This window comes from Saccostrea cucullata, unplaced genomic scaffold, assembly GCF_032062105.1.
Source record: "Saccostrea cucullata isolate Sc308-1 unplaced genomic scaffold, CSIRO_AGI_Scuc_v1 ctg2590, whole genome shotgun sequence".
In the NCBI taxonomy this organism is placed as follows: Eukaryota; Metazoa; Mollusca; class Bivalvia; order Ostreida; family Ostreidae; genus Saccostrea; species Saccostrea cuccullata.
Window position 1 is genome coordinate 560 of NW_026936795.1, and position 72,089 is coordinate 72,648.

Below are 72,089 nucleotides of genomic sequence, written 5' to 3' on the forward strand. Positions count from 1 at the left end.
GTTGAAAATTGAGACCAAAATTCGTTGAATTTAAACCCGGGGTCATTTTTCAACACCTTGATAATTTTTTTCTAATCAACGATGACCTCAGCAAGTTGAAAATTGACCCTGTTAAATATATACCCCACCTCCGAGTTTGAAAATGTTTCGAACTGGGAAGTTGTTTTACGGGATGTATCAGTATCTATATATTTATATTTTGGTTTAATTTTTTTTTCATTTTCAAGAATAATAGAAATAAACCGATCGATCCATGTATCTCGTGCATGTACATGTACATTTTGATCAGTATATGATCTCAGTTATTGAGCATCTTCAAGCTTCACAGCTTTATCTTTTGACAATACTTTCTAAAAGTAAATAAATAACTACAAAACTATGAATAAGACATAAAACAAAAATCCTGGTCTAGAACGTGAGCCCTTTATACATGTGTATTGATCAGGTGGACAGAACATCTCATCTAGTCACATTCAGTATAAACAAAATTAAAAGCCTAAAAATTAGAATGAAACACATTGGCCAAACTGATTCAAATGATATATTTTATTTGTGAAAAAGATCAATATAGTGACTATTGCATGTAAGTACTGCTGACTTTAAACAAGGTTGGTGTAATCCCAGTAACAAACTTATCTGTCAGTAACCGGCCTCGGCTAAAAAATTGATCGTTTTCAAAGCATTACTTGAGAATGAGATTATTCTTATTCTAGAACATATCATTCTCATTCGATACAATATGATTCCTATTCGATTAGTTGTTATTCCTATTCAATAATATTTTATTTGTATTAGATAAATTGCTATTTCCATTGAAGGAAATATGATGATATGATTCATAATATAACATTCTTTTCGAAAACTCGAATTTCCTATTTGATGTAATTCATATTTGAAATATGCGATTCCTTTCGAAAATTTGTTCATTCCTATTCGATAATTTTATCCCTCTTATTTGATAATTATTTGGTTTATATGCAAAAAAGTTGTTGCTTTTCGAAAGAATACTAGCGTCCATTTCTATTTAAAAAATACGATTCCCATTTGATGGACTTCTTATGTGATGTTTTTCTTATTCTTTTTCAATAATTACATTCTGGGAAATATGACAAAACTAGAACTGGTTGTAAACTCAATTAAATAGGAATGACATGTTTAACATGATTATCGAATATAAATCATTTATGATCGAATATAAATGACAAAATTATCGAATGTTAATTACATATTTTCGAATAGAATAACAACTTCAAGGCGATGAATTCTCGAACAGAAAACACTTTATTTCGCACAAAAATAACAACAAATCGAATAGGAATCATATTTTATCTAACAGGAATGATATGATTTAGAAAAGGAAAAACAATGTTTTTGAATAAGAACAACAAAAAAGTAATATAATGCAACTTTTTACCCGCCATACCATAAACAGGTGATAGCGGAATATCACTTTATAAATAGGTTAAGTTCTCTTTGGAAAAGGATGACGAAGAAGTATAGTTTCAGTTGGCCTTCATCTTCCATAGTTAGTTAAACTTCCAAACATGAAATAGTCGTAAACATATGAACTAAAGTAACTATTGTTACTTGATCATTCGTCTTCGGTGTATCTAATGTTGAGTTGAACCCCACAGCGAGTGTTTTCATCTTGTCATGTAAAGTATTTTAAAATATATTCTGATTCTGCTTCATAGAAATATTAAAACAGGTCAGCCAATAAAGAAGCACAATTCGTGCCAATCGAAATTCCACGTTTTGAAGGAAGACTTGGTCTCCGAAGACTGCAAAAACGGTGTCGATAAGGAAATCCAGCTTACTTTTAATATCAACTTCAGGATATAAGATTTTTAACACAGTTATTTTCGTTGATGTCCTATCACAAAATACGAAAGTTTCCGAGTTCCATTTTTATTGAGAAAACAATTGTCTATGAAGAAAAACGTAAGCCAATAATACATGAAATCCTAGTTGACACAAATTCAAGTTTAGGTTCATAAGGTAATCAAGAGAATTTTTAAGCTTTGGTAGCGGTTAAAGTTTATAAACAAATAGAATTCTCTGCCAATGAAATTTAAATTTTTGCAACTTTAGATAAAAGACAAGTTTGATCTCCAGAAAGTCAGAGATGCAATCGCTATGGTTAATTTGTTCTTTTTAATATAAGTATGGTACCTTTCGAGAATTTTTCGCTCATATTAAATCCCCACTTTTGACGGGCAAAAGGGCTGCAAATTATAGTCCTACATGTATATAAGACACCCAGCGTAATTGGGCAGTGAGGGATCTTTTACGTGCCAACACATGCCACACCATCAGAACTCAATTTATATGATTTAATCCAAAGGGCCGGTTTTCACGTGCAAACCACAATAGAATTAGAATCCATGACATAAGGATGTCCTCCTTCATTTGCAGTATTAGAGCAAGCGTTCTTACCACTGCGCCTAGCGGGCGACTTTGATTTTTTATACCCTCACTTTATAAAGAATGTTTGGCTATATTGTTGTTACTCATGTCCGTCAGTCCGTCCGTCCGTCTGTCACACTTTTCTTCTCTGAACTCCTCCTATATTTTACACGGTAACCTAATCATCTTTAGAGAGATAATTGGTTGTGTCATATAGATGTGCGATAAGGTTTCGGAATTTTGATTTTGCCCCGGGGGGTCAAATGGGGGTTGAAAAACGATGCTTTTATGCTAAAAGCCCCGACTTCCCTGAACTCCTCCTACATTTTACACGGTAGCCTAATCATCTTCAGGATCAAGATGGTTAGTGGTGTCATGTAGATGTGCAGTAAGGTTTCGGAATTTTGATTTTGCCCGTGCAGAGGGGGTTTAATTGGGGTCCAAAAAAATTGTTTGTACAAAAAACCGGCTTCCCTGAACTTCTCATAAATATTACATAGTATTCTAATCATCTCTCGGGAGATCGAAAAATGACGTTTTTATGCAAAAACCCTGTCTTCCCTGACCTCCTCCTACATTTTATTCAGTAGCCTAATCATCTGTGCAGTCAGGTTTGGGAATTTTCATTTTGGTCCGGATGTTAAATAGGGATCGAAAAATGACTTTTTTAAATGTAAAAAGCTTCTTCTTCCCTTAACTCCTTCTTCATTTTGCACAGTGGTCTTATAATCTTTACCAAGAGTTTTTTTTTTTAAAAATCAGGTAAAACATTAATGTCACGAGGTGAAAAACATAGCATGTTGCGAAACATCTTATTATAGATAATGTGCACGTCAAATGTGAAAGTCATATCTCTTCTCAATCAAAAGTTATAAGGAAATACAACATTTTTGAAAAGCGAAGTTAAATAATCAAAAGTCATGATACTTTTGGGAGGGTCTTATCACTGGTAATATATATGCATGTATAATATGAATGCCCTATCTTTTCTCTTTCAAAATAACCAATCTAAATGTTTTTTAAACTAGGTCAAACGTGAAGTTCAAGGTCATGGGAAGAAAAATACATAGTGTATTTAGAATGGCATTGTCACAGGTAAATACTAATACACATGTTTAATATGAAAGTCATGTCTCTTCCAATTCAAATTATATGACCATGATGACCAAGGTTATATTTATTGTGACAGACATACAAATGAGATTTTATGTCCTCTTCTATTCGCAAAAAATGGGGGACATCAATATCCTTGATAGAAACCCTTATTTGATTTAATCTTTAATCCCATCATGTTTATATAAATCATTAAACTAACTAAAATTTATGTTCTATTTTCTATGTTAGTAAATTGTGAAATGCAAAGTTCATATAAAACATTTTTTTCTTTAGTTTCCTACACAATCATTTAAACCTACATTTTAAATTTTAAAATATTCAAGTGCAAATTGAACAGAAACGGAAATTAAAAGAGCTCCTATGTTTTAACTTGTTTTAAGCAGATTTTTTTTTCAAAACCTCCTTTAAAAAGATTACTATATATTCCCGCCTACATTTAAGAAGGATATGGAGATTACGAACAGTATACAATCTCAAAGTCCATAAAACAATACAAAATAAGAGCAGAGCGAACAGGGATCTCCAAAACATCAGAGGTGGGATCATGTGTCATGGAGGAGTAAGCATCCCCCGCTGACCTGTCACACCCGCCGTGTGCTCCTTGTTATGATAAGGAAATATCGGAAAAATCCGTCGTCAATTCAGTGTATAAATAAAAATTTAGACATAGATTAAAATCACACTACGACTCCCATTCCTAGTTTAATATTCCTCGTCCACTGACGTCAAACACAATGGCAGACGCACGAAGTTTACATGCCGATTAGGCATTCGTAGTGTAAGAGGCCTCCATAGCGTCAGACACAAAGACAGATGCGCACAATATTTGCATGCATATTAGGCCTCCTTAGCTCCTGGCCTATCGACCTGCATAATTTACATTCCGGTAGAATTATCAAGAAATCAACTCTAAGCTAACTTTCAAAGAGTATTCACAGAAAAAAAAGAATACAAATGGAAACATTTTAATATATCTGTAATATGATATAAAATACCGTTTCGAATAAAATCAAGGTGGTTTCCCAAGAGAGAAGCATGCTGGGCAGGGGTCCTCCTACTATTTAGAGAAGTAAACATTAAAACTGCATCTTTCTTGTTGTTTTTATTCGCATAAAGTAGAGTCTTCTCTTAATTTGAAAAGAAAAAAAAATGTGCATGTATTTTTTTAAGACAATTTTTTTGAGGGTCTGTTTTATAGGGTTACACAAAATATACACATATACAATTGATAAAACACACCTGAAAATTCAATCATAGTTGTCATGGACCAGTTTCACACCACGTCGCTACATCGTCTTTTGTCCACCATATTGTCCCTGCTGCTCCACCATATTCTAAATTTAGCGTCTCTGCAATCCTCTAATCCAAAACAGAAGATTTATATACAATTTTGGTCATCTCTAATTTTACATGGTTTTGCAATAAAATGTTCAACTCATACCTTGTTCAAAATACTAGATTTTACACACAAACTGCATAAGAAAATATATATCCGCCTTTTACAAAGTAAATCAATTAAAGCGTACATATATGCATTCCTGTTACATTGCGAACAGTTTTACATAGCATATTGCTCTTTAAAGCTAACATCAAAAATATTGTTAAGTATTAAATCTTACTGAGCTGTGGTATTTTATACAAAATAATTATACTGTCGTTCCCCAGGTCTTGCTCTCAACGCCGCTAAAAATATAAGTGCATCCCAAGATCATACAGTAAGGGAAATAGAACACACCCAAGTTTACAAAGTATGGGTTATATAAAAGGCACAGAACCAAGATCACTAAGCAGAGGTTAACTTCTTCCGGCGTCCAGACTTCATCTGGCAAACACTAGCCACATCCAGTATAAATAACTGAGTAATCAAACGGGTTCGACCAGTATACGTTGATAAAAATAGTAAGAAGTACAACATAGTAACCAATAGGGCATGATTAAAAAAGGGTAACTCTTAATTTCCAAATAAAAAGAACTCTTACCAATAAATACCTATACAATTAATTCATATTTAACATTAATGCAATGTCACATGTTACAATACCCCCTTCTTAAAACAAAATATGGAATTTGGTAAAAAAAATTAAACTATGTACTTAGCAACGTCTTTATGAACTCGAAATTACTCGGGAACAACACGACTGAGAAAATCAACACCAATATTATCCACACCTTTGATAACCTTAATTCTAAAGTTGAACACTTGTAAAAAAAAAGGCCATCTCATCAATCAGCTATTTGAAGCTTTAGTCTTTACAAAATGCAGAAGGAGTCTATGATCTGTGTTCACAATAAACGCTGTACGATACAAGACTAAAAATTCTGTACGGCCCATACGACTGCAAGACACTCATTTTCCACAACAGAATATTGCTGTTCTCTGTCTAGCAGCTTCCGGCTTGGGTACGCAACAGGGAATGAACGTCCGTCATGCTTCTACATCAACATTGCGCCAATGCCATGATTAGATGCACTGGTTTTTAAGATGAATGGTTTCGTCAAATCTGGTAATCTGAGAATTGGACTGCAGAGCAATATGGATTTTAAACTCTTGGATGAATTAGCATGCTCTTGTTTCCATCAAAGCAGAAATAGTGGAAAATTTTGGCAAAAATTTTCTACAGTAGCCAATAAAACCGAGGAAATATCTAAACTGTTTCTTTTTCTCTGGCTACTCTCCCACTCCAAATGTAGAACTTTAGCCAGCTGTTGCAGAGTCTGGGGATGCGATTGTCTTTGGCAAATCATGAAAATCCATTTTGTCCAATGCTGCTTAATTTGCATTAAATCTAGCGATTTAGATGACTGTGACTGAAACAGGTTGTTGTTTCTTTAAAAGAATAGGTGTGTCAAACGACCCATATGTGGCTGTGTATTGTGACATTACAATACGGCTCTAGAATGCTGCAAAATTGAATGGGTATGTGTAGGTAGAACATGGTTAGAGTACCTTTTTCCATCAAAGTCCATTGAATTCGAACCAAATCAATCTTACTTTCTTATAATACCATTTTCCATATCATTACACTACCACCACCTACTTTTTTAACGTCCTGCAGGCAGTTATCTATCTAACCTTCATTAAAAAGCATTAGCACTCTTAAACTTATAAGAGGCTTTAGATAAACATTCTGGACTAGTAGGTTAACCAAAATGCTCAGCAGTGATGCTGTGGTCATACTCTATTCATCTGAGATCTTTGAAGTCGATATTTGGGGTGTTGTGGGGTCGGAACAACGGCATGAATAATCCTTTTGCAATAATTTGTAGTCAACTGAAAACGGTCTTATTAGATGATCTGTGCAGTTCAGGGATAGCTAATGCTTTAGATGACGTCCTTGCATTACATTCATGCAATTCGCGTAATCCTCGGAAGTGATGCTGTGCTGCTGATGTCACACGTAGTCTACCATATTTTTTGCAAACATTTGGTGTTCGATGTTAATGGTTTATGTTTTATAGGTTAGATATGGTCTAGGTGTAACATTAAAACCTCTTGCAACTGTAGATTGCGGTACCCCTGCTTCCAGTCGCCCATTTTCCTTTTTGTGCCACGCAACATTCAGATGCAGCAATTTAAGGAAACGTCAATTTTCAGATAAAACCAGATTTAAAATATCGAGAACCCCCGCTTTTGATAGCCCCTTTGTACCTGAAGGAATTGCATCGTAATTCAACAAATGAAAATTGAGATCAAAATTTTAAGGAAAATTTTGCAAAATCAGTTCTTTTTGTCTGTGAGACTTGTAGAATAGCTGTAAAGTTAACAATTGCATTAAAAAACCATTCATTTCACTCGAATACATCGTATTCATACAAAAATAAAAGGTATGACAAAACTATCAAAAATTTTTAGGGCACTGTTCCTACTATGCGTTTCTTTTTTTGAAGAGTATATTTACTACAAAAATGTAATTATGTCGTAAGTCAATCAAATACAATGTATGCCCACTTTGCCCCCCCCCCCCCCAAAAAAAAGAGGAAAATCCTGTGTATCAAAGATAGCAACTACTTGAAAATTCATATAAGTTTGTGAAAATAACGAAAAAAAATTACAGATGTTGCAAAAGATATTGTCAAATAAGATGAAGTAGCGAAAAAATCTTCCTGGTTAGTTTCTATAAGTGTGCATTATAGTGAACATTCCACTTAAAAATGAAAAGTCTTGTCAAAGTAGCATGTTAATTTTATATTTCTGCTCTCTCTCTCTCTCTAACATGTTTGTTGAATGAAAATAGCTGTCAAAATCTATTTTGTTTAGTTTATTATCACACAGCCTATATATTTCACATAAGATACTTCAGCTATTGAAACATCGTGCATGTAAAAAAAATTATAGTTGCGATCCTGTAATCATCTTTGATATACATATTCGATTTCTAACTCCACTTGTAAGCTAAGACAAATATTAATGGAGGGGATGGAGTCTTGTTGTTTTTTTTTTTTAAAGAACGACCATTATCATTATTTGCAGGGTTAAGGCACACCTGATATTAATTTTTATAATGTTAATCTTTTCAATTTTGACACCATACTTCCTATACTTAACAGTGTAAGTGCCTTATATAAATTCAATCGATATATTACTTTGAATGATAAAAATTATAAGTGGGACGTTATATTAAATTACATTTTATAATTTGTTATGTTTTTTTCGGTATCGTGTTGAATCCTCGACTTAATTACATTATGCTCCCTGTACTCTTCACAAGATGTGGTCACGTGCTGGAGTGAAATATAATGAAATATAACGCATTAATTGTTGTCAGTGATGTTGAAGCGAATTTTAGGGTAGGGACACTTTATGAATCTCAACATTTTCAAATATTCATTTTGGCATTTCGTTTTTTTTAAGAATGGGAGCTCTAGAGTTTAGTGAAGATATACATTTAAGGCCAATTTCGCATTATTTATCTTTCCAATACTGAACTGATTACTGCTTTTCTTTAAACAAAGGTCTTACATTGTAGGGATCCCATACTCTTCTTTATGACCTTATACTTTATTTACTTCAACAGGTTTGAAATTTCCTTACATGTTACGAAATTTTGGAAAGTCAGCACCATGGCAACAGAAAGAAAGATTGTATTTTGGACTATTTTATCCGCAATGCAATTGATGAATTCCTGTACAAGTCAAACACTTGATTCCAACTCGGATACTTGTTCTTAACAAGATGAAATAAAGACTTTAAAAGATCAAACAACATTTCTGAAGCAGCTCGTCAGCAATCAGGCCATTGAAACGGAGATGCTTAAGAAGGAATTAAACTCAGTCAAGGAAGCAATGTCCATATGTAAGAACTTTTTTTCAGATTTTTTAAAACAGGGTTTTGCATTTTTATTTGATAATATATTATAAAAATATCAAATTTGCCTACCACGTGCTGGGGGTAATAATGTTAACTAACCATTATCCACATCATCTTTTTATTTGCAATTCGTCAGTATGAAATTGATCCGGGGAATTATTTTCCGATTTATCAAACATTCTGATTGAATAATAAGCAAAATAATTGGTTTGCACCGATTCATATTTGATAGTTATATAAGATCCTGACACTTGCAGATGCGAATAAAAGTTGGCTTTGCAGTAATTGTATGAGTTCTCCGATTGAATAATTCTTAGATATCTAATTGGTTGACATCAAACTTTGTATATAAAAGATAGAATTTGTTTTGTTCACCTGCTGTATGCATCAACGTGAAGAAAAGGATTTTTCAATGTTAAATTAAAAATACATTAAGAAATTCCCAAATATGAAATGGTTTTTGCAAGTACTTTATATTTCTATGTACATCTATTTTCTCTCCAGTGAAGAAATCATAATAAAGGTTGAGTTTGTAAGGCCTTTATTCCACCTTTTTTATCTGTATGAACGTAACATTTTACTTTTGATGTGGTATAAAAATGTTTATTCAAAGGATGGCCCAACTGATATTGGATCCTACCCCCCACCCCCCAAAAAACCCGTTATATATAGGTGTTAAGAGAATGTCTTCATTTTATTATCTTATGGGGGCTGGTGGGTAAGTTATAGTCATTTTAGGCACAATATACATTCTCATTTCTTTTTCATTCATCCCCTACCACTGGAAAATCGATGCAACGTTTCTGATATTAGACGTTTGCTCTACAATGCAAGTAACAATTTGAAAAATAAATTCCAAATTTATACAACTGGTAATGTTTATTAGAATTTAGTTTTCTGATTTTGTTTGGTCGTGTCTTCAAATATATACCCCGGTAGTAGGATGGCATTGAAAAGTAAACGCTTATCATATATTATAAAAAAAATATATATTGCGGCTTTTTCTTCGGTCAATACGATGATCTCGAAATTTTCAAGTTCTCAATTTATCTCACCCTTCAGGTTCAGTAATTGGTATACTCCACATTTGATTAAATCAACGTATTGACGTTTAAAACAGCAATAATTACGAACATTGAATGTCGCACTCTGCGTATATTTAATTCTTATATACATGTATCTTAAATATTTTGGTCTTGACTACTTGCATGCATTTTGCATGTCTTTTCTTATAAATCATGTTTATATTTGAAAAAAAAATCATCTATTCTCCTCAGTTTTGTTATATTTATATTAAAATATATTTGAAAATATATATAGTGATGCCTGACCACATTGCCTGCCATGTGGTAGCTTCCAGTAATTCCAGTCCAGGTGTGGTCATTTTCGATCACGTGATCTCAAATATTGGAAGTGGGTACGACATTACCTCTGGGATTTTTACTGTACCAACAACAGGCTTCTGTGTGTTTTCTTGGAGCATAGAGACTTACGGACAGTTGACTGAGGCTGCACTTTTAGTAAACGGATTAGAAATGGGAATATCGAAGTCTGATGAAGCCCCATCCTACTACGACACAACTACTTCCTTCGCTGTCCTTAGCCTTACCAGAAAGGACAAAGTCTGGGTAAAAGTCAAAAGCGGGCGAGCAGAAGCGATGTATACAATGTTTTCTGGCTGGATGATCAATAAAAGCGGTAAAGTATTCTAACCTCTTTGAAAAATAATGGTTGAGGTGGAAAAGTCCTACAACTTTATCTTTTAAAATGTAATTGTTAGTAATGAAATGCAATATTAGTGCGGTTTGTGGATCTAACAACAGTCATTGTATTGTTCAATGTAATGGTAAAGATGCGTATGTCCTTGAAATGTTCAAGTTATTTGTCAGAATGTTTGATGGATCAAATATTTAGAAAAGCATTGGAACGACATGTCTTGGATTCAAACTGAATAATGTTCAGTGAACAAAACACTGAGCAATATAAAACCTCTTGGACAATGAATGATTTTAATTAAATATCTTGTTAGTATCAAATAGATTCTTTTTAATTTATTCAAATATAGTTTAAACAATATTTATTTATAAAATATACATCTTCTACATATAGTATTAGATCCGACAATTAGTTTATCAATAGAATTTATAGCCTCATAATACTAAATGTTAATAATCATATTAAAGGTCAAATTCAAAGGAAATAGATATGCTTGTAACTGATTTATGTTGTAAATAAAAGTTAAAAAGAGGGAATTACAATATTCGTTTAATTTTAACCCCTTTTGTGACCCCTTTTACTGGTCCCACACTTTAAACAGGGATAATTACATAAAAAATAAAACTTACACTACCAGAGGGTGCTTCAAAGGCAGTATGATTCATCATGTCTTGGCTGTTCTTGAGAAAAGTATTTTTAAAGATGTATCCCTACATATCCTAAATATGGCGCATTCCACCCTCGGAGACAATGGTGTAAAATAAATAACAATAGGCACCGCATCGGGCGTTTAAATTCATTTTCATCTTTTCTATTACCGTAGTTGTTAAAAAGATTTAAACACATTTTTCAAGATTGATATTTTAGTTACATAAATAAAAATGTCACATATTAAATGAAATCTTACGTAAACACCTCTGCGGAAGATCTTGATAAGCACTGGTCTTTCTTGAAAAGCAGAAATTATATAACTGCATTCTTCCCCTGATTTTCTTTTTGACACTCGTACCAAGAAATCACCGTTTTGTTTCAAAAGTCGGTCTGCTTCTTCCTGGGGAATAAATCCATGAAACCATGACTCTCTTTTAAATTTTCTTCCAAGATCACAGTGCTCATTCTATCGAAGAAATGTTCTACGTTAGTCAAATTGATAACTAAACTAGATTATTCTTAATGCCATTTTTTCAAGATGAACACAAAAGATGCGTTTATTGACCAATATGAAGTCGGTTCAAAACATTTAATAACTCAATAACATAATAATGAGAAAACTGTTCTCACAATACATAAAGTTCTCTGTATTTACCTGTTTAAATATCACTAAAAATAACGTTCATTAATAGAGTTACTTCCCGTTTTTGTGACGTCATTCGAGACACTCGACGGAATCTAGTTATATAAGTATAGTATTTTGGTATATAACTACTCTTGATTATCTAAAAGAATGGTAAATTTTAGGGAACATATAAATGTTGATATACCAGGGTTACGTGTAGATCTTTCAATTAAGAATAGCTAGGCTTTGTATGTTTGAGCCAATCAAGGAAAAGCCGGTAAGGGTGAAAGTGGAAATGAAAATCATACAAAGTTCTGACCAAGTATCATCGCAGAACCTAGCGAATGTACACAACTGATATTTAATCGCTTTTACTCAATCACCTAATATTACCGCAGAGATGTTTACAAAAAAAATGATTTATGTATTGTTCCTTATTCATCATACATAGATGGGACCAAGACTTTCACTCGTAAAAAATTACAGAATTCTTTTCTTTACATTTCATGGCTGTTTGAACAGGGGATACATGTACACAGGATTTTTTAATGTAAATCATACTTTGGTAAACAATGAACAGATCAATAGAATTTACTGCATCATCGGATATAAATTTATCATCCGTGGGAATTCGAAGATATTGCTATCACACTGGTGCTTTTTTTTGGGGGGGGGGGGGGTCCCCTAACCACCCACCCTGGGTGTTTCGTATCCCAAGGATTCTTTGACATTTTAAGAATTAAATATTTTTCTATAACATATCACAAAGGATTACAAATGAACAATCCAAAATGTAAGCTTAACCTAGCCCTTTTAGTTTACATCTATAAATATTCATACACTCTGATAATAAAACAGGAACGTTCCGTTTCAGTATCAGAGGGTATGAATTTTCCCGTCCCCAAGCACCCGTGATTACTATACGTATGTCTGGAATCTTAATGCGTAACAAGGAATTTTTATTTGTCCGCCCCTCTCGATCCTCCCGAAATGACATTTCTTTGTTTTGCCCCCAAATGGAAATTGCTTCCTACAGGCATGCTTTGCGTAAAATCTTTGTCATAAGGCGCTTTTATTAAAAAAAAAATATTTTAATATGAATTTCTTCATCCTAATTTAGTTTATATGCTCTTTTGGTAACTATGTCAAGACGCCGGTCAAAGAGAAAAATACTGCAGAAAAACAAATGAAGTGGACAGTAAAATATGGAGGAACGATCACTGAAGTTTTATTTTTTTGATAATATTATAACAGAAAAAAGTGCAACTGCATGGAAGTAAATAAACACATTCTTGAGAAAATATTATCTGAGACGGACATTATACTTAACATTTATATATCCTGACAAGAAATGAAATCACCAACTCTGTACAAGTATATTATCCGAGGAAAATTGCCTTACAGGCACGAACTATAGGTGAGAGGGGGGGGGGGTGCTCCCTGACTTTTTCATATAAATATTTCTTAAATTTTAATTTAAAAAGGAAATTTTCATGAAAGGTTAGTAACAACCCCTTTCCCGTTTTGTCACAGAAAAGGTCATTTTCCTACATCTCATTATACTCATTATATGTACGAAAAAGACTACCCCCTTCCATTTTATTTTTTTTTTGGGGGGGTCACATTTTTTAATCAAGAATCTTTTTGGCTTGTCTATTACCCCCCCCCTTTTTCATATTCAGTCTGCTCACCATATGCTTAACATTTATTTAGTTTGCTTGAAAGAATATAACATTTATGTACACGATAAAAACATACAGATAGTTTTTTCTCTATCATTTTCTACTCTACGTACATTCATTGTGCATCTCTCTTATCGCAGATTTCTCGGATGGGTATATCACCGCCTCGGTAACCTTCCGTCTTGAGCGCAGGCACCTGAAAAATGGTTGATGTACATCCACCACCCCCAACGAAATATTTTTGGACACGATAATCATTTCCTTGTCTATCATTTCAAATAATAATTTCCTTGTCTATCATACCAATACTTTGATATTTGATACGGTCCATCGGATGAGACCGTGTAAACCGAGGTCCTGTGTCGCTGTAGGTGCTGGCACGAAAAAGATCCCTCCTTGCTCAATGGCCCTAAGTGCCGAGCATAGGACAAAATTTTCAGCTTTTCGTCGGCAAATGATGACGTCTTCATATGAGTGAAAAATAAATAAATAGACTCAATAAATCGATATTTGATTATCATCTTCCGTTTTCTGTCAAGTTTTAGAAATTGTTCTTTTACGGTTTATGAAAACTGCAAGTACTTTTTATGGCTTTGACAGCATACTAGAGGTAGTTTACGGCAAGATACATGTTCTTTTGACTTGGCGCCGCGTAATACATGTATGTACGATACCGAGCACATACTGTAAAGGGACAATCTCTGTAACTTGACAAAAACGGAAAACATCAAATTATTTATGGTATTGGTATGTATACGAGGAATTCATGTATATTGTCTTAGTTAAATTTTCAATAGGAGAGAGAGTGCAAAATCTCAGGTGCCTGTCATCTTGTCTAGTACAGTACTGTAACCAAAATAATTGAAATAAAAATTTTAAAACCTTTCCCTTTCAAACAGTATTGGGGCTTTAAAACCTAAACTGAGAAATTAAAATACGACTTAAATTTTGAAATAAACCCAAGAAATCCGTCAGACATTTTATATTTAATTAAACTGTAGGCTAAACCAGCCACGTAGCATCGTTTTTGAAAGGGGGACAGCCAGAGAAAAGTTTTAAAAGTTGACAAGCAACAAAAAGGGGGGGGTGAAGAATTGCCCAAACTCGAAACCCTAGTAAGCGTAATGTTTGTGAAAAAATGGGGAGGCCTCCTCTGCACCCCCTCCCCTGTGGCTACGTGCCTGTAAACTGATCTATGTAAAAATATTAGTCATATTTATAGCTTTGCATGTTTATTGGGCTCAAAACGTACCATTTCTCTTAGACTCTCAATTTAATATGAATACTTAGTATTCTCCTCAATTTCAGGTTCGTAAACAATAAATAAATATACTCATATCTTGTCCCGAATTATTATTAAAGTTAAAAGCGCATATGACAGCATCTAGAGAACAATAATTTTCCAAACCCGTCAATATAGTATGCACTTCCTATTTCACATTGTCTCTAATGACGTCATGCAACAAGGGAGATAAGCGATTTACAATAAATGATCCACTTGTCACTCAGGTAAGTTTAAACGACATTTAGTGATGGAAATTGGTGACAAAAAATTAAACAGACCTCAGAATGTTATTCATATGATTCCAGAGGCCGATAATAATGAATAATTATGAATTTTCACATAAATATTATATTTGACCTTTAATAATTAATGATGGTATTAAACTTTCTTATCTATAAATGATATGATACCGGTGTTTCCTGCCTATATATATTGTAACAAAAATAAAATGATAAAGCATGAAGATGGAGATGGATATGCAGAGTAATAATTGTTTTAAACTTTTCACTTTAAAGTACATGTTACATGCTTAAATACGATATCAATCCAAGCATGATTGCATGATACAATGCTAAATGCAATGTGCTTGCATTCTTATTCCATGACTTTTGTTTACGTTATGAAAATAAAAAATTGTATTATTTTCTTCGAAAAATGATTATTTAAGAATTTAAAAGTCTTTTTTAAATGATCGAAGCCTCATTTTAATCTTTTTCTTGTTATTTTCAGATAGTACGGCATTTTATGCTTTCCTTTCGAGTGATGTAAGCGGTTCTCGAATTATCTTTAACAACGAAACGCTAGAGACGCATGATGCTTACTCCACGTATACCGGGAAGTTTGCGGCGCCTCGTTCTGGTCTTTACGTGTTTATGATGTCAGGACTTGTCTTTGGAGATTACGAATTCAATTGCAAGTTTGTATTCAGTGACGGTAATTCTCAGCCAGAAGTTTGGGTAGACTCGACCAACGGTAGGTACGACAGCAGTAGTTACATGACATTTGCCTGGATGAACTCTGGCGACTACGTGTATATCGGCGCCCAGAGGATGAATGCCACGTCCATGTTAGCAGGATGGCTGCTGATGGATGATACAAACGGTAACTTTAATATTTTTTTTCATCATTGTATACTAAATACGAAACAGGTATTTTCAAATGAATAAATATAAAAAAAAATTACAGGTGGAATTTAAATTCATGAAAATGACACTGAAAATATAAAATAAAAAATGTAATCATATGATCCGTATTTTCCTTTTCTGGCGTGACAAGCTACAAATAATTTTTTGGGACTTAAAAAATTTCTAAAATTTTTATCTCGTTTGAAAAATGATTTTAAATCTTATCTAACTTTGGGATGTATATGAATCTGCTGCTTACTTCCTCCTTCCGATACACTGGAATACTTTCATATAGGGCTTAAGATTTTGAGATTACCGAGTTGTATTTTATCTAATATTCCTATTTCCCCCCATAGTATTTGAAATTGAACTTATCAATACAATAAGGAAAATATATTTTGTTTATTTTCATTTATAAGATTTTTGCAAGCCTTTATTTGTACCTTTTTTGTGAAAAGCTGGCTTTGTCAAAGCAGTCGATATTATTAAGAAAAGAAATGGATCAAATATGCTTATAGATTCTTCAGTTAGTTACGGATTGTTATTCTCCTTCAGTTTCCTAAATATATTTCAACTTTCAAAAGAGAGATAAAACATAAAAGAAAAATAAACACGAAGCAATAAATACTACAAAGATAAATGTTAATGACTTTTATTATTATCATTATCATCATCGTTGTTAACGTTGTAGGTAACATTTCCAAGTCGTATTTTCAGAGAACTAAAGGAAAAAGATGAATAAAAAAATCTTCAAACACAATTATATGAAGTAATCAATTATATTTTGTTTTTAAACCCTCATAATTTTTTTCTTTATTTTCTTTTCAGTGTCAAAATCAAATTTTCCAGCTTTTTCTCGCTCATTGATGGGGGGCAGTCGCTGTTTTTTGGCATACTTCTTTTTGAAAACTGATTTTTAGGTATTGATTTTATTTTATATTGAATAAAATTTTCTATGATTTAAGATGGAAACATAATATCATGAAGCTGATATAAGTCATTCCATATCTGTAATTATATGCATATATCATTATTTCAATCATTTGAGGGGAATCTCCCTGATTTGATTTTTTCCCGTGACACCTCTTTCCTGAAAAATAATAGTCATATGAATAATGAATTTGGATAACTGAAATAAGAGGCCAATGGGCCACAACATTCACATTATGACTCTGTACAATTTCTGAGGAAGTTTTCATATTAAAATGACTATATACTTTCACTATTCTTTAATAACGGCAACACCGCTGATGACATCACATGGACAAGATTTCCGTCAGAAAAATAGTTCTAACTAGCCTCAGAAAAAAGTTTTACTGAGCCCTTGGATTAGGTGAGCTAAGAGTCATTTATATATTTTGCGTGTTTCGAGGTCATTTGATACTAAACTAAAGAAAGTGAAAGTATAATGTAATTACAAAATATAATGACGTGTCCCTCTACAAATACTCACCGAATAAAAAATACAGGCCCTTTGCTTCATTCACATAATACCAGGTCTAAGGATCACAAAACATCTTAAGCTTAAGTCGAAATATTCTTGTTGTACTAGAATGTTGATTAAGCTAAGAAGACAAAAATTAAGATATTTTTTTATTACTTCTCTACAAAAGTGTTGATATCTGCAAAATTAGAGATTCATTCAATGATTAAGAAATATTTTACAGATGATTAACAATTGTCTGTTTAATTATCTCAGGAACTGGACTTACACAGCATTTAGAATTAAACAGTGTTTTTGTATGGTATGTATTGGCCATAGTGGTTAGAAACAGTGTAAACACAAAATATAACTTGTTTTCAGTCAACAATCAACAGGGGCGTATCACGTACAACATTTTATTTGTTTGAATTGTTCTCAGTCATGCTGTCGACACATCAATATCATCCAATTCTTCACATTAAATTCTTCACAAAACATATCTAATCATCCTTTAGCCATTTTTTGGTTACAACAGTTAAAAATAATGGATGTTGCTGCAATTCGAGTGATGCTCGATATGTATATAAAAAGGGGCAGATTTCCTCATTGCACCACATGCTGATAAATGCAAAGAATTATCAATAATGTAAACTACTAAATTTTGACTTTTTACAAGGCATGAAATCCCAGTTGACACAAAAAAGTTTAGGTTCTTCAGGAGGATTTAAGCGGATAATTGATGTCTATTTAGGTTGAATTATCTGCAAACATATGCACTGAAAAAAGTGTGGCAATATTGGGTAAATGACAACTTTGTCTACCAATAAAGTCAGGGGGCAAACATTGCGTGCTTGTACCTTGGCAGTTTCTGCCTGCCACCTTTCTTGCTCATTGTTATGTTATTTTTGGAGATACTTTTTTTTATTAATTTGTATATTCTAAATGTAATTTGAGATATTGGGAAGATCAAGTAATGTATTGTATTTACATATAAATTTTACAGTGATGTATTGCAGAGTATTTATCTCTGCTTTATCTGATTTATCCTTTAGTTTTCTGTGGTCATTTATACATGTATAATAAATCATAAATTCATCCTTCAAACCATGTTTTTAAAAAAAAAAATTATGGATGTTATATAGCCTTTATATTGTTATTTGTATGCACAAAAACTAGCTTCACTGAACTTGTAAAATTACACTGGAGTACAATAAGTTAGACATGACAATTTTGTAAATAATAGCATATATGTACCGTATGTATGTAATGATATTTGAGTTTGCATGTAAAGCATGTAAATCATGTAAATTCGTGTTTGGTTTTGTGTAATTATTAGATTAATAGATAAGTGGTAATTTATCGACCAATCAGAAGAGATACTGAGTGTAGATTCTCTTTTTTTTTTAATTCGATCGCAGTCAAAGGGATTTTAAAGTGTTAACCATCAACCACCCCGGTCATGATTCTACCTCTGCCAAATATTATATTTCAGTTCTAATGCTGTTTTTGTTCACCTGAGCTGAAAGCTCTGATCACCCATTGTTCGTCGTCCGTCCGTCTGTAATTTTTTCTCGTTTTCATCTTTTTTTTTCAAGAACCACTGGGCCAATTTTAACCAAACTTGGTACAAAGGATCCCTAGGTAAAGTTTAAATTGCTGAAATGAAGGGTCAAGTCCTCTTCCAATTGAAGATACTCAAGAAAAGACAAAAATAGGTTGGGATCATTTAAAAAAATTTCTCAAGCACAACCGAGCTTGAAAAAATGAAATTTATGTGGAAATACTAAATTGTTAAAATCATGACCTCCGGGGTAGGGCGGGCCTCAATAGGGAATCCAATTTTTCATTGAAATATTAAGGGAAAAAACTTTAAAAATATTCTTCTCAAGAACCACTGGACCTGAAAAGCTGAAACTAATTTGAAAGCATCCTGGGGTTATGTAGATCGTAAATTGTAAGGTAGATTCTTAATTGTTAATATCATGATCCCCAAGGTAAGGACAGAGCGACGATAGGGAAATCCAAGTTTACACTGAAATATATAAGAAAAATCTTTAAAGAACCACTTGACCAGAAACGCTGAATATTACTTGGAAGCATCCTTGGGTACAATAGGTTCTACATTGTTAGAAATCTGCTCCCCTGGGGGTAAGGCTGGTTTACAATAGATGATATGAGCGGGAAATCCGGTAGAGAACAGCAAAGCCTACGGTACTCAGACTAGCGATGTGGCCTTTGGTCCTCTTGATGAATAGTCATGTTTTGTTTTGTTTTTCGTTTTTTTTTTGTTGTTGTAGACAGTTTGGCGTTTTTTTGTCTGCCATGGCAGTTTATGACTGCCACCTTTTTTGATTATTGATATTTTTGGATATTTGATTAATAATTTGGATATTCTAAATGTAATTTGATACATTTGGAAGTTCAACTAATGATCTGTATTTACACATAACTTTTTCATTGATGCATTCTGTAAGAGTGATATTCCCTTTATCTGAATTATATTTTAATTTTCTGTCGTCCTTTATACATGTATAATAAATCATCCATGAAATCGGGTGTTTGTGTTCGTTTCATAGTGATATGATATTACATGTAACTATAAATAGTTTTAGGATTGCGCAAAAAATAGCTTCATTGAACTTGTACATTTAAGATTACACTAGCGAATATTAAGTCAGATATGATATTTAAAAAATATATATATTTCTGTTGTTTTCAAATATAAGCTAGGGTTCTTTTCGAGAATTTAACGCACATTCCAGACGCCCAACTTGACAGTGAATACTGCAAACTACATTGTTAAGTCAAATATAAGGCAATCAATGTTTAAAAATTTGCATCATTGTAAAGGCTTAAAAAAGGGCCCAAATTTTTACTTTGATATCACACAAAATTGATTATAATACATGAAAATTAAATTTTTTGCCATTTTAAACTGTATTAAGCATGTTAAGATAAACAAAAACATCTTCTAGACATGAGTCATTTTGGTAAACATGACGTATTTTATGTGCTGTGAAAGTCAGATCAAGTACCTATTTTTTACAGTGACAAATGCACCTTTTATTGAACAGAATACATGTAGTATTTACATATTTTATATAGGCTATTAAAACCAATGTTAATTTTTGCTTCATGCGATTATTCAACGATTAGCGAGATATTGTATGTAAAATATTTTACCGTGTTTATGTGTAAAGGTTTGGTCTGATTAAGGTAGAACCTACATGTATGTTGGAAATGTCTTTTTTGTCACAAGATTTTAAAACTTTTCAAAATGATAAATTTGCAATCGCTTATCAATCAGTCAACGTCACACGGCATTTTTCCTTGATATTGAATGTAGAGCAGCCTGTGAGACATGGAATGGTAATGACATACTGCGACTACACATTTTTAGTCATTTTTAAGGGTACTTGTCATGAAAAGAATATATTGTAAAATTTTAAAAAATACTTTATCAATCATCGTCGGTCGTTGACTTTATTAACTGAACAGTATTTAACAGTATTTCTCAATAATAAATTCTTTTTTATTCCTCTTACATAAAAGATAAGTTGACATCTAAGAAAAAATAGGCATATGAAACTCAGTATTTTTAGACAATTTCTCAACCTAAAGAACTTTATTCGGTAATGACTAATATTTGCCCCCCAAATCAAATTTTGACGGAGAAATATTTAATTATGTTCTTAAACAGGGGAATATATGCTGACTTCAAAGTACTGAATATTTTCATAAGCAATGACGTCATATGTTTGAAATGACGTCATAAATGACGTAAATTTTAAATTTCCACGATTTCTACAGAAAAATGCATATTTTACGTCAATATTTTGAGAAAAAGTCACCGAGCGCATGTCTGTCCGAGCTCAATAATTTGTTTTAATGTGAAGAATGATAATATCAATGAAATATGTAAATTTTGTTCCTGAACAAACTTGCGCTATATAAATTTTAAAGCTAAAATTGATGAAATTTTGTCCATTTTGTCTTCTTTCTTAATAATGATATGAAATCGGACTAGTTTGTGACGTCATAAATACCAAAATTGTGAATAAACTTCTTTGAAAGTATAATATGTTATGTTAATTCATATTTCTCATAAAATTTATAGAATTTAGCACATTTCAAGAATTTTTCAAAATTTTATTTTTGTGGGGGCATAGATATGTAATATACCGCATATAGTTCTTTGTCAATATTTTTCAGAAGTCTTTGTTAGAATGTTTTCAACCTTTCATATTATGAAGAACATACCCAATTGATTACAAAAAATGAATAATGTATATACCTTTCCCCTCAAACAAGTGAGAAATAGGTTATTTACCGAAGTTATATTTCTTGACATTTTTGCACTTATACAGAATTAAATTAATAACTGACTTTTTGGGGTTTTTCAGATTCACAAAGTTAATATTTATCAATTTTTTTTTTACTGGAACAGATCATTTTTTGTAGAAAATTTGTAATTCAACACCAACCATATTAGTTAAAAATAATTAATTCATAATTAACAAATAACTATGAAAAAGAATGCATTCCATGATATACATCAAATAATGATACATAATATTCAACACATCTTTGACTAAAGACACGTTCATCGGGATATTAATGATACTCTTTAGTTGGCAACGTAAGATTTAAATTTTAGGATGTAGCATTCCCTCATAATAGCTGTAACCAACAGAAGATATCACATTGTAATTTGATTACATGATAATGGATTTCTTCACTTTAGGTCAAGATCTATAGTAAAGGAAAGGTGCCTACAGGTTTCTCTAATATGAGAAATGTAATAAGTCATTTAGTTTTATGATTAAAAATATATAAATTGATTATACAGTGTTGGTATTAAGAGTATTGCATGATTTTAATATGAGTTCCATGAATTTCAAATTGCTTTACTTATTTTCTTCAATTTCTATTGAAGATGTAAAGTATGGGAAAAAAGTAACATTAAATTGATGATGACGTCATAAGGTTGTAGCACAAGCTAAACTCATAATGTCATACGACGCAGGTTCTACGTTAAGATCGAGGTGGTATATGAAATCGTCTTTTCGCAAGGACATACACTTTATAGATTTTAACAATTTTTCAAATCAAATTGTTAAAGAATATCTTAAACGAATGTCAAATATATGTTTATCACTTTTATGCTCCTTTTATAAAACTGCGCTTCAAAATAAGCAAAGAAAATTATGACACATAAATAAAATTTAGCTATTGCAACAGGAATTATTAAAAACTATAAGTGGGGTGTATTTTAAACCAGAAACATGCTATTACATTCGTAAACATTAACATAGGCTTTCACAAACAGGAAACTGGTGTTTTCTTAATTTTTGCTAATCCTGTGCTTAGGTTGGTTTCGACTCTTTTATTAACTTTTTTATATAATGGTATATATTTTTGAGCACCTTCTAGGTCCGAAATATAATAATATTGATTTTGTGCAGTTGATGACTTTTTTTCTATGTCTCTCCGTTTTTGAGGTCTCTCTATTTAATGTTAGAGATCTCAGATAAAACGTTTAATTATCTCTATCTGATCAATATTGCAGAACGAATATATAGTTTTAAAAATGTTATTGATTTTCTATACCTAATATGTGTCCACTATATTGTCTGTAGGGGATCGAACCGTGTTAGCAGGACACATTCAAGGTGATGGGATAAAAGCAGACAGAAAAGCTATCATGAACAAGGCAAGCACACGGACACATGGGAACACCAGAGGTGGAAATAAATGCCCATAAGCATCACCTATGTATGGTCACACATTATGTGTGCAAAGCAATCGGCAATACTCAGTTGACTCCGCTAGGTTTCATTCAGACCGCTGATGTGATAGATGGAGTAATACGTATCAAGGCGATACATTTCTCCGCCCGAAACTGCCTTGTCATTCATTTCATGTTTTACTCTGCCTAATGTTCTTAGAAAAGGTTTCTTAATTAATTTTGTGTACCTTTTACGTACCTTTGACACCTTTGACGAGAAAAGTGTGCGTGGTACGAGCTACCCGAGGAGCTCCGAGTGTGTGCAAAGGCCAAATCAAAATATATTTGTTTCCCTTAATGAAACAGATGCAATTAAATCCCACCAACTAGAGTAAAAAAAATGTTTTATTGATATATATTAACAAAACCTTAATTCTTTAATGTCCGTCAAATGTTCACATGCAATAATACAGAAGTTGCTAGCTTTACCAGTGGAATATATACAAGTCCTCTACATATCTTTAACAAGGCGTATAAAGAAAAGTAATCAGGGTGGAGAGAGAAAAGACAAATCATAAACACAGGTTTATAATTTTGTAATGTTTATTTTCCATTTAATTATCCTGTAACAAAACGTAAAGAAACACCATGGTACCATTTTTCCGTTGACTAACGACACGTGTCTGTACATTTATTTGTATTTAAAACTCAGTTTTTCACAGAATGTGAATTAAACTGACTCAATTTTAGATTTGATTTTATTTTCATTGAAAAAAAAATTAAGTTTGTAGTAAGCTATTATAAAATCCATCATAGATATCTTTTTAACTCCTAATTAGCAAAAACAGACTAATCTTTTATATGTCAATCTAATACAAGACCATAAGTTATAAACGTGCTTAAAGATTTCCTTGGATAACTCCCATGCTGTTTATCATGTAATTGTCTTATTAAGCAATGTTTATCATTGAAATGTAGTTAAGATTAAACACACAGGAAATGTTTCAGGGTGAAATCATGATAACGAAGGTATGCCAATGTCAACAGTAAAATGATAAGTTAAAGGCGTTGCCATTGGAACTCTTCATGCAATTCGCTGGTAATATTTATTGAAATAAGGATCTAGTGCATTGTCTTGAATTTCTTGATTGGCAACACAACTGTAGAGTGATAATCAGTAAGAGAGTACAGAAATTTTGTATTAAGTATATCTCTACAAAACTATTTTACAGTTCTTCAAAAGGAGGTAACAAAATGACAAAAGGACTGTTGATAATTTTAACTACTGCATCCTGGATAAATTACTGCATATGCCAGCGCCTCCATCCTAACTCGGTCACATGTTCTGAGCCAGATGAATTAAATTTTCTAAAAGCGGAACTGAGTGATGTCCAGCAGCTTGTAAGACGTCAGTCTATTAAAATGGAATTGCTGGAGGAAGAATTAAACTATGTTAAAAAGAAACTGTATAAGAGTAAGTACTGCTTTCTTTACATATTAAAGTGGAACTGACTTCTATCTTATTTAATAAATTAAAAAAGATATGTGATAATTGCCGTTTGCTGTTGTAACTCATTTTAATCGATCTTTTAAATCATTTCGGACATTATAATGACTCAATTTCATTGTAGTTATGATAATAGCTACATATATTTTTATACCCCCCGCTTGAAAAGCGGGAGGGTATATAGTAATCGTTAATTCCGTCCGTCCTTCCGTCCGTCTGTTACGCTTTGGGGTACCTATCTCTTATCCGCAACTCCTCTCATACCACTGAATGAAATTTAAGGAAACTTTCACAGAATCTTTATTACATATTGCCATTGTGCACCTCCTATTTTACTTTTTGATCCGACACATATTTTGGGTTTTCCGGCCACAGCAAACATGGACTTTTCCATTATAACTTTATGGAGGCGGGGGGTATCATTTAGTGAGCTCATCGCTCACAGTACCTCTAGTTTTTATTTAAAACACGATTATAAGTGAATATTTTGTTTAACAAATATAAATATTTTCACAAAATCAATCATTTAATTGTTTCCAGCAATGCCTGACCACGTTGCCTTTCATGCAATTGCTTCTAGTCGCTGCCGTCCCGGGGTAATTTTTTTCGATCATCTAATAACAAATATTGGATTCGGATACGACAAATACTCCGGAATATTCACTGTACCAACAACAGGTTTTTATGTGTTTTCTTGGAGCATAGAGACATACGGACAGTTGACTGAGGCTGCACTTTTAGTGAACGGATTCAAAATGGGAATATCGAAGTCTGATGAAGCCTCAACTTACTACGACACATCCACTTCCTTTGCCGTCCTTAATCTTACAGTGGACGACGAAGTCTGGATCAAACTAAAAAGTGGAAGTGCACAAGGGAAGCATACCATGTTTTCTGGCTGGATGATCAATAAAAGCGGTAAATCATTTTAACCTCCTTGAAAAATAATGGTAAAGGAGAAAAAAGTCTGACAACTTTATCTTTTCAAATGTAATCGATAAAAGTTTAATTACTCTTATTAAAAAATACAAGAAATAAAATTCTATTTTTATACGGTTTGCGGAACTCACAATAGATCATTCAATGTAATAGTAAATATGCCTATGTCTTTTGTAAGAAAGTTAAAGTTCTTTGTCAGAAATTTTGATGGATCAAATATTTAGAATTAAAAGCATTGAAACTAAATGTCTTGGATTCAAAACCCTGAAAAATGTAAAACATCTTCGCCCATACATGATTATAAGTACATAAACTGATTCTATAAGATTATAAGATTATTTTAAAAAATCCATCACTTATATGTACATGTAGCATGCTTAAATACAATTTCAACACCCAATCATAACTGCATGATACAATGCTACATGTAAATTGACTTGTGTTCTCATTGCATGACTTTTGTTCAGCGTAATGAAATTAAAGAATTTCAAGAAAAAGTAATTATTTCAGATTCCCTATAAATCAAACAAACAATATGGATGTTATTTTGCTTGTTTAATGTGGCGCTTCTGGCCGCGGTGATCAATTTTCTTGGGCTACCACAGGGCTGCCCCACAATCAACAATCAATACAATAAATGTGACGACCCAAATCGGGCGGATCATGCACTGGGTAGGTCACAAGTGCATGAACGTCACCAATGCAATAATCAATCAAATGCAATCAATCAATTATTAATCAATAGTCAATTAATCAATTCAAATATCAATCAAGTCAATTACTTGTCAAGCAATCAATTATTAATCAACCAATCAATTCAAATATCAATCAAGTCAATAAACAATGGAATGAGCATAAGAATATGTGTTGCACTCGTCCACTTGCGTTGAGATGCGACGGAATACCCAAACACTAGGAATTCCAACCGCAACAAGGCTGAAGTGGACGCTATCCCAAACAGGCAGTCATCATGGTATAGGAAAAACAGAGACTTCATCACCGCGACATTGGTTGATGCCGACGCAATCCCCAAACAGGCAGTCATCACGATATAGGTAAAATAGAGACATTATCACCGCTTCATTGGTTGATGCGGACGCTGTACCCAACAGGCAGTCTTTGCAGAACACGCAATCATACAGAATCACTAATGCAACACAAGTTCATGAAGACTTCTCTCGTTAAATTAATTTTAATTGAAAAACATTTTAAAGCAGATAAAATATTTTGAACTTTTCTTATTTGACATTCTACTATTTGGAGTTCAATATATGGCAAAACAATGTGTTTTCGGCATTAAATTGTTCGAATCATTCGATCTTCTCACAATGTCATTTGCCCCAGAAATTTAGACCCTTTTCAACTCCCCCACAAGAGTCAGCAGTAAGTCGGATAACTGCGAGGTATTCATTGGTTTTCGGGATATTACGTATTGAAGTGAGCGAGATTTAATATTTTGTCCTAAAAAATGACAAATATATTTTATAAACTATACTGTCTAAAGCTGCCCTCAAGTTCTGTTAAAAAGGGGTTGAACAAAACTTCTAATTCAATCTCTCCTATAAATCTTTGAATTTAGGTACCGTAAATTTTAGATTTAAATTGCATCTTGTCAAAAAATAACTCAGTTAAAACAAAAACAAGAATTATAATTATTTAAAAAATGCCTCGAAGAGAATAGTTTTATCTCTGAAAAATGGTACTAGTAATTTATATCAGTTTAGACCCTTGACATTTAACCTAATTTTGGTGATCAAGAAAGATCCTAACTTAAACGAATCTGCTTTAAAATATAACATACCTTTGTTATGTTTACTGAGATTGTTGAGCATATGAAATTTGATATACTGTTATATTAATGCGGAAATTAATATTTTGCCAACTGCAAGTTTGATTAACTCGAGCTAGGATATTGTATGCTGACATAAAGCAATTCTGAGTTGCCTTTATGCTTAAAAGGAATCGATTTTATACAAATTTACTTGAGATGTATTATTCATTTAAAGAGAGCATGATTCTTTGTATGTTTTTATTTTTTGAATATTGTCAAGAATTTTGGTAAAACTTACTAAGATTGGGGTATTACCTGTCCAAAAGACTGCTTTGTAAAACTTATCTGATTAATCATGATATAACATGTGCCTTATCAATTATGTGACCTTATATATAATCCTATTCAATACAAAATGGCATAATATAATCATTTGAGAGTTTTTATGATTATGAAAAATTCGCAGCACAGTTAAGGTTACAAATGGAAATATCGGCGGTTTTTTAAGGTAAAAAATACATACTTTATTAGGATGGGCGAATCTTTTTAAGAATTTACTGAAATCAAAAAAAATGTATTGTGGTTTAAATCTACATGTTAGAGACATTTAGATTTTTTATTTAGACTTGTCATGTGATGTCGACGTCACATGACTTTGGCAATTATACTTGCAGTTTAGAGGTCATCTATAAATTTCAATATTGCAAGGGCATAACCAAGTGAAAAATCTTAGTTTATTTTTATAATCCTTGTCAACACTAAATGTAGTTTGTGAAAAGTGCTGCAAACCTATATAGATTCCTTTTTTTAATTGGTAAAATTTAATTTGTTGGACGGCAGGTTGAATAATTTGCTGGTCAACTACATTAAATATAGATATAATTAATTTATTTGCGAGATTTCAAGAGGTTCGCAGCACTTTTCAGATATCTTAATGCTTCTTGAGTTTATGTGTAAAATTTTGACAGGATACATTGAGGATATGCCCTTGCAATAAATCGATTTATTAGCGCCCTTCCATTACTTTTTCAATAAATCTGCATACAAACACACGACAGTATCGCTTGTCTGATCAATGCACGTACAGTTTATGAATAAAATACTAAAATAGACATCGCATCCAAGTTAATGGCTTTTTATTTTACTGCAAATAATATTTTATTTGAGAACAAAAGACATTTTTCATTGTACAAAATGTGACTTGATCAGCCTCTGACTGTGTAAAAACTGCGTCATTTTTGCGAGATGACGTCACATTGACAAGTGCATTGCTATCGGTGCATCGTTTATATACTGTTGTGTGGGATTTAACCAACGACAAAACTGCATGTAATAGTAAGTTTGTATGTAGTATACAGCTATCCAGCTGTTTGAAATAGAAAATAATTTCATTTTGTGGTATTTTGAAGACCTTATATTATGCGTGACGTCATAGTAAACATTTCCCGTACAAATTAGGCCCCGCCTCCTTACTGTAACCTTAACTGTGCTGCGTTAAGGAATTTTGTGATGCAGATTCAACATCAATCTGTTGATTTTTGTGTTTTGGTAGATAACTACAATATAAAATACTCTACATTAAATTTTGGCAATTGGATTTTGAGGGTTATAAACTCTGAAACAGGTTTTAATGTATGACAAAAGCAAGCAAAGGCATGTCTTTTATGGGCCTTTTAGTTGGTTTATGTTACTTGAGAACTTCCTTAAACAATGCTTCTTATTCGATCAGTCACACATGCAAACTAGCTCAGATAAGTTGGTGGGTAATGGAAAAACTTGTTTGTAAATGAAAATGGACTGGTCAAAGTACAACAACTTTGAATGTTGAAATTAGTTAAAAATCTGAGAATATAGAGTCTGGAGTATGTTATGGGTTTGTGAAATTGGATACATTCAAGATGTGTTACTGTTAGATACTAAATTCATTTCATCTTAACTCTTCTTTATTACCATTAGCATGTAAGGGTATAATGTGTCCTAATTTATCACCTTAAATTTTATAAGAATTATTTCCCTTTCTTTAAAATTACATGTGTAAAAAAAAAAAATCTGCTTAAAAATTGTTTTTAATCATCATTCTATTTCTAATGTTTTCATTCATCTTTCCACCACAGTATATAATCATAATATTCTAATTTTTATTTTAAAAGAGCTTTCCCTCAATATAAGACTAGTATATGTAAACGGACCTAAATTATCCGGATTGATAGGTTCGGACTAAGGGTAAAATATAATTATATATGAAAGGACTTAAGATATCCGGAATGGAGGGACATAGGGTTACTGAAATAAACTCACTTATCCGAGACCATGCTCGTATAAGTGGTATTATTTTTAAAAGTATTTCTGAACATTTTTTTAAAATGACTTAAGGACAGATGATACAAATCAAAAAAAAAAAAAAAAAAATGAATGCCTGGATTGGTATATATTTTTGGGCTAATTATGATGCAAATAATAAAGAATTATATGAATTATATGGAATATCTTTGCCACCACAAAAATCAAATTCTGAAAATTCCTGAAATGTGCTATAAATATAATTCTATAAATTGTATGAGAAATATAAATCAAAAGAACATATTAAAGTTTCAAAGTCGTTTATTGACAATTTTCGTTTTTATGATGTCACAAACTAGTCCAATTTTACATCATTTTTTAGAGAGAGGAAAAAATGGACAGAATTTTAGCTTTGAAATTCATAGAGTGCAAGTTTGCTAAGGATCAATATTTACATATTTCATTTATATTATTATTCTACACATTATATGAAAATATTGAGCCCGATCTGACCTGCGCTCGGTGACTTTTACTGAAAATTTCGACGTAATATATATATTTTTTTGTAGAAATCATGGAAATTTTAAATTTACATAATTTTTGTGACGTCATTTCAAACATATGACGTCATCACTTATGAAAATATTCATTTTTTTGTAGTCAGCATATATCCCCTGTTTAAGAACATAATTAAATATTTCTTCGTCAAAATTTGATTTTGGGTGCAATATTGATTAATATCGAATAAAATTCTTTTTAGATTATAAAGAAATTGTAAACCTTCTGAGATGTTCAAAAGTCTGCCCCTGTGAAACCATCCTTATTAATCTACAAATATTTTTCACTTCTAATTCACTTTTTGTAAAAATATGAATAAAAGATTTTAAAACTACGCGGTAAAAATTATTCATTATACCCACACTTTCTAAAGAAAGTTCGGGTATATTGTTGTTACTCATGACAGACACACATTTGGTTATATATTGGGTACATCAAGTCCAAGTCCTATTGGATACTGCTTATTGGATACAAAAAAAGTATACACACGAGAGAGCATTATTTGGGTAGTTACTGTTCAAATCTTATTGGATATTAATCCTCGTGTCCGTATTTTATTGGTTTTTTTCTTATTGTTTTTTATTCATTTCAAATTTATTATATATTTAATATTTGCTAGTAAATTCAGACAAGACTGAAAACCTTTGGTTTTGAACCCATATTTTTGTCAATTTCTGTGATATAGCTCTTTTATTGTAACACCTAACTAATTTCTTCTTAGCAATAAGGATATACACCTGTATATTTCAAAATAACTAATATTAAAATATATGAATACCTAAGTGCAAAAAAACTGAATTGTGAAAACACAACTCAACACATCTCAGGCTCTGTTCAACCTTTCTTGAATAACAAAATTAAGTATTAAGGAGAAACCTTTTTGAGTCATGACCAATTAATAATAAGCAAATGCCCATTACATGTTGGACAGAATGAAGGTATCCAACAGGCATTGGACAGGTGTCCTATACCTGTTGGGTTGTATTTTGACGAAGGGATTAAACTACCCAAGAACAATTGAACATGTGTACATTGTCCAATTCTATTTGGGTTTCTTGAATCTCCTCATCAAAATACAACCCAATAGGTAATGGACACCTGTCCAACTCCTCTTGGATATCTACATCCCACCCAACAGGTAATGGACACTTGTCCAATTCTTCTTGGGTTTCTTGAATTGTTTCATCAGAATACCACCCAACAGGTAATGGACATTTGTCCAACTCCTCTTGGATATCTACATCCCACGCAACAGGCAATGGACACTTGTCTAATTCTTGGGTTTCTTGAATCTCCTCATAAAATACAACCCAATAGGTAATGGACACCTGTCCAACTCCTCTTGGATATCTACATCCCACCCAACAGGTAATGGACACTTGTCCAATTGTTCTTGAGTTTCTTGAATTGTTTCATCAGAATACCATCCAACAGGTAATGGACATCTGTCCAACTCCTCTTGAATATCTACATCAGACCCAACAAGCAATGGACACTTGTACGAACGAGATACTAAGTCGTACGTACGAGATACTATGTCGTATGTACGACATAATAAGTTGTACGAACGAGATACTAAGTCGTACGTACGAGATACTATGTCGTATGTACGACATAATAAGTCGTACGTACGAGATACTAAGTCGTACGTACGAGATACTATGTCGTATGTACGACATAATAAGTCGTACGTACGAGATACTAAGTCGTACGAACGAGATACTATGTCGTATGTACGACATAATAAGTTGTACGAACGAGATACTAAGTCGTACGTACGAGATACTAAGTCGTATGAACGAGATAACATAAACCCCTTGTAGCCATGTGTTTATGTTACCTATACGATATAATATGTAGTTATTCGGTTTTCTTTATAATATCATAAATAGACGGGCGTGCCAATAGTTGTGCTTTTGATTACTAAAACGGAACAACCTAAATTTCATATACATATGTAACTTCAATCTATTTAACAGTTAAAAAAAGTCAATTTTACATTTTGACTAAGAAGTCCTATCCAAAGCAGCCCCCCTCCACCCCTCAAAGAATCTGATAATTTGATACGTTTTTATCGAAAGAATATTATAAATTAAGCTTTTCAGGGGGTACCGATGTGGGTGAAAAGTACAAAAATCCCGAAAATGAAACATATTTCTTTAATTATATATATGGTTTATATTTATGTTTAATGTCCTTTTAATTAGAAAAGCTCGGATGTTTTGAGACTGACATTCAACATTTTTACTGTGGCCTGGTTCGAATCACCTGGTGGCACACGTTTACTTCTATAAAAACAGACTTGTATATTTCACTTCATTTTCCTCTATAAATGATTTATTTTTCTTTGGCGATAAACGACATTTATGAGAATGTAGACCAGAAATATTATTCTCTAAAAATATCCCACAGTGTAAGCATTCATTGTTTGAGGACAAGAATTATTCATTCTTCCTCACGATGAAGGAGTCACACACAAACGCCCCCCCCCCCCCCCCAAAAAAGAAAAAAAACACAAAACATGAATGACATGCGGTTGATCCTATAGTATACACCCCCCCCCCCCCAAAAAAAAAAAAAAAAACAAAAAAAAAAACAAACAAACAAACAAACAAACAAAAACAATAAATGCGTGAATAATCTAATACATTAAAGAATAAATTAAAATGAAATAGCAGAAGTAGGAAATGATCATGATGTGAGGGATAGAATATCTTCTAAATTTGATTTTAAGATTATTTATCTATTAAGCGAAGATAACATTTTTCTTACAGGTTTTACGTATATGATCAGCTTGAAGACCCAGGGCCGTAACAGAGTGCATGCTATTAAGATTTTAAATGACTTTAAGCAAAGATGCCACCCTAAAATTAATATATACATTGTATACATGAAATGTTTCTTTATCAAATAAATAAGCCGTAAACTATAATATGATAAGAAAAAAATGATTTATTTCAGCTGTTTAATTTGATCATTTTCATATGGAGCTCTTCTTCTAAAGGAGAGCAATATTGTCTAAAATGGCCACGACCCCCCCACCCCCCACCCCTCGCCCTCTTAAGCAGGGTTGTGCATACAAAGTGTTCACCCATAAAAATAAAGAAATTAAAATTTCTTGCAGTGACGTAGCATCGTTTTTGAAAGGGGAAAGGGGGCAGCCAGAGAAAAAAAAACTTACCTGAAAAAGTTGACAAGTAAAAAATTGCCCTAACAAGAAAATATTATTTTGGGGAGGGGGGGGTCTTTTTAAAGTTCCAACTTCTTTCAATACAATTTTCCCCCATATAATGGTACATGTACATTACCCTTATTTCACTTTACTGTATCACAAAGTGGGGGAAGGGGCAACCGGCCTTTCAATGCAAATTTTAAACAATAATATTGCTACGTGCCAGTTTTAGTAATATGCATATCTATACATTGTGTCCTAATTATCTACAATTTTTCAAGAAATTTTATGCAGCTGTTTAAGAATAATTATGCTTATAAAAAAATAAAAAATTAAAAAAAAGGGCTGACGGACTAACTGACGTGCCAAAGACATTATACCACTCGCAACTTGTTGTTATAAAAGTAATTTATAATTTCTCTGTACATTTAACACTCTTTCAGACTTTCTAGAGGATATCCTAAATAGCCATTTACTCTTGATCATACCATTTTAAACCCGAAATTAATAAGGCTTTGAAAATATGCAGGGTCACGGGTAGAATAAATATATTATATTGAATAAAATCTTCATCCTTCCTAGTCTATAATTTATGAATTGTAATAAACTAACAGTTTTGCAGATAAATATGAAATAAACCTTGTAAAATCCCAAGTTCGAATTGGGCAGAGGTGATAAACTTGTTTGTTTTGAATTTTTTGCAATCCAACAGACAATTCAAATCAAGTTTATCGCCTGTAGAAACGAATATAAACGGCTAGAAGGTTGATAATTTATTAAAATAAACATATTGGTTAAAAAATGTGTTTAGAATTAGGGATAGACCAGTGCTGGAAAGTGTGAAAATTCTTCCCAAAAATGCGTTCAAATCTTGCGCCGTAGATTGCTATTATTTGCATTTAATGTATGATCAAAGACTAAAATATAAAACCATAAAGCTGCAGCTACGTTCTGAGTATGTCGTACGTACGACATATCTCGTTCGTACAACTTAGTATGTCGTACGTACGACTTAGTATCTCGTTCGTACGACTTATTATGTCGTACGTACGACTTAGTATCACATTCGTACGACTTATTATGTCGTACATACGACTTAGTATGTCGTACGTACGACTTATTATGTCGTACGTACGACATAGTATCTCGTACGTACGACATAGTATCTCGTACGAACGACAAAGTATCTAGTTCGTACGACTTATTATGTCGTACGTACGACTTACTATGTCGTAAGTACGACATAGTATCTCGTTCGTACGACTTAGTATGTCGTACGTACGACTTATTATGTCGTACGTACGACATAGTATCTCGTTCGTACGACTTAGTATCTCGTACGTACGACTTATTATGTCGTTCGTACGACTTATTATGTCGTTCGTACGATTTAATATTATGTCGTATGTACGACTTATTATGTCGTTCGTACGACTTATTATGTTGTTCGTACGACTTAGTATGTCGTACGTACGACATAGTATCTCGTTCGTACGACTTAGTATCTCGTACGTACGACTTACTATGTCGTACGTACGACTTATTATGTCGTACGTACGACTTACAATATTTTTTTTCAAGTGGCAGCAATACGCTTCCGTAGATTCATAATTGTTCAGTTATAGAAAAAAAATTCTTTACTATCTGCAGATTAAATGTGATGTACCGTTTTAAAAATACGCAGAGAGAGAGAGAGAGAGGGGTTTGGAAGAATGACTACAGAGATATTCTTACAAAAATTCTCTGCTTGTGTGGTCTTTGTCTTTAAAATTTAGTTACAGCTACTCTTTATTTTGTTTTCATTAAAATGTAAGTAATGCAGGAAATCAAAAACATGTATATTTTCATCTTATATGTGCTTTATATGCGCTCAGATTATCTTATACTATGTAAGATTTGCTCTTTTAAACAAAATTATGAAAATTAAAGTTGTCTCCTGTATCAATGTTTGTCTGAGAAAAAAAATGAGGAATAATTCATTCTTGAACTTAACTGTGTAATTATCACCGTCCTACATCGATATTATAAAATCAATAATTTATTACCACTTTCAAAAATCTCTTATTGTCTATGAGACCCCAACCCCCTCCCTGGGTTGGGGTCTATGATTCGCCGGGAACATCACTTGTCCCAGCTACCCAGGAAAATACATTGTAATTACTTTCGTCCTTAACTAAGTAATCTGTACATTCAATGTTAATCAATCTGCAAATTCGGGAGATTCTGAACCCTCTCTCCGACCCCCTCTTTATCCACGCATGTTTGTTTGTTTTTTTTTTTTTGTTGTTGTTGTTGTTGTTGTTGTAATTTTTGTTTTTCAGAAAATATGCTGTTGGAAAATATTTTTCAAAATAGACAATTTAAATGGGTCTCTTTTAAGTAAATGAAAAAGAAACTAGAGGTACCGTAAGCAATGAGTTCAATAAAAGATATCCCCCGCCTTCCATATAAATATTATGGCAGTGTCCATGTTTTGCTGTGGGAAACCCAAAATATGTGTCGGATCAAAAAGTACAATAAGGCACAATGGCAATATATAATAAAGATTCTGTGAAAATTTCACCAAATTTCAATCAGTGATATGAAAGGAGTTGCGGATAGAGATGGGTACCCCCAACGCGTAACAGATGGACGGACGGACATCCCGATTACTAAATAGTGTATACATGTACATATACATGTACCGTCCCGCTTTTCAAGCGGGGTGTAGAAATACAGTTATATATGTAAATTGATTTACAATACCTTAGACATACAATACCCAATAAAATGTGTATGAATGCATTGTCAAAACGTAAGAAATCTCTAATAAGACAATCTTTTCTTCTCAGCAGAAATTTATCAAAATATTATTTGAGTACGTTATTACTCAAAACAACTACGTCCCCAAGTAGTTGTAACAACACCCCCCCCCTCCCCCTCTTCATAATATGTATAATAAAATAATGCATTGTTTGTATTTTAAATTCTTAGAACCTTACTTTTTTTCCTTAGAACTCGCTAAAATTAATAAAAAGGCCTTGTTTTAACTTTACGCCCTAACTTACGCCTACCCATGAGTAGACGTAAAATTTTGGCCTAAATTTAGTCAGGCGTAACGATACGTTCTTTAATAAAATGCAAATATTCGTGCTAGTTCCGACTTTACGCCGGCGTAGCGCTACGACTGGGCGTACGACCTTTGATGAAACGGGCCCCTGGGTATTAACTACAAATGATTCTTATTAAAGTTTAATTTAATTTTCGCTAGTAAAATTTAATCATATATAAATTAATGATTTAAAAAAATGAAAAAAGATTTTAAATATTCCTTTTCTGGTTGTTCACTAGTTCGTCTAATTAAAACGAAGCAAAAATCATTTTGTTTTCATCTTGAATCATTTAAAGCCATATATGGCGTATGTACAACGAAAATTATTAGACTAAAATTATAAGAATTTATTATTTGTATCATTACTTTATATAAACATGATAAAGATAGAAATTTTCCCAAAATTACAAAATCGAAGTCAATTGCGTTATAAAGATATCAAAATTTAATTTGGATTCTCGGAATTTTCTCCGACTTGGAAGAAAATACAAAAGATTTAAATAAGACATTACAGAGAAGATAAAATCGTATTATTAGATAAAACGAGGTGTTCTCCGTGCTCCGAATTGTATGAAAAGCTTTAATTTAAATGTATTGACTATATTTCTTTACTTCATTTTGTATTTTTCAAAAATATATTTTTTTTATCAGTTACGCCATATATGGCTTTAAAAAACGCTTCATAATTGGATGACACTTATCATTGAGCTGATTGAGTAAATGTATATAATTTAATAATGAGATATCTGTGAGGCATATATGTAAAAGCAAATATTGCTATATTAAACAAAGGAAAGGGGGAATTCAAATTAGGAAATAAAAGATCGTTTTTAAGTAAATCAGTCTTGTAATACTGCAAAATGGATGCAGTTGTGGAGATTTATGGATAATATGAGCATGCTGTCTGGAATATTTCCATATTAGAGAATTTAATAGCAAAAAAGAGTGAAAATACCGGTCGTGCTTTTCATGTATTACATGTGTATTTTAAAATTCCTAATAGCCCAAGGGGATTCCTCAGTGCAGAAAACCACTAGCCCCATCCTCAAAAATGGAAGCCCCGGGTGTAGCGCGATGCTAATTACACACCCATCATGTGAAATAGTTATAGTAGCCCTATATCATTTTCAGTATTGTTTTAAATTAATTTAAACAAATGACAAAAGCAATAATTTTTTTAAAAAATCAAAATAAAGCAGACACTCAGTCAAAATCAAAGACAGAAAGAAGCACTGTTTTGACTGAAAGTTTTTCAGTAATACAATGAATCTCTTAAGTTACATATAAGATGAGATAAACTTACACACAATTATTTAGTGGTTGTCAATTATCCTATTTATCATCATCTCAGCTCACTTTGCGATTGTAATACTGTCTACATGAACCGATAATTTACAGCTGATTTATGAACACACGATTGTTAAAATTTTCATTTCCCTATCCAATATACATTGTCAGAACATACTTAGTTGGTTATGATATAAAATTAAATAATAAAAACTTTCGATTTATCAAAGATTATCTAACAATATACGATCATTTACTAATTACTTCTCGCCCTCAAGCGAGTTAAAAAGACAGAGAAAATTCAAAATACAAACAAGTGCAACTTAGGATTAATTGTTCCGATATCTATTTTAATTTTGTGCACAATTATTTTCAAAATTACATTAAAATCAATTTTCCTTAAACAAGAACCCAGCAATAGATAAATATTAATCGAAAAAACTTACCTTTTCTCTTGTCAATCAGACAATCTTGTTGACATTAAGTGTTTCTTAGTCGCCATATTTTTTTCCATGAAAACAAACGTTGTTATGATCAGGTTCCACGGAAGTTGAATTTCGGAACTCTCGAGAATTTAGAGTTCCGAATGTAAAACTGAAACAACAAAACACGGTGCGTCTGTGAAAGCAACTTTTTTGGACACTTTTTTGGACAAATCGTCGTGTCCAAGTTTTGTTGGGTACTAACCTGCAAATACCCAATTAGGGTGTTTTAAGCATATTCAGCGACACTTCTTATTGGGTATACCCAATAAGCAAAAAGTACCCAATAAGTACAATCTTGGCATGAAAAATACCCAATGAATGCACTCTCGTAAACACGGACACGTCCGTCCGTCCGTGTTTACGAGAGTGCATTTATTGGGTATTTTTCATGCCAAGATTGTACTTATTGGGTACTTTTTGCTTATTGGGTATACCCAATAAGAAGTGTCGCTGAATATGCTTAAAACACCCTAATTGGGTATTTGCAGGTTAGTACCCAACAAAACTTGGACACGACGATTTGTCCAAAAAAGTGTCCAAAAAAGTTGCTTTCACGGACGCACCGTGTTTTGTTGTTTCAGTTTTACATTCGGAACTCTAAATTCTCGAGAGTTCCGAAAATCAACTTCCGTTGATCCTGATCATAACAACGTTTGTTTTCATGGAAGAAAAATATGGCGACTAAGAAACACTTAATGTCAACAAGATTTTCTGATTGACAAGAGAAAAGGTAAGTTTATTCGATTAATATTTATCTATTGCTGGGTTTTTGTTTAAGGGAAATTGATTTTAATGTAATTTTGAAAACAATTGTGCACAAAATTAAAGTGGATATATCAGAACAATTAATCCTAAGTTGCACTTGTTTGTATTTTGAATTTTCTCTGTCTTTTTAACTCTCTTGAGGGCGAGAAGTATTTAGTAGATGATCGTATATTGTTAGATAATCTTTAATAAATCGAAAGTGTTTATTATTTAATTTTGTATCATAACCAACTAAGTATGTTCTGACAATGTTTATTGGAAAGGGAAATGAAAATTTTAACAATCATGTGTTCATAAATCAGCTGTAAATTATCGGTTCATGTAGACAGTATTACAATCGCAAAGTGAGCTGAGATGATGTTAAATGGGATAATTGACAACAACTAAATAATCGAATGTAAGTTTATCTCATCTGATATGTAACTTAAGAGATTCATTGTATTACTAAAAAACTTTCAGTCAAAACAGTGCTTCTTTCTGTCTTTGATTTTGACTGAGTGTCTGCTTTATTTTGATTTTTTTTTAAATTATTGTTTTTGTCATTTGTTTTAATTAAGGTAGATCGCGGGTTTACTGTCTGCCTGAAAACATAGGCTAAAAATTTGTCAGTTAACTCCTCTCATTTTGAATTTTTCTTTCTGAAATTTTTTTGAGATTCGTCTGCGTGGTTAGATTGTAATCGTAATTCAAATGCGCTAATGCTGATGAGAACAATTGACACTTTTTCAATGAAATATATAGTAAAATGTCCGTTTTCTGCCGGTATACGCATTTCAAAACCACAATTATAACTTTAAAACGAAGCAGACGAATTTTATATTACTCGGTACAATAAATGTGAAGTAAATTTAGAATCGATTTATTTAAAAAAAATAATATGTGTTCTCGCTCAATTTCTTGCAAAAAAACTTTAAAGTTTAACAATTTTTAATCAGAAGTACTATATTTTCATCACGACGTTATATTACTTTGGTGCGACGTCATTATTTTCGTATGCCTGCATGACTCGAATAAAATTAAATTGATCAACAATTCACTCAAAATAAAGCATGCAATCGGCCGTGAATTCAATTTTCCGATATTATCATTGCCATAATTTACCAACAGCATGGCACTATTTCAATGTCATGTGATTTCTAGATTTTTTAGGCAATACTAGTAAACGTAAGGCTAAGGGTGCAAAAATATTATGACAAATGCACATGGATATAAGATAAAAAAATCTTACCGGATTTGAGAACATTTTCAAACATATGTACTATTGCATCATTTTTATCTATTAATAAAATTTACCCGGTTTTAAATTTTAAATATTGCAGTTGAATTAAAGTAGCTTTATGATCTACATTGTATACATTAAATACTTCATAGAATGAATTAATTTTGACTATCCCTTAATTAAATTACTTCAGGTTTCCCTTCAAGATATCGTAAAAGGCATTTCTTATCATCACTTTGCCGATATGTAGAATATTATAGAAAGCATACAGTATACTATAGAAAACAGGTATTAATACTAAGAAAACATTACTACTATATGCTCGTGTGGCCTTCAATTAAAACCCCTGATACCTCTTCCTCTTTTATGCTTGTCATGAATTTTTGGTTGTTGATAGTACCCCGAACTGAAAGTATTAACGAGTATCTGTGCCCCTAATTGAAATTGCTTCCTACGGACCTGCAACTCTTGGACACCCACCCCCCCCCCCCCAAAAAAAAAAAAACCTCCCACAGAAAACAATAATTGCAGTTGTAATTTAGCCGAATCGCTATTGATTGTCAAGAATAAAAGGGTCTGAGTTATAAATGACAATTTATAGGACGTGCATATTTTATTTGGCGATATTTATTTAGTGACGTTACCAAAATCATTAACGTCTCTCCTGCTCATAATTATCTAATTTAACCCCCCCCCCCCCCGCCCCAAAAGACAGGTAAGAGGAACTCGTGCACAAATGATAGTTAATTAAGCATATTGATGTACCATATACATGTACTGTCAATTTCTTAAATCTTTGTCGTTTTAGAAATCTTATACCTGTACTTGGCTCATACAAATTTTGGCGCATACAAATACTACTAATCCGGCAATCTAGGCGTACATTATCACGAAGAAAATGGATACCTTGTATAATGAGTAAGAGATGATAAACAAATAAAAATAAAGCAGATTAACGTGTAGACTAAATTAAACAAACGAAACAAAATTCAAAAAAGTGAATAAAAAGAAATTAAACTGCAGGGCAGACACACCGGTGGTAGATGATCCGTTTTGTATTTTATTATCAATTTGGCAATAGCACGACCTTTTAGAAATGTACGTGATATCAGCGTCAAAAACTATAAAATATTAAAGACAAATTTCATCAAAACATCATTTATTCTCAATTACATATATAAAAAAAATTAAACACACCAAACAACCTTTAATATATATTTCACCTTTTACTGCATACAGTACTGCTATTTTTCGCTTGCTAATCTGAACGCGGTAAGCTTTTTTACGTCAAATCCCATTGTGACGTCAGCAAACCCGCGATCTACCTTAATTTAAAACAATACTGAAATTGATATAGGGCTACTACAGTGTAACTATTTCACATGATGGGTGTGTAATTAGCATCGCGCTACACCCGGGGCTTCCATTTTTGAGGATGGGGCTAGTGGTTTTCTGCACTGAGGAATCCCCTTGGGCTATTAGGAATTTTAAAATACACATGTAATACATGAAAAGCACCACCGGTATTTTCACTCTTTTTTGCTATTAAATTCCCTAATATGGAAATATTCCAGACAGCATGCTCATATTATCCATAAATCTCCACAACTGCATCCATTTTGCAGTACTACAAGACTGATTTACTTAAAAACGATCTTTTATTTCCTAATTTGAATTCCCCCCTTTCCTTTGTTTAATATAGCAATATTTGCGTGTACATATATGCCTCATAGATATCTCATTATTAAATTATATATACATTTACTCAATCAGCTCAATGATAAGTGTCATGCAATTATGTTGCGCTTTTTTTTATTTAAAGCCATATATGGCGTAACTGATCAAGAAATATATTTTTGAAAAATACAAAATTAAGTAAAGAAATATAGTTAATGCATTTAAATAAAAGCTTTTCATACAATTCGGAGCACGGAGAACACCTCGTTTTATCTAATAATACGATTTTATCTTCTCTGTAATGTGTTATTTAAATCTTTTGTATTTTCTTCCAAGTCGGAGAAAATTCCGAGAATCCAAATTAAATTTTGATATCTTTTCATGCTTTTTAACGCAATTGACTTAGATTTTGTAATTTACGGAAATTTTCTATCTTTATCATGTTTATTTAAAGTAATGATACAAATAATAAGTTCTTATAATTTTAGTCTAATAATTTTCATTATACATACGCCATTATATGGCTTTAAATGATTCAAGATGAAAACAAAATGATTTTTGCTTCGTTTTAATTAGACGAACTAGTGAATGACCAGAAAAGGAATATTTAAAATCTTTTTTTTTCATTTTTTAAAATCATTAATTTATATATGATTAAATTTTACTAGCGAAAATTAAATTAAACTTTAATTTTAAAAAGAATCATCAGTAGTTAATACCCTGACTTTTTTCACGATGAACTTTTTTTCAATGTTACTTTTTAATTTTTGCCTCTATATTTGGGCTTGTCACTTTTTACTCGGGGATAGTGACTTTATTGCCACAAAGCTGTGGATTAATAATGTTAGTACTTGATTTCCTTTATTGCACAGCGATGACTATGATTTAATAGCACAAAAAGCTTATGGTTTACGTATGTGAATTTATATAATTAATGCTTACTTGTGATTTTAGGATAACTGGAGATAATGAATCCTTTTTTCCATTGATTTTACATAAATATTTTCCTAAGTATTATGTTACAATGAATTGGTTTAGATTTTTTTATAAAAGTAATCAATAATTACAATGGAAATTAAAACCATAATCATGTTCATTGAGGATTTTCAATATGTAACAGGTCAAACAGGAACTTCAATTGTGAACATTGCAGAGAACACACCCATCAGAAGATGACCCTCAGAAATAGGACAATTGTAAGTAATCAGTAAAATGAACAGGAATACTGCATGCCAACCATAAGATTTTTAGAGACATTTTCGCTTCTTAAATTAGAAGAGATAGAGGGAAAAACTTGTACATACTACATAACTACTAGACAACCAACCTTTAACTGCAGGAAAGCTTTTGGTATGTGCAATACAGCTACATAAAACCTCTTTAGTATTCATGTCAAGTTTGAGAAAGTACCTTAGTATTTTTTCTAGTGTTTGCCAACATTTTCATGCACACTGTTTGCTTGTTTGTACTATCATTTTATTTTAAATTCTTCAGATGCCCTTTACCTTTGCCAGTTTAGAATCATTTGTTTTAAGGGCATCTGAGGGTTGGTTCTAGAACTTAATTAATTGTAAAGTAAATACTGGGGTACTATACGGTCATAGGTTATGTTAATACATGTATAACATTTTGTTCTGATAGAGGTGGCATACAGGAAAAGAAACAATACTAGATATCACTTCAAAGGAATAAAACAGCTTTATCTTGTAGGTGTATTTTATATAAGGATCACTACTTCATGTCTGATGTGCTGAAAGTTATTCATAATTTGTTTGACTGTAATTTTTCATATTTTCAACTTCTATCCAGCTAAGTCAATTTTAATTAAATTTTGTGCAAAGCATACCCCAGGAAGGGGGGATGGAGTGTCAAGTGTGTCTCTGTCCCTGTCAATAAAATTTCAAAGCAGTTAGTAAGGTTTGGGTCAATTTTAAATCCTCTTTAGCAGAACCATTGGGCTAAAAACAATACTAATGTGAAAGCTTTATCATTAAGTGTAGAGATTTTTTTGAAGATTATGTACCCCTAATGTACTGATAGTGTTACATTAGAAGTCTAAAATTTGTAAGGAATAGGTGTAAAATCATTTTAAAATCTCCTTCTTAACAATCAGAAACTAACATACTGTCTAATTAATATGCAACATCGTTTTGTGTGTTGAATGATGATTCCATTTTGATAAAATTATGGCAGATAGGGGGTAGGATGAAGATGCAGTTAGACATAGAAGAAAAAAAAAGAGTTAATAGAATTTGGTTTTTCTTCCATTTTATTTATCAATACATTTTTCTGAATAAGAAATATACTTCTACTTCTTGGTTGGGTTTGATCAACATAAAGGGTGATCTTGCTGTAGTCAAGAAAAACATGTTTTATACGGCAAAGAAATGCCTTTATCTAATTGCAGAATGAATAAAATGGACAGAGGCAGAACTGAAGGAGATGCATGAAGTGAGGAATATTTCAAAGATTGTCTGAGCATAACCACTGCTACTGGATAAACATATGGCAATATAAAAGAGCAGGGTCAATGGAGGTATCATACAGTTTAGGCCATGAGAGACCCTGAAGAAGAAAGTATTGAACAGAAACAAAAATAAAACCATTTTGACATTTATTGATATATAGGATCAAAGTCTTACATTTAAAATTTGGGCATGTAATGACTTTTCTCTAGCTCTAAGACTTATAACAGTGATGATTTGATTTAATATCTTTATCCCGATTTGTCGAAAAGATTTGGACATAGTGCATCAATTATTTTAAAGTTTTGATACAACGAATTCATTCATTGTACTTGTAACTGAGTTTTCTGGTGCGACACTGTTTTATTGGCTTCAAAACTAAGTTTGTGGTTTCCAAACCAGATTAATGAGATCATGTAATATCTTTTAACATCGGTGACTATTTAATCCATTCTTTTACATCTCAGAAGTATTTTTATTATTACAGGGAAAATATGCATTGTATATGTATCTGTAATAAACAGGATTATAGAAATTTTCCATATAATACAACACAATCTTAGCAACTGGAGGCAAACATTTTAACAAGGGTGTGATCTATTTATCAATATGGTTTTCAGCATCTTGCTCTATCTGTAATGACTTGCTCCAAGTTCCAATATTTAAATTTAAATTTTGCAAACATGGTTATAAAATTCTTTAAAAGCCAAATAGTTTAGGCACAAAATGCTTAGAATATATTTCATATCATTTGTAAAGTGTACACTGAATGAGATGTGGAATGTTAGAATTAAAGTATTAAATATGTTTTGGACTTATGTATGCTTATGCAGATAAATTTGAATTCAACTAGGGAAGGTAAATGTCATACTTATTGGGTTTGCAATCTAATGCAAGAGTATAAATATCCAAGACAAATTTGACAATTTTAATGAAGGGTATAAGTAACCCAAAAAGAATTGGACAGGTAAACATAACCTGTTGGGTTTTATTCTATTGTTGGGATGTAATATCCAAGAAGAGTTGAACCAATGTCCAATACCTATTGGGATTTCTTTCTTATGAAAAAAAAAATTTGAGTAACCCAAGAAGAATGTCCAATACCTTTTAGTTTATATACTATTGAAGGGATGAAGATATCCAAGAGGAATTGGACAGGTGTCCATTACATGATGGGTAGTATTCTGATGAGGGGATTCTCAAAAACCCCAAGAATTAAACAAGTGTCCATTGCCTGTTGGGTGGGATGTAGATATCCAAGAGGAGTTGGACGGATGTCCATTACCTGTTGGATAGTATTCTGATGAAACAATTCTAGAAACCCAAGAAGAATTGGACAAGTGTCCATTACCTGTTGGGTGAGGTGTAGACATCCAAGAGGAGTTGGACAGGTGTCCATTACCTGTTGGGTTGTATTTTGATGATGCAATTCATGAAACCCAAGAATTAGACATGTGTCCATTGCCTGTTGGGTGGGATGTAGATATCCAAGAGGAGTTGGACAGATGTCCATTACCTGTTGGGTGGTATTCTGATGAAACAATTCAAGAAACCCAAGAAGAATTGGACAAGTGTCCTTTACCTGTTGGGTGGGATGTAGATTTCCAAGAGGAGTTGGACAGGTGTCCATTACCTGTTGGGTTGTATTTTATGAGGAGATTCAAGAAACCCAAGAATTAGACAAGTGTCCATTGCCTGTTGGGTGGGATGTAGATATCCAAGAGGAGTTGGACGGATGTCCGTTACCTGTTGGATGATATTCTGATGAAACAATTCAAGAAACCCAAGAAGAATTGGACAAGTGTCCATTACCTGTTGGGTGGGATGTAGATATCCAAGAGGAGTTGGACAGGTGTCCATTACCTGTTGGGTTGTATTTTGATGATGCAAATCAGGAAACCCAAGAATTAGACAAGTGTCCATTGCCTGTTGGGTGGGATGTAGATATCCAAGAGGAGTTGGACAGATGTCCATTACCTGTTGGGTGGTATTCTGATGAAACAATTCAAGAAACCCAAGAAGAATTGGACAAGTGTCTATTACCTGTTGGGTGGGATGTAGATATCCAAGAGGAGTTGGACAGGTGTCCATTACCTGTTGGGTTGTATTTTGATGAGGAGATTCAAGAAACCCAAATAGAATTGGACAATGTACACATGTTAAATTGTTCTTGGGTAGTTTAATCCCTTAGTCAAAATACAACCCAACAGGTATTGGACACCTGTCCAATGCCTTTTGGATACCTTCATTCTGTCCAACATGTAATGGGCATTTGCTTATTATTAATTGATCATGACTCAAAAAGGTTTCTCCTTAAATACTTAATTTTGTTATTCAAGAAAGGTTGAACAGAGTCTGAGATGTGTTGAGTTGTGTTTTCACAATTCAGTGTTTTTGCACTTAGCTATTCATATATTTTAATATTAGTTAATTTGAAATATACAGGTGTATATCCTTATTGCTAAGAACAAATTAGTTAGGTGTTACAATAAAAGAGCTATATCACAGAAATTGACAAAAATATGGGTTCAAAACCAAAGGTTTTCAGTCTTGTCTGAATTTACCAGCAAATATTAAATGTATGATAAATTTGAAATGAATAAAAAACAATAAGAAAAAACCCAATAAAATACGGACACGAGGATTAATATTCAATAAGATTTGAACAGTAACTACCCAAATAATGCTCTCTCGTGTGTACACTTTTTTTGTATCCAATAAGCAGTATCCAATAGGACTTGGACTTGATGTACCCAATATATAACCAAATGTGTGTCCGTCCGTCTGTCTGTCCGTCCGTCCGTCCGTCCGTCCGTCGGTCACACTTTTCTTCCCTGAACTCCTCCTACATTTTACACAGTAGCTTAATCATCTTTTGGGAAAGGTTGGTGGTGTCATGTAGATGTGCAGTAAGGTTTCGGAATTTTGATTTTGCCCCGGGGGGTCAAATGGGGGTCGAAAAATGACGTTTTTTATGCAAAAAGTCCCGTCTTCCCTGAACTCCTTCTACATTTTACACAGCAGCCTAATCACCTTTTGGGGGATGATTGGTAGTGTCATGTAGATGTGCAGAAAGGTTTTGGAATTTTGATTTTGCCCCGGGGGGTCCAATGGGGGTCGAAAAATGACGTTTTTTATGCAAAAAGTCCCGTCTTCCCTGAACTCCTTCTACATTTTACACAGCAGCCTAATCACCTTTTGGGGGATGATTGGTAGTGTCATGTAGATGTGCAGTAAGGTTTCGGAATTTTGATTTTGCCCCGGGGGGACCAATGGGGGTCGAAAAATGACGTTTTTTATGCAAAAAGCCCCATCTTCCCTGAACTCCTCTTACATTTTACACAGCAGCCTAATCACCTTTTGGGGGATGATTGGTAGTGTCATGTAGATGTGCAGTAAGGTTTCGGAATTTTGATTTTGCCCCGGGGGTCAAATGGGGGTCGAAAAATGACGTTTTTTATGCAAAAAACCCCATCTTCCCTGAACTCCTCTTACATTTTATTAGCAGCCTAATTACCTTTTGGGAGATGGTTGGCGGTGTCAGATAGATGTGCAGTAAGGTTTCGGAATTTTGATTTTGCCCCGGGGGGGGGGTCAAATGGGGGTCGAAAAATGACGTGTTTTATGCAAAAAGCCCCATCTTCCCTGAACTCCTCTTACATTTTACTCATCAGCCTAATGACCTTTTGGGAGATGGTTGGTAGGGTCATGTAGATGTGCAGTAAGGATTCGGAATTTTGAATTTGCCCTGGGGGGTCAAATGGGGGTCGAAAAATGATGTTTTTTTTATGCAAAAAGCCCCGTCTTCCGTGAACTCCTTCTACATTTTACACAGTAGGCTTATCATCTTTTGGGAGATGGTTGGTGGTGTCAGGTAGATGTGCAGTAAGGTTTTGGAATTTAGATTTTGCCCCGGAGGGTCAAATGGGGGTCGAAAAATGACGTTTTTTTATGCAAAAAGCCCCATCTTCCCTGAACTCCTCTTACATTTTATTCAGCAGCCTAATCATCTTTTGGGAGATGGTTGATGGGGTCATGCAGATGTGCAGTAAGGTTTCGGAATTTTGATTTTGCCCCGGGGGGGGGGTCAAATGGGGGTCGAAAAATGACGTTTTTTATGCAAAAAGCCCCATCTTCCCTGAACTCCTATTACATTTTATTCAGCAGCCTAATTACCTTTTGGGAGATGATTGGTGGTGTCATGTAGATTTGCATTTAGATTTTGGAATTTAGATTTTGCACCGGGGGTCAAATGGGGGTCAAAAAATGATGTTTTTTATGCAAAAAGCCCCGTCTTCCCTGAACTTCTCCTACATTTTACACAGTAGCCTAATCATCTTTTTGGAGATGGTTGGTGGTGTCATGTAGATATGCAGTAAGGTTTAGTAATTCTGATTTTCCCCAGAGGGTCAAATGGGGATGGAAAAATGACATTTTTTTTGCAAAAAGCCCTGTCTTCCCTGAAGTCCTCCTTAATGTTATGCAGCATGTCTAATCATCTTTTAGGCGAGTTAAATATTTTGAAAATTATGTAAAACATCTACGTCAAGGGGTAAAAAAAGCATCGCATGCTGGGAAACACCTTGAATTCTTATGAGTAATTAATGTACATGTCAAATGTGAGAGTCATATCTCATCTCAATCAAAAGTTATAAGCAAATGCAACAATTTTGAAAAGTAGGTTACGCTTCAAGGTCAAGGTCACAGAGTAAAAGTCATGATTTATTTGGAAAGGTCTTATCACAGGTAATAATATCCATGCATTATAATATGAATGCCCTAACTTTTCTCTTTCAAAATGATGAATTTATAACAATTTGATTTTTTTGCAAGTAGGTCAAACTTCTAGGTCACATGTATTAAAAAAAACCATGCCATTCTCACAGGTAAATACTAGTACATGTACATAAGTTTAATATGAATGCCTTGTCTCTTCTCGTTCAGTAGATATGACCGTGATGACCAAGGTTAAATTTACTGAGACAGATGGACAGTCTGACATACAAATGTACATATTTCTATATAAATTGGGTAAAATTGGCCCAGTGGTTCTAGAGAAGTAAAAAATGTAAAAAGTTCTCAGACAAACAGATGGACGACACGTCACGACAGACGTTATATGATAAGAAAACCAGAAAAGCTAAAATGAGTGTTTTGAAAGGGTTACAATATGGTTCCAGTATTTGAAAAGCTGTTTTTTTTAATGCAGAGATATGCATGACCAACATATTCATGTTTTATATTTTCTTTAGTAATTTGTTTGTTTGTTGTAAATACATCTTCCCTCATATGGAGACACCACCAAATAATAATGAAGACAAGATGTGTTTTTGAAACACTGATGTTGCAGTATGGAAGCCTATGGCGAAGGTTGAAGTTTCTCAAATATATGTCAAACTCAAAGGTCAAGGTCAAAGGGTTCAAATTGTTGGTATCAGAAGAAAGTCTTGTCACAAGGAATGCAAATGTGAAATAGTAATCCCTAGTACTTCCTGTTCAAAAGTTAACTGCCAAGGTTAATTTTTTTAAGTGGTTCAAACTCTAGGGTCAAGGTCAAACATATTTATACCTGTTGACAGTTCACAATGAATACACATGTTAAGCATGAAAGCCCTAGCACCTTCTGATCAAAATTTAGGCAAAGTTTAAAGTTTGGTATTTTTCTTGTAAAAATGTGTATCCAAGGTCAAGCTATCAGAGGTAAAAATTAATGGTACCCAAATAAAAGGTCTTAATTGTCACAAGAAATAAACCTATAAAATGTTGAAGCCATTTGTATAGCCCATCCCACTTAAAACTTATGGGGCAAGGTTATAATTTCTGCACGCAAATAGACAGACATAATATAAACACAAGAAACAAAATATGTATAATTAGTCAAATGGAAAAAAAAAACAAAATAAAAAATGACTTTGGACATCCTCCCCCTAACTTAGAAAACATTGACTCCACTATCATTTTTTTTTTATTTTGTTTATTTGTTTTCAGTTTTTTTTCTCCTGCTTGTCAGGAAATTCTTGGCTGAAAAAATTCTGGATCCGCACCAGTATTGGCAGTAACTGAATGTCACATCGACAACGGGAGATAACTTCACAATATGAAATTCGTCTAGTGTGGCATGCGATGATCTTTGACCCTTTTTGAACTTTAACCTAATCGTTTGGGTTTATTTTACCCCCACTATACTTAAACTTGTACTTACCGACTGCCATAGGTCTTGTAAACTTCATGAAATATAATCCAATTACAACACAAAATGAATTAATCCAATGCACACCAGACTGCAGCATGTCTAATGCTATTCCATTCGGTAAACCTTCGTCGATTCCGTCACCTTATAAGATGAAGTGGGAATCGGCCGAGGCGTGCCGAATGGAGTTTAATCTATAATAAATAAATGATAATGGGTGACGCAACGTGATGTGATGTAGACATTTACACTTTAACATGTATAGTACAAGAACAAATTTTAAATTAATTCATAACAAATATTGTTTTAACAAAACTTTTCCATTTAGCCTATTCCAAAAAGTATTTGCTGTTTGGTTGTGGTGTCGGGGGGGGGGGGGGGGTAGGATTAGTAAATTTAAAAAGGCCCTATTATGAGCAAAACATTTATCAAAATCTAATTAACATCATTAATAGAATTCAAACTGGTATACTAGAAAATAAATATAAGAGGTTCTGAGTTATAGGTCACAGGGTCTGAGAATTTCATACTCAATTTGATGAATACATGTAAATTATAGAATTATTTTGACTTTTTCCTTGGAAAGCCGCCCAATATGTAGGAGCGTGTATTTAGAGGCAAACACCTTAGTGCGGGTATTACTGTCTCATGACAGCATCTAGTTTTACTTATTTAAACATAACCTAAGTTGTTTTTTCTATTTCTTTGACGAAAGTTTGTTTCTGTCATCTTTCTTTAAGCCGCAGTAAAATTTTTTTGGAAAAATTCTGATGTTTACATTATAAACGCAACACTGTGCATTAGCACCCAAAAGATTATGAATGATTGTGTCTGAAATGTTTGGAGATATACAATTATTGTGAAGACGCAATTTATGTAATTATAATTATACATTTTTTGTGCCTTCCTATCATTTTAACATGCAGAGAGAAAATACATAAATACCTGTATGTAGGTCCTAGGTCACTCGACGCAATAAAATGTACATAAAAAGGACATACTCTCCTTAGCAGTTGGCATGTTTTTCTTTTTAGAAATGTACAAAATATGCAAGTTAAATAATAATCACTTCATTTTAAATGTAAAGAAGTATTTATTTAAATATGTTCAAGCCAATTTTTCATCTTGCCTATTTCTGTCAAGATCTACGTCTTACGGTACAGTTAGTGCAATTTTTTTGTTTATGTTCGAAATACGTCAGCATGAATCATTTTCACCCCAAGAAATTAACGTACTTTCAAATATGTAAACAGATTAATCCTGTTCAAATTTGCACACTTACCCTTGTGTTGAACGAAAGCCGATCTGGTCAAAACCCCAAAATGGGTAAAATTCACAGTAAAATGCAAGCAGCAGATTCCTTTCTACCCTTTTAAGATTCCGTGTGATATTGATTATTTCATTGACAAAAAGGAAGTCATAATGGATTACGTCAATCTGTTTACTCTTATTTTCAGATAGTACGGCATTTTATGCTTCCCTTTCCCGTGATGTGGCCGGTTCCCCCATTATCTTTAACAAGGAAATCCTAGACACAGATGATGCTTACTCCACGACTACAGGGAAGTTTGTGGCGCCTCGTTCTGGTCTGTACGTTTTCATGATGTCGGGACTTATCTATGGAAGTGACGATTTCACTTGCAGGTTCGTATTCAGTAACGGCATTTCTCAGCCAAATGTATGGGTAGACTCGAGTAGCGGGAGGTATGACAGCAGTAGTTTCATGACATTTGCCTGGATGAACTCTGGGGACTCTGTGTATATCAACGCCGAGAGAATGAGCGCCACGTCCATGTTTGCAGGATGGCTGTTGAGTGATGACACGAACGGTAAATTCTATTTTATTTTTCATAAATTTATTAAGCATGAAACTTTTGCAGGTATTTTGAAGGAAAATAAGTTACAGTACCCGCATCGTTATTCTTTACAGTTCTATCGTGTCCTATCGTGCGTGTGTATCCTATCGTATCGTGCGTGTATCCTATTGTATCCTATCGTATAGTGTTTTCCGTTTATCGTGTTTTGCGTTTTCTATCGTGTTTTCCGTTTTCTATCGTGTTTTCCGTTTATCGTGTTTTGCGTTTATCGTGTAGATCGTTTATCAGGTTCTATCGTGTATCGTGTTTTGCGTTTATCGTGTACATTCGGAAACCCTCGCTTTTTATCTTTATTATCCAAAGAAACTACTGAGCTATTCCGAATTTCTTTTTCGTTTTGTTAACTAAAATAAGATTACTTCCACCGAAAAAGGTATTTTGAAAGTTTTTTCCCTTTCTTTTTTATCATTAAAAGAAATATTAAAGCGTAGATGGAAAAAAAAATAATTAGTGAATAAATAGATGAATTATAAAGAAAATAAGAAACAGTACACACAAAGTTTAATAGCAATGATTTATAATTATTTAATCGGAAAAGTCGTATTTCTTTTGATATTTGTTTATTAATTTTTGTGTTTTGTATTGTAAAGTAAAAAATTATCTAATAATTCAATGTTCGTTAATTAATACGAGGTTATTAGTGTCTGAAATATAAATGTTTACATGTACATAAGTGAGAGCTTAGCGTAAACGTACATGTTCATGTGCAGTTGTAGCAGATTCATATTCTGTTGACACAGTTTACATGTATTAATGGCGAGCGCCATTATATTAACAATTATTTAGATTTCTATTCAGGAAATTAATTTTCTTGAACTACATGTATTTAGTTCTTGATAGATCTATCATGTTGAATTTATTAATTTTGTTACGGCCGTTTTCTTTGAACCTTTCTTTCGGCCGGTCTTCTACTTGGATTTTTTTCCCAAGATTTTAATATTTAATTGCGAATTTTGGATTCATCGCAGATTGTAAGCTTTAGACATTAAATACAAATATTTAATATATTGCGTAAATTTCTTCCGTGAATAACTTATTACTTGTAGATGAATTAATTAGATAGAAAATTAAAATGTATATTTTTTCATAAATAATAAATCTATGTACATGTATAGAGTTTCATAAATTTATAATAGTACCCGTGAGAAACGGTACATACTTATGTAAGGGATTTTTGAGCGACAATTACATGTATGCTAAAATATTCATAATAAAACGATTCATAGTTCAACCTTAAGATGAGAATTTCGACATTACACAAATAATCATACATTCACACCCTTTAGCCGAAATTTAAAAAAAAACAAACAATTACAGTCTCCATTTCATAATAATCCATTTAATCATTGTCAATTTTTTTTTGTATAAATAAACAACTTTTGTAAGTTTGTACCTTTAAATGTTTTTTTTTTGTAGTGTCAAAACCAACATATCCAGCTTTTTTAGCTCATATAGGCAAGGACTCATCCAGAACCCCAGTTGTTTATGATAAAGCTTTTGGTGGCTATCTCCATGGTTACTCAACAACCTCGGGAGTATTCACTGCTGATCGTGATGGATTGTATTTGTTTCTGTATAATACAGAAGCTTACAAAGAGATTGTACGTACTGCAATCACAGTCAACGGAGTGGAAAAATTTGAAACGAGGTCTGACGGACGTCGTACTGAGTATGACGACACTTCCGCTGTCACTCTCCTTCAGTTATTTTCAAACGATCGTGTTTATATAGAAATAAAAAATGGCGCAGTTGATGAAAATCAGTCACTATATTTCGGCATACTTCTATTTGAAATGTGACATTATTTTTTTTTTTCTTTTCGAGAGCTTCAACATTTCAAGTACCTTTGTTATCTGAATATTCTAAGGCCTTTCGCTTCCATTCTATTATTCTATTATTATTTTTTTACTATTTTTATTAATTCTATCTTTCCAAATTTTGTGCAGACAATTTGTCAGAGATATATCGACGGAATTATTTGAAATTTTTTCGGGGATGGTGTATCATGATCTAAACCTCTAATTTTCAACGAATAATACGATATGCTGTACTTGTGGACCTATAATTTTAGATCTGCCGGAAGTGCTTAGAATTGTGCTCGGTAGGGGTTGATATTGAGGACAGGAATCATGAGTGATTTGTTGACATTTTGCATTATACAGTACCGAGCACACATAACCTAACAGAAAGCAGGGTTCGCTCTCTGGGTCCACTTCGGGATAGCTTTATAGAGCTGTCAATCAGGACTAGCGATTAACCAATCAGCGCATATACCAATCAAAATAGCATATTGATCTGTCGATTAGGATAAAAGATCGAATGTGTGATGTTATTCGATATAAATCCAAACATGGTACAAACAATCAATGCTTGTGAATGTACAGTGTAAATCTATTATGAAAATCAAAATACTATTATATTATTATTTCTTTTAATTCTCCGGGCTGTATGCTATATTTATTTATTTATTTAATTCTTTTATAAAAACAATTAAAAGGTTTTATATTTTAATTTTCCATGTAGAATGTTACATGAATACTTAACTAGATTTATTTTTTTTCTATTTTTATACCAGTATTTAAAGTCCATAATTGATAAAATTTAATATGAATTGTGTTAATATATCAGTTCGTGCGTTAAAAAAATGAAGTTTATAATTGGCATTACAATTTCTACTTTTTAAAAGAGGAGAAAGAAAAAATAACTGCGCATGGTCTTTGACAAATTGTATAGTTTCATTATTTCAAGATGCAGAGTAATTTCGAGCGTACATGTACGTGCCCATTATTCATTTTTTATATCTATTATCTCAATTTCTCAATTTTCACATGTTCTTCTAAATTAATAAAAACTCACATCAAAATTATTGATCCTCCTAATTGGGCATGAAAAAAAAATCAATGTGCATGTACATCGTCGTGTATATTATTTGAAAAAAAGAATAGCTTACAATGTATATATGGAAAATAATTCGAGTATAGAATTTGGAGGATGACTCATAGAAATTTAACAAACAATCATCAAGCTTTATTATTAAAATCTAGTCGAATGATTAGAGTTCACAGTTATGATCTCTCCCTTTTTTGTCTTAATTTTTCCAGTTTTCATTTCTATTTAAATATTTAGGAATATTTATTTTTAAATAATTTTAAATTTCACTAAAGCGTGTATGTAAGTAGGGACTTTTATATATATATTTTCTTATCGGTAGTAGAATTATTATTTTTCATTTTATTTTTTTCTAATTCTGATTAAAAACATACTCGTTTTATATTTCCGAGCGTAATAAAGAGGTACGCTCTTGCAGACGCAGAGCGGATCCCAAGCGAACAAGGAGTAAACCCAGAGCGCACCCAAGGCGCACCTATAGCGGTCAACATATTTCTGAAAAGCGAAGCCGAAGCAGACCCTTAGCGAACCCCGGGTTCCTCTTGGGGTTTGCTCTGGTATAGGATGTATCCGGTCGGTACTGTATCTCTTAAAATGTTATTATTTTGTTGAAATATACTAAACAATATTCCGAAGAATGACAAGATCTTTGAAATGATATAAAAAAATCGCTGACACATCAAAAAAGGGGCCAAAACCTTTCAGCGATAACTCTTTAAGAGTCAATTTTTTATTATACATTACTGAAGCAAACATGTTCATCCGGACAATCTAAATATATATTTTGACTTTTATGTCATATGTTACATAAATAGAGACCACAAGGGACCAGAATGATAAATCTTTGAAGCTTTCTATTTCGAAAGTGGTGAAATATTTTGATAAGTTATATTGAGCAACAGATGTTCAAAATAAAATATACAACGATTTTTTTTAATTATTATTATTTATTTTTTTGGTAAACGTCTCAAGGAGTTAAGGGTTGACCTCTAAATATTTCTTTTGAAAATATCTTTTAAACGGAAAAAATAATCTCTGAATAGTTGTTGAAATTCTTTTTTTTAGTCCTGAAAGCCTTAATGTGAAGCTAAGTGAAAGGGACAGGACACTCAAAGTATGGTATGAAAGGGGCGAAAAGTCTTTAATCAATAACGCTTTGCACGAAAGGCTGCGCGGTTTACACGAAAGGTTGCATAAAACCCTTTATACACGTTTCTTACACGCTTTGTACACAATTCTCACACGTTTTGGCCTCGGTGTGGATTTTCTACTCGGAATCTCTCGGACATTATAACGGTTTTATTATTAACAGAGCTAGATTAATTACATGTCAATCTCTCACAAAAAGTTTAACAGTTGTTTAAATTAAATTCAGTATGCATCAATAATATATAAACCGATAGAAATATTCAATACGCTGACAGTTATAATTAATTAATAAATAATCGTCAATAAATAATTTTGTAATTGTTTATCCAGTTGTATAGAAATCAAATGCAGATATCATTGTGTACATGTACGTATAATATTTTTTTTTCGCTGTTATAAGATATGATTTTTATATATTTGTCATTCATTACAATATGTTTCTTGCATTTAACATATTTTTACGCGTAATAAATTAAACCAAAAATAAATAAAATTTCTTACATCAGGTAACAACAACTCATTCTTTATGTTAAATAATATTGATTAAATTGCGTTTGATTTTCGTAGTGAGATTACTTTTCTTGTTTTTGATTTAATAATAAAAACTGTCCATATGATCTATCCGATTAACGATTAATTTAGGGTACGCTTTCATTGCAAAATGTATATCACAAGTCAGTAAAAGTACATTGTTGCAACCACTATTGAAATTAATACCCACCACTATTGAAATAATTTATAAGTCTTTAATGTTCAATATCATTTTACAGATTACGGAATGATGAATAGGAAATGGGGGTTCTGCCCCACCCATCCCTCGTATAAGAAAATAGAAGGCATCCCTCAGGTCATCCCTCACATGGAATGAAGTAGTGGTCATTTAAATCACCTGTGCGATCGATCGGGTGGAATGTTGACCTATGAGGGTCATTGCAGACTTCTCGCTGACCGTTGATCTATTGTACTTAGCCCTTTAAACTGTGGAATGTGAAGTCTGCATTCTATTTGAGAGCTATTGACTAGTAAAGATATGTTTGTAAACTAATATAATAAAAACATGGATAAGGAATGTGCAACAAAGTTATAATACATATAAAACAAAATGTTTATAATCTAGTTACATTATTCAGAAGAACCATGAACTGGAAGGAACACTTAAAAAAGATTTATTTTGATGTGAAAAATCCTATTAGTTATGCAGGTCCTTCGAAAATTTATCATTACTTAAAGAGGGAAGGGAAATATAAAGTAGGTTTGACCGCTATCAAACGTTGAAGGCTGCAGGACATTGATGCCTACAGTCTTCAACGTCCGCAGAGATATAAATTCAAGACGAATAGGGTTATTTCCCAGGGTATTGACTTCCTTTGGGATGTAGATTTAGCCGACGTTTCCAGACTTTCAGAAGACAATAATGATATAAAGTATTTACTCATCGCCATTGACGTATTCTCAAGATATGCTTGGGTTAGACCTTTAAAAAACAAACTCCTTGGCAGTATAATAGATGCTTTGAATGACATTTTCAAAACGGGACGTAAACCTAAAGAACTGAGGACAGACAAAGGAAGTGAATTCAAAAATCGATGGGTCAAAGATTTTTTCAGAAGACAAAGAGTTGATCATTACGTCACACAAAACGTCACTCATGCGAATTACGCCGAGCGGTTCATTCGAACTCTCAAAGTCATGATGTATCGATACTTCACCCATAATAGAACACATAGATTTACAGACGTTCTACAAGACATCGTCCAAAATTATAACAGTCGACCACACAGATCATTGAACGGCTTATCACCAAGAGATATAAATAAAACCAATGAAGCGATAACCTGGAAAAAATTATATGTAGATGTCTTAAAACCCAGCATTTTCAAAAAGAAAGCGCGCAAACCGCGTAAGCGTTTCAAATTTAAAATGGGAGATTATGTAAGAATAGCAAGCACCAAACACATTTTTCAGCGGGATTTTGAACAGAAATGGACAGAGGAAATTTTTATAATACACAGGAGATTCTTACGTCAAGGGATACCAGTGTACAAATTTACAGATTATGACAAAGACCCCATCGAGGGTACCTTTTACGAATCTGAGCTTCAAAGGGTCAACAAAACCAGAGACGACTTGTGGAAGATTGAGAAAATCTTAAAACGACGCCGACGAAGAGGAAAGGTAGAAGTCTTCGTAAAATGGCAAGGATATCCAAAGAAGTTTAATTCCTGGGTCGAAGAACGTGAACTACGTGATATATAAGGAGTCTATTTACCAACTTGCCCTCATTTCCTACCAAGCAGTCATGAAGTCAACATCATGCTCTAAATGCCAGAGAGAATTTTCACGTCCTGATAATCTGAGAAGACATATGCGAACTGCTCATGGGGGCAGTGAACCATATCCTCAAATCACTAAACCGTATCCTCCTCCTCCTCCTCCTCTCACTCCTCCTCCTCATTTCACTCCTCCTCCTCCTCCTCCTCCTCCTCCTCCTCCTCAGGATTTCACTCCTCCTCCATCCGAAATGGATGAGTTATCAGAAGGCATGGAGGACAAGTTTCAGTTCATACATCCCTTTACCATGATCATTGCGGGACCAACAATGTCAGGAAAATCTACATGGATCAAAAACTTACTGCTACATAATAAACAGCTTATAAGCCCTGCACCTGAAAGAATCGTGTGGATTTATAAGCGATGGCAACCCCTTTATGATGAGCTTAAGTACTGGATGCCAAGTATAATATTCATTCAAGGCATCACAGAAGACATCAAAACCGACAAGTTCATTAACTGTCGTGAAAGAACGCTGCTGGTTATTGATGACATGATGAAGGATGCCACCCAGGATAAGGAAATTTGTGAACTATTTACGGAAGGTGCTCACCATCGTAACCTAAGTGTGATCTGCATTATGCAGAATCTTTTCAACAAAGGAAAGGAAAATCGAACCATGAGTTTAAACAGTCAATACATAGTTCTGTTTAAAAATCCTAGAGATCGACAACAGATTGCAACCCTAGCACGACAAATGTATCCTGGAAATTCCAATAAACTTTTGGACGCCTATGAAAAAGCAGTTTCCGTTCCTTACGGTTCATTGATTTTAGACTTGAAACAAACAACCCCAGAATCGAGGAGATTTCAGACAGACATTTTTAGACCCTATACAAGAATGTCAGACGACTCAAATTGTCATTTGTCAGTAGATCAACAGGGTGATAGGACGTTTGTCAAAAGCGCTCCCAATCAATCAAAATTTATTCAGTATCCGACAGAAGAAATGGCTTACCAACAAAGACCAAATACGCAGGAGTATTATTATCCTCCTTCAGATTCTAGGGCTACACCACTAGACTTGAGGAATACACAGACAACAGAAATCGAGGGGCGATATCCATCTTGTTCGGAATGCGGTGCTATGTTTGCCAGCTCGTATGATTTACAACGACACACTAAAAATGGTTGTCCAATGGAAGAAGAAGAATATGATGCAAAGTCTGAGGTCAGTGACGAGGATGATGACAGCGGATTTACAACCCTAGTCGATCAAGTATTGGAAGAAAATCAATAATAGTTCGACAGAAAATTGAAACAACTTATGGAGGAGAATACTCAACTCACCCGGCAGGAAGCTCAAGAGGATACTAGAGATATAATGTTACCAAAAGACAGAGCCTTGCTTTTCAGAAAATATAAACGCATTCTTGTTATTACTGCTAACCTAAACAAAAGCAAACTCCATCGCAGTATCCGAGAAGAAGTCTCAACCCTGATGGAGAATAGCGATATAGATCTGGAAAAAGCCATTTCCCACGTTCTTAATAAGCATAAACTAGACTTTGATGAATTACTTGAAGACATTACTGATGATGAAGAGTCTGATGAAGAATACGGCGATGATGAAGAGTCTGATGAAGAATATAGTAACGATGAAGATTCTGATGGAGAATCGGGAGAGGAGGAAGAATCAGATGACTGAATTTTAGTGACATACCCGTTAATATGGAAATAATAACTCAATATCAAGTTCAAATTTTATTATTGATATAAACAAACATCGGTCATAATTGTTAAAGATATGTACATAAACATACAATTACAAATTGTGAACACTATATCATTTATCCATGTACAGAATAATAAATAACCTTTTATATTATATACGTTGTTTTTCTTATTTCAATACAAAACAATATTTACAATGACAAGTAACAAGGTATCAAATGGACTCTATTTTCTAATTTTATAATGACCATGGGCCAATGTGTGTATGCCGGTGTCGAGAACATAACGTTTGTCATCATACGGACTTAAAGTTGTTTTATGTATTGAAACAGAGTACAATTGGTGATTAAAACTTCTGATCATATTCATTGAATGCCTCGCGGAGCAAAGATCAAAGAGAGTTTGCTTGTAGGATTCGTGTTTCAAGTGTTTGTCAATTACTGACTTCTTCACACCCTTTGCAGTTTTCTTTTCTTTTCCATCATATAACAAGCTGTACATTTTAGGTCTTAGACCAATGAATTCTTGAATCGGTGTTCCTCCGCATTCATCTTTCATTTTTCCCAGAACTTTACAATTCGTTTTGGAATAGAGATAGTGGTCTTTGTCAAAATTACTGGTATCAAAGAGGGATAGATGTTTAAACATATCTTGATAAATATCGTCTGTTTCTATTTCATAACAAAGGCTATCAGTGTCCGTAAAAAGAAGATTAGCTTGATCCCCATAGGTGGATTTTACAAAGTCATAATGAAACTGAAACATGAGCAGCTTAGCGAGGTCGAGAATACAGAACCCTGCATAAATAGGTCGATTGAGAACAATCTTTGTCTTTCTAAGATTGACTGCCACCAAATCTTCATTAAAGATCTTAAAACACTGAAAGTTTGGTTTGGCGCACACCTTACGTAATCTCCGTTTAGTGTGTACCAATTCCACATTTACTCTCTTTCTCATGTTTTCCATGGTTTTTCCAAAGACCGAATTATTCATTAATTTGTAAAAATCTTTCTCGAAATCAGATGTAGCATGCGCTCTCTTTTGTGTGTTAAAATCTATGTAAGACTTTAACCAAGAAGACTGTGTAAATTCTAGAACCCTGTGGATTTTTGTCAGTTTAAGTCCCTTCGACAAATAATATTTCAAATTTCGATAGTGCAAGACATACTTTTTCTTTGCATTGAGATCTGGAACAAGCTTAGAGAAGTTTCCTTTCAATGCTAATTTTTCTTTGAGCATAAGAGTATGAGGAGATAACATTTCCTGTGTAATTGTCTTGTTCTCTGGGGCCAAGGGATAATCACTGTGATTATCATGAAGATTATCTGGATAATCCAAGTCGACCTCCAAAATATATCCAGTCTCAGAATCGTCTGGTACATCCATGACATTAAATGTCTCCAATTGTTCTTGAGTGCACCAAGCAAAATCTCTCTCGGGAAGAGGCATTGACATACTCGTCCCATACAAATTGTTCATATCTAAATAAGTCAACCAAGTATTGGGTTTGGATGGATCATAATCAGAGACCATGGGATTGTTAGCCTTGGCATATTTTTTAGAAATCATAGACACGCCCCCTCTAATACCCTGTTCAATCATTAAGACCATATCAATATCATCTAACAATTGAAGCTTGACCTTGGTCATTTTCAACATGGCCTCCCAGGCTAGACCTGGAGATGTGTAAAAGTGAGCAGGGTCCAGGTGATATGACTTTAAACACAAGTCTCTAAAGTTTTCAAAGACGTCTGACAACAAAAGCACGTCAGTTTTCAAGTATAAATCATGATAATCCCCCATACTGGACATGTTAAAGGTTTGCCAAACATTCATCGCATGAGTATAGTCCTTGTCTGATATATCTGATTCAGACAATCGATTGTAAAATGCTGTAATGGGAGGCAGCTCTTGCTCATGAAAACAGTCCCAGGAGGACATGTGGTCATAAGGATACACCCCTTTCCTAAGAAGTAAATGTCTTTCATTTTCATTGGGAAAATGATTGGACAAATTCTGAAATTTTGACCCCCCTTCTTTGGCTAAGTTATTAACTAATGTTTCAAGCGAGGCGTTCAAAAACTGTAACGAGTCTATGAAACGAAAATTATCCAAAGAAAAACTTATGTATTTTTCCATGTTGTTGGGAATACATGAGATTTTCTTATCTTTGAGTTTCCCAACAGCGCTCATCATGTGATGAAGGTCATAGTTACGGCTGTTGTGTGCTATGACCGGAATGTAAAAGTTAGAATTGCCTCTTTTTCCCTTTCTAAACTGATATTGTAAGTTACATTGACTATGCGCAGCACCCCTGAATTTTCCCGTTAAATGATCATGGTCTCTAACCCTGTCAGCCCCCAAAGGTTGCTCACATATGTGACAATCTGTCGCGTTTTTGAATTCATTTTCTTCCTTTGAAGAGAGAGACATGGGCTGAACATGAGAGAGTATTTTATCAATTTCTTCTTCCTCTCTGATCAAACATTCAAATAGATGATCCATAGCATCGGGACCTCTATACACATAGGCAGGTTTGGATCTGCTGTCGTCAGAACATTTGACACAATAACAAAATCCACAAGGTTCGTGTTTTTGGTAAGGAGTGGTTGAGGAATGTGCTGGATTTGAATCGCATGATTGAATAGGTAATGTTAAACTTTCTAAGTCTAGATAAATGACAAAGGGTACTTTCAATTGCTTTCTGACTTGTTTGAACAGTGCCCATTGATCATCCTCTGACTTTGGGAAAGTCAACTTTTGGGGGCCATGAGGAGAGCAGTAAGGAATATGCTCGTTGAGCAGATCTTGTCTACAAAATCCATGAAGGCAATAGTTACAGTAGTATGTACCTGTTTTATGTTTGGTTCTATTACCCAGTAACCTGCTCAAGTTTCTAATGAGACAATAATTCTTTTGTCTTCTTTTGAAAAAAGTAGCAAATTTACATGATGTTTTGCTTGTCTCTGTTCTGTGATTTGAAGGGGGAAAACTTCATTTTTCTCGATCCCAAATACATTGACAGAGATATTGTTTTTCGATTCAAATTTTTTGATTTGAGATAGAGGTAAAGGAAAATCTAGACCCTCGGTTTGTAGGTTATTTTCATATTGTATGTAATTTGACACTCGAGTGGGGTGATCGGTTCTGCTCACGGGATAAAGAGAAGCTAACACCGACCAAAGAAAACATTTCTGATCTGAATTCTGAATGTTTAACACAGCTTTTTTCTTTAAAATCTTGGGGGGCAAAGGAAGAAAACTACTTCCTGCAAGAGGAGCAAACTCAGCGGTGCTGATCTCCATTTTCAAAATTTGATCAATGGACCACCCACTCCCATCCCTCTCAAAATTCTGATAACCAATGTACAAATTTTTTAATGCTTTTGCAAGCTGCTCTTTGATTTCTGCCCCGTTGGTCAGAGTTAGATTAATGGATCTAAAGGTGGGTTCGGCATACACAGCCTCGTTGTTTTGATTGTACTTAACAAATTTTATATACAGAGTAAGAAACCATTTGATACCTTTTTTGGACCACAATGAAGTTTGAAGTAAATATCTTATTTGATCACTATTGTCTCTGAAAAACTGTAAAATGTCCCACAAATTTCCCGGGTTTGGCTCCAACACTCTGGTTTCCACTGACCCTCCAGCGCCGTTTTATTTCCTCCCCCGTTTTGCCACCGTCTGTGTCTGTCAATGCATCTATCGCAGACATCCGTTCTCTTACTGTAAAAGCGCTCGGGTAAGGGTCGGTGACACCAGCGGCATTCTCGTCCATTCTCGGAACAGCTCTGGCAGAATTTTTTTCCCGGAATCAAAGGTTTCATCTGAGTACACCAGTTACATTTACTTGATGAAGGTTCTGTCACCATTGCACTCTCTATCATTTGAGGAGGGTTCTCTGGGTCTCCATTCTCTGTATTTTCACCCGTTTCTTTCGTACTCTCCGCATTTTGAGGAACGTCTTTTGTATTTTGGGTGGAATTAATTTCTAACCGCTGCTTTTTTCTCAGAGCGTTATCTGGTAAATCGGTGGCACTCCTTTTATTGGATACATTTTCTTTGTCTGGATCCACCCGCGTTTGCTTTCTGTGAGTTTTCATGTGTCGAGTAAAATTGTCCTTTCTATTAAAAATTAAATGGCAGACTGGGCACTGATTTGTGTAAGGTGTTCCGTGAAGTGTTCTCTTGTGCCGATTCAAATGACATTTCTGTTTAAACGTTTTACTACAGTCCTCACAAGTAAATTCACCGTTGCGCGCCATTTATAGCACAATTTTACCTTGGATAATATATTCCAATATTTGATCTCACTATCTATGTCCAGTGCGTCTTATTCCCTTGAAATTCAGATCAAGACTAAGGTTTTGAAAGTCTCAATCCATATACATATATACTAATGCAAGTCCAGGTTATTACGCGCCTGAATTCAGAATGCAGACTTCACATTCCTCATTTTAAAGGGATACTAACCTCGGTGGTCAGCATGCAGTTTACAGCGACCTGGTCAGAATGCAGACTTCACATTCCTCAGTTTAAAGGGCCAAGTACAATAGATCAACGGTCAGCGAGAAGTCTGCAGTGACCCTCAGCGTCATAGGTTAACATTCCACCCGATCGATCGCACAGGTGATTTAAATGACCAGTGACCTACTTCTCCGGCATCCTCTATAGTGAGAGATATCTTCTACTTCATTCCATGTGAGGGATGACCTGAGGGATGCCTTCTATTTTCTTATACGAGGGATGGGTGGCACAGAACCCCCATTTCCTATTCATCAACGGAAGCAAAATCATTATACAATTTTTACTATTATGTTTTAATAAAATCTCAAATAAAATCTTATCTCATCTAATCAAGAATCGGACGGAAGACCCATTCGTTGCTCTCAACAAGATCGTATCTAGTTGTAACTATTGTCCTTCTTTATCAGTATATCAGATATAACAGTAATTGGGCACACTTTATATATTCTTTATTTGTTAATTCCAATGAGAATGAGCGACATGAAAACAAATAAATAATAATGTTCTTATATATTTCTTATCCATGAGATTAAAGCAATTCTCGAAGAACTTTCTGTAAATTGATACGATTTATAGGCTTTGCCGTCGGATGCTATTATAAGATATGCGCGCGGGTTTTCACGCTTTTCACCATTCCCTCACAGAGCTTTGTCAGTGAGCGCACAAATAAAAATTCTGCTGTAATTTTAATTGGTGAATATGATAACTTCAATTTATCTACAACAGCAGTTAATTATTTTGGAATAAGTGGTGGGAAATTATCATGTTCGGCTCATATAAATATGTTAGAAAGGAAAATCGCTGATCTACACCCAGTTATTTTCATTTTACTTACAGAATATACCACACCTTTGATATCGATTTTGAAAAATTTACTTCCGGTCGGAAGTTATCGCCCTTAGATCGAAATTTAGAGGACCTCCTTGTCCGTGAGTAAACTCAGAAACGGCTCAAGCTAGAACGCTGAAATTATCAGGGATGATAGAGGACATGTTGCCATGTTGCACACATTTCAGGATATCTTCCGGAAGTGCCTAGTATGGAAGCCCGGTAGGGGTCAAAATTTAGGACACGAATCATGACTGATTTTTTTGAGACATTTTGCATCATATCTTTTAAAGTATAATTATTTTGTTAAAACATAATGAACAACATTTATGCAGAATAACAAGATCTTTAATATGATATCAAGAAAAAAGTGCTGACTCGTCATATTAGGGGTAAAAAGGGGCCAGAACTCTTTAATCAATAACTCTTTAACAGTCAATATTTTGTTATACATTACTAAAGCAAAGATGTTTATCTTAACCATCTACAACTATATATTATGATTTTCATGTCGTATGGTACATAATTAGGGGCCAAAAGGGGCCAAAATACTAAATCTTTGATGCTTTATATCTCAAAAGTGGGAAATATTTTGATTAGTAATATTGAACAAAAGATGTTCAAAATCGTGTTCTAAACAATATGCAACCTTTCATTTTTCGCTAAATGTCCCCATTAAGGAGTTAAAGGGTTGGCCCCTAAATATTTCTTTTGCTAATAACTCGAAAACGAAAAAGATTCTCTGAATAGTTGTTGAACAAAAAGTGTTCAAAATTCTAAGAGCTTTCAGATGAAGTCAAGGAAAAGGGGCTGGGCGCTTAAATTAGGGGCTCAGAGGGGCCAAAAGTCTTCAAACGATAACTCTTGAGTTGTTAATATTTTGTAATACATTACTGAAGCAAAGATGTTTATCTTAACCATCTACAACTATATATTATGATTTTCATGTCGTACGGTACATAATTAGGGGCCAAAAGGGGCCAAAATACTAAATCTTTGACGCTTTATATCTCAAAAGTTGGAAATACTTTGATAAGTAATATTGAACAAAAGATGTTCAAAATCATGTTCTGAACAATATGCAACCTCGAATTTCTCGCTAAACGTCCCCATTAAGGAGTTAAAGGGTTGGCCCCTTAATGTTTCTTTTGCTAATATCTCGAAAACGAAAAAGAATCTCTGAATAGTTGTTGAACAAAAAGTGTTCAAAATCCTAAGAGCTTTCAGATGAAGTCAAGGAAAAGGGGCTGGGCGCTTAAATTAGGGGCTCAAAGGGGCCAAAAGTCTTCAAACGATAACTCTTGAGTTGTTAATATTTTGTAATACATTACTGAAGCAAAGATGTTTATCTCAACCATCTACAACTATATATTATGATTTTCATGTCGTATGGTACATAATTAGGGGCCAAAAGGGGCCAAAATACTAAATCGTTGACGCTTTATATCTCAAAAGTGGGAAATATTTTGATTAGTAATATTGAACAAAAGATGTTCAAAATCATGTCCTAAACAATATGCAACCTTTCATTTTTCGCTAAATGTCCCCATTAAGGAGTTAAAGGGTTGGCCCCTAAATGTTTCTTTTGCTAATAACTCGAAAACGAAAAAGAATCTCTGCATAGTTGTTGAAAAAAAAGTGTTCAAAATCCGAAGAGCTTTAAGATGAAGTCAAGGAAAAGGGGCTGGGCGCTTAAATTAGGGGCCAAAAAGGACCAAAAGTCTTTAAATTATAACTCTTTAGTTGTTAATATTTTGTAATACATTACTGAAGCAAAGATGTTTATCTCAACCATCTACAACTATATATTATGATTTTCATGTCGTATGGTACATAATTAGGGGCCAAAAGGGGCCAAAATACTAAATATTTGACGCTTTATATCTCAAAAGTTGGAAATACTTTGATAAGTAATATTGAACAAAAGATGTTCAAAATCATGTTCTGAACAATATGCAACCTCGAATTTCTCGCTAAACGTCCCCATTAAGGAGTTAAAGGGTTGGCCCCTAAATGTTTCTTTTGCTAATAACTCGAAAACGAAAAAGAATCTCTGAATAGTTGTTGAACAAAAAGTGTTCAAAATCCTAAGAGCTTTAAGATGAAATCAAGGAAGAGGGGCTGGGCACTTAAATTAGGGGCCAAGAAGGGCCAAAAGTCTTCAATCAATATCTCTTTAGTTGTTAATATTTTATGATACATTACTGAAGCAAAGATGTTTATCTCAACCATTTACAATTATATATTATGATTTTCATGTCGTATGGTACATAATTAGGGACCAAAAGGGGCCAAAATACTAAATCTTTGACGCTTTATATCTCAAAAGTAGGAAATATTTTAATAAGTAATATTGAACAAAAGATGTTCAAAATCATGTTCTGAATAATATACAACCTTTCATTTTTCGTTAAACATCCCCATTAGGAGTTAAAGGGTTGGCCCCTAAATTTTTCTTATGCAAATAACTCAAAAACGAAAATGAATCTCTGAATAGTTGTTGAACAAAAAGTCATCAAAATCATGAGAGCTTTCAGATGATATGAAGAAAAAAGGGCTGATCCCTAATGTTTGGGGCCGTGAGGGGCCAAAAGTCAATTTTTTGAAAGTCTTAATTGTCAATGTCTTTTTACAGATTCTGGAAAATCATTATTTTAGAATTAAAATCTCAATCAAAATCTTATCTCATCTTATCAAGAATCGGACGAAAGACCCACTCGTTGCTCGCAACGAGATCGTATCTAGTTATTATTAAGGTCATCCGTCTTCAGCGGAAGACCTTATTGTTTTTCTTAGGTTTCTTTTCCACTATTTTTATTATTGTTTTTTTTTTTCTTACCGATTTTGTGCGCGCGATTTCTCGAGAACGGCTCGATCGATTTTCATGAAACTTTCAGGTCTGACAAAACATCAAAAAGTCTAGAAAGATATTTTTTTATTTTGATGACGTCACTTCCGGTTTGGAGTTTTCTGCGATTTAGTGATTTTTAGAGGGTAACTTTGTCCGGCAGTTTTCTCAAAAAGCACTAAACACAGAAGCCTTGAAATTTTCAGTGCTGCTAGAGCAACATTTGGAGAAGTGCACTAAGTATATCACAACTACAGGAAGTACGAAGCGCCGACGCTCGCTATGGCCCGAAAATAGTCCTATCAAGAATTTTAAAATATTAAGCACCTTTTCAACGATAACTTTATACCTAGAAATATTTTGTTAAAGCATGTAGAACAAAAAAGGTGTAAAATTTTAAGATCTTTCAAATGACATCTCGAAAAAAGGGCTGGCCCCTGAAATCAGGGGCCTGGAGGGGCCGAAAGTTTTTCCTTTATATCTCAAAAAGTATTGAGAATTTGTCATACGTCAAAGAAGCAAAGTTGTTCAAAATGTCAAGCTTAATCCATTGAAGTCGTCAAAATACGTCCGGCATTGTCACTTCCGGCCAAACCGGAAGTAGTCGGAAAACGCGTATATTTGCCGTTTGTGAAAAGTTTTTTGGTAACAAATGTCTCTGGGAGCATTAAAATTAATTTTTCGTCCGTCGTCGTCACTTCCGGTCAAACCGGAAGTAACAGAAAATGGCTTATTTTTGCAATAATTAACATGGATTTAGAGGAATCAAACCATTTTCGGACGTTATTTCTCATTTTGGTTAAAAATGAAAGACACTTCCGGTTAAACATGACGGAAGACCTACTCGTTGCTTTGCAACGAGCTTTGCTCTAGTTATTATTATTATTGTTTTTTTTCTTACCGATTTTGTGCACGCGAGTTCTCGAAAACGGCTCGTTCGATTTTCATGAAATTTTCAGGACTGATAGAGCATAAAAAAATCTAGACATATATTTTTTTGTTTTGATGACGTCACTTCCGGTTTTGAGATTTCCGCGTTTTAGTGATTTTCAGAGGGTCACTTTGTCCGGCAGTTTTCTGAAAAACCACTCAACACAGAAGCATGAAATTTTCAGTGATGTTAGAGCAACCTTTGGAGAAGTGAATTTCGTATATCACATCCACCGATACGAAGTGCCGACGCTCGCTATGGCCCGAAAATAGTCCTATCAAGAATTTCAAAATTTTTAACACTTTTTCTGCAATAACTTTTCACCTAGAAATATTTTGTGAAAACATGTAGAACAATAAAAGTAGAGAATTCCAAGATCTTTCAAATGATACCTTGCAAAAAGGGCTGGTCCCTTAAATTAGGGTCCAAGAGGGGCGGAATGTTTTTCCTTTATATCTCAAAAAGTATTTAGAATTTGTAATACGTCAAAGAAGCAAAGTTGTTCAAAATGTCAAGCTTAATCTATTGGAGTCGTCAAAATACGTCCGTCGTCGTCACTTCCGGCAAACCGGAAGTGGTCGGAAAACGCGTTTTTTTGCCTTTCTTGACAAGTTTTGGGGTTACACATGTCTCTGGGAGCATCAAAAGTAGTTTTTCCGTCTGTCGTCGTCACTTCCGGTCAAACCGGAAGTAGCAAAAAAAAAATGGCTTATTTTGAAGGTTTTGATGCAAAATTGAAATTATAAAGTCACTGGAGACTACTTAGCTCATTGCTTTCTTTTGTTCCGTCACTTCCGGCACTTCTGGTCAAAACCGGACGGAAGACCTACTCGTTGTTTTGCAACGAGCTTTGCTCTAGTTATTATTATTATTATTATTTTTCCGCCCAACTAATTTTGTGCACGCAATTTCTCAAAGACTACTGGATGGATTTTCATGAAATTTAGGGAAACAATGTGTTATTATCTGAAGTTATTTTATCGGAGAGATTTTCTGAAGACTCACTTCCGGTGCCAAGTTACGGGACATTTCCTGATTTTAAAATGACATTTTGTCCTCGGATTATCTCAAGAACGGTAAAAGATATCAAAATGAAACTTTCAGGGAATATATATAGTCCTAATCACTATCCATGACGCAACTTTTTGTTCGTCGTCAGTACTTCCTGTTGTTACTAGATGCGAATTTAAAAAGTCGATTTTTCTAACTTTTTTGTTTTTCAATATTTTTGAAGTATTTTAAGCTTGGGTAATAGAGACCTTCCCAATAATGCTTACTATATAATCTGTTTGAGTATTGACAAATCCAAAGTCTAGATATTAACATTCAAAAATCTAAAGCGGGTCCAAAATGGCGGCTGTCTCCGTAGATTCCGCCATTTCGCGAGTAGGGGTTCATGGAGGCAGCTGAGCGTTTGATTAAACGATTCTGACATAAGGATATATGAAATGTAAAAAATTACTTCGACTCTCACGTAGTAGTGAAATGGTTGGAGAAGTTACCTCCCGTTACTTGTTTATATTATAATAGATAATCAATGTAAATATTGTAATTAATTGGTCAATTGACAAAAGAATTATACAAGTATTATTGATAAATGATGTTCTCTTAGAAAATAATAATAGTGTTGCCAAAAGAAAGGCAGTCTGTTGTATTTTATCGATATGATATCTGATAACTTATGATCATTGATTAAGTTGAGGTACAAGGGGGCAGTACAGCCAACTGGCTTGTGTCTTCACTTTGGTACAGACACCAATTGGTGTATCGATCAAATCGGATTGTACAAAGTTGCCGTAGTCAGTGACTAGTTAATATATAGCTGTGACGTTAGCTATAGGTATATCATTAGGACAGAGAAGCTCTTACAAAGTTAAATCATACTGTGTAAATATACTGTAGCCACTTGGCTAGAGTTATATAGGCAACTTGGTAAGCAGTAAGACACCAGGCAGGTGTTAAAGGCTAAATCAAGAGGCACCAGGCAGGTGGTTGTTGACTTATATAGTCAGTTGTATAGTGAGGCAATTGTCATATGGCACCAGGCAGGTGCCGGTATTAACTGAAGATATATAATTGTACAAAGCACTTAGGTCATTTGATTTAAAGACACCAGGCAGGTGTCATATTATTATCTGTATATATTGCATTCAATCATATCCCCAGTAAAACTCGATAATCCAGCGCGGACCTACTGACCGCTCTGGTCCGACACGTTACAGTAGCACGTTGCAATTGAGTGTCAATCTTAAAACTTAATTTCCGTTTCACTGCTTTAGTGTAACTGGGCTAGATAAGATATGTAATGTTTATAATGTGTTACATATACTTTCTTAACGTCGAAATAAAATAAAAGCGCTAAGAATATTTTATTTTCAAAATTTAATTGAAGCTATCATACCTATTTCATAGATCAGTCCAAAGAAAAGGCGCGAATATTTACTCGTGGCGTTTGGCGCGAAATTATGAATGCTTTTTGTAATTCTTAGACAGGTGAACTGTTGCAAACGTATACAGAAGTATATTTAGAGCAGTACCTCCAATAGCTTAATGGTTAGCGCGT

General features: G+C 33.6%; 2 protein-coding genes and 1 long non-coding RNA gene across 4 annotated transcripts; all 3 read left to right on the forward strand.

Annotated features, from left to right (window-relative positions):
• Positions 1-8,409: 8,409 nt before the first annotated feature.
• LOC134246608 (uncharacterized) lies at positions 8,410-54,821 on the forward strand. 2 transcript variants are annotated; one of them, XM_062728988.1, is made up of 4 exons: positions 8,410-8,815; positions 10,151-10,528; positions 51,928-52,299; positions 53,764-54,819. In XM_062728988.1, exons 1-4 carry the CDS (start codon positions 8,770-8,772, stop codon positions 54,144-54,146), a joined length of 1,179 nt encoding a protein of 392 aa, XP_062584972.1. In that variant the 5' UTR covers positions 8,410-8,769; the 3' UTR covers positions 54,147-54,819. The 2 variants fall into 2 exon arrangements, with proteins under 2 accessions (XP_062584972.1, XP_062584971.1); XM_062728987.1 differs by lacking the exons at positions 8,410-8,815; positions 10,151-10,528 and adding exons at positions 24,304-24,538; positions 25,112-25,489 and having other exon boundaries at positions 53,764-54,821.
• On the forward strand, positions 38,831-44,844 carry LOC134246607 (uncharacterized). The gene is made up of 3 exons (XR_009987657.1): positions 38,831-38,884; positions 42,936-43,011; positions 44,223-44,844. It is a non-coding gene; the product is annotated as an uncharacterized LOC134246607 (long non-coding RNA).
• Positions 54,822-59,983: 5,162 nt separating the features above from the next.
• Positions 59,984-60,364, forward strand: LOC134246606 (cation channel sperm-associated protein 2-like). Its single transcript, XM_062728986.1, has one exon. It carries the CDS (start codon positions 59,984-59,986, stop codon positions 60,362-60,364), a length of 381 nt encoding a protein of 126 aa, XP_062584970.1.
• The last annotated feature ends 11,725 nt before the right edge of the window (positions 60,365-72,089 follow it).

Coding starts and splice junctions, on each gene's coding strand:
- LOC134246608 (XM_062728987.1), top strand. CDS start 24,319: ATGACAAAAGGACTGTTGATAATTTTAACTACTGCATCCTGGATAAAT. Junction 24,539..25,111: donor TAAAAAGAAACTGTATAAGA/GTAAGTACTGCT, acceptor AATTGTTTCCAG/CAATGCCTGACCACGTTGCC. Junction 25,490..51,927: donor CTGGATGATCAATAAAAGCG/GTAAATCATTTT, acceptor TCTTATTTTCAG/ATAGTACGGCATTTTATGCT.
- LOC134246606 (XM_062728986.1), top strand. CDS start 59,984: ATGGAGGAGAATACTCAACTCACCCGGCAGGAAGCTCAAGAGGATACT.